Source organism: Mesoplodon bidens (assembly GCF_964165515.1).
Source record: "Mesoplodon bidens genome assembly, chromosome: 8".
NCBI classification, from domain to species: Eukaryota; Metazoa; Chordata; class Mammalia; order Artiodactyla; family Ziphiidae; genus Mesoplodon; species Mesoplodon bidens.
Window position 1 is genome coordinate 28,104,104 of NC_138165.1, and position 72,089 is coordinate 28,176,192.

The 72,089-nt window shown below is 44.1% G+C and overlaps 1 protein-coding gene across 2 annotated transcripts; it reads right to left on the minus strand.

Moving 5' to 3' along the window:
• Positions 1-19,870: 19,870 nt before the first annotated feature.
• Positions 19,871-58,755, minus strand: GAD1 (glutamate decarboxylase 1; the record flags this gene model as incomplete). Of its 2 annotated transcripts, XM_081242781.1 has the most annotated exons (16): positions 19,871-20,044; positions 21,622-21,711; positions 23,408-23,515; positions 25,603-25,752; positions 27,083-27,161; positions 31,897-31,961; positions 33,143-33,259; positions 34,531-34,585; positions 34,810-34,889; positions 34,966-35,081; positions 36,220-36,332; positions 43,155-43,245; positions 47,843-48,085; positions 49,425-49,583; positions 55,227-55,289; positions 58,674-58,755. In XM_081242781.1, 16 exons carry the CDS (start codon positions 58,753-58,755, stop codon positions 19,871-19,873), a joined length of 1,785 nt encoding a protein of 594 aa, XP_081098907.1. The 2 variants fall into 2 exon arrangements, with proteins under 2 accessions (XP_081098907.1, XP_081098908.1); XM_081242782.1 differs by lacking the exons at positions 19,871-20,044; positions 21,622-21,711; positions 23,408-23,515; ... (6 more) ...; positions 34,966-35,081; positions 36,220-36,332 and adding an exon at positions 37,889-37,925.
• Between the last annotated feature and the right edge of the window lie 13,334 nt (positions 58,756-72,089).

Genomic DNA, 72,089 nt, shown 5'->3' on the forward strand with positions numbered 1-72,089 from the left:
AAAGCTCTTAGGAAGCACCTGTTCTCACTTCTGCATCCTTTCTTTCCCTGTGAACCGACAGAAGAGAACTCAGGCCACTGGAGAGGGTAATTATATGGGAGGAGACTGGTATCCTGAGTTACCATGTAGAAAGCTGCTTGCCAAATATCACATAGAATTGTAATATGAAAGAGAAATAATTAACACAAAATTGTAATCAACAATAAAATTTTTTTTAAAAAGGAAGAGAAATAAGCATTCTTTGTGTTAGGCAACTGAAATTGAGAGGTTTATCTGTTCCAGGAGTTAGTGTTACCCTACCACAGCGCAAATCTGTACATCAGGGTCCCCCTTCCTGACTATGGATTGGCTGCCTGTGGTAGACTATATCACTGTTCAGCAATATCTGGTTTCCTTTCCTAAGGAAAGATTATACTTCCCACCCCCTTGATTCCAGGCTTGGTCATGTGACCTGCTTTGGCCAATGAAATGTGAATAGAACTGATATGCTTAATATCCAGATGGAAACCTTTTTAAGAGTCATAGCATGATTCATCACCAGAAAGGAAAAGATTAGCAGCTGGCCTGCAACCCATTCTCTTTCTCTTGGGGATACCAACAGGTAGTGGGGGGATTCAAAGACAGAAACTATTCCTTGTAAATATGCTAAGCACACCTCCTGATGGCAGATAATGGAGAGTCTTCACCCACAGAATGTTATTAGCAGGAGGGACTTGGTCTGTTTGGTTGCTTATGGTCAACAAATCTGGAATTTATGCATTCATGGGGCATGGCTCACTGGGAAACTCTGAGTCAGCTATGTCATGACTAGAGTATAAACTGGAGATATTTCATAGCTGAAAGCCTCCCTTTTTCCAAGTGATGCCCTTCTTAAAACCTAGATTTAGATTTTAAATCTAAACAAGAATATTTTCTAATCCAGAAAGAAAGGGAGAAATGCAGTGACAGTCCCAAATTTCTCCATGTTCACTTGGATCCTGGAATTGACTATATCTTTTCTTTTTGAATTTTAGAATTTTATTTATTTTTTATACACCAGCTTATTAGTCACCTATTTTATACATATTAGTGTATATATGTCAATCTCAATCTCCCAGTTCATCACACCACCACACCCCCCCACCACTTTCCACCCTTGGTGTCCATATGTTTGTTCTCTACATCTGTGTCTCAATTTCTGCCCTGCAAACTGGTTCATCTGTACCTTTTTTCTAGGTTCCACACATATGTGTTAATATACGATATTTGTTTTTCTCTTTCTGACTTACTTCACTCTGTATGACAGTCTCTAGATCCATCCACATTTCTACAAATGACCCAATTTCATTCTTATTTATGGCTGAGTAATATTCCATTGTATATATATATATACCACATCTTCTTTATCCATTCATCTGTCAATGGGCATTTAGGTTGCTTCCATGACCTGGCTATTGTAAATAGTGCTGCAATGAACATTGGGGTGCATGTGTCTTTTTGAATTATGGTTTTCTCTGGGTATATGCCCAGTAGTGGGATTGCTGGGTCATATGGTAATTCTATTTTTAGTTTTTTAAGGAACCTCCATACTATTCTCCATAGTGGCTGTATCAATTTACATTCCCACCAACAGTGCAAGAGGGTTCCCTTTTCTCCACACCCTCTCCACCATTTGCTGTTTGTAGATATTCTGATGATGCCCATTCTAACTGGTGTGAGGTGATACCTCATTGTAGTTTTGATTTGCATTTCTCTAATAACTAGTGATGTTGAGCAGCTTTTCATGTGCTTCTTGCCTATCTGTATTTCTTCTTTGGAAAAATATCTGTTTAGGTCTTCTGCCCATTTTTGGATTGGGTTGTTTGTTTTTTTAGTATTGAGCTGCATGAGCTGTTTATATATTTTGGAGATTAATCCTTTGTCCACTGATTCGTTTGCAAATATTTTCTCCCATTGTGAGGGTTGTCTTTTCATTTTGTTTGTAGTTTCCTTTGCTTTGCAAAAAAGCTTTTAAGTTTCATTAGGTCCCATTTGTTTATTTTTATTTTTATTTCCATTACTCCAGGAGATGGATAAAAAAAGATCTTGCTGTGATTTATGTCAAAGAGTGTTCTTCCTATGTTTTCCTCTAAGGGTTTTATAGTGTCCAGTCTTACATTTAGGTCTCGAATCCATTTTGAGTTTATTTTTGTGTATGGTGTTAGGGAGTGTTCTAATTATATTCTTTTACATGGAGCTGTCCAGTTTTCCCAACACCACTTATTGAAGAGACTCTCTTTTCTCCATTGTATATCCTTGCCTCCTTTGTCATAGATTAGTTGACCATAGGTGCATGGGTTTATCTCTGGGCTTTCTATCCTGTTCCATTGATGTATATTTCTGTTTTTGTGCCAGTACCATATTGTCTTGATGACTGTAGCTTTGTAGTATCGTCTGAAGTCAGGGAGTCTGATTCCTCCAGCTCCGTTTTTTTTCCCTCAAGGCTGCTTTGGCTATTTGGGGTCTTTTGTGTCTCCATACAAATTTTAAGATTTTTTGTTCTAGTTCTGTGAAAAATGCCACTGGTAATTTGATAGGGATTGCATTGAATCTGTAGATTGCTTTGGGTAGTATAGTCATTTTCACAATGCTGATTCTTCCAATCCAAGAACATGGTATATCTCTCCATCTGTTTCTGTTATCTTTGATTTGTTTCATCAGTGTCTTAATAGTTTTCTGAGTACGGGTCTTTTACCTCCTCAGGTAGGTTTATTCCTAGGTATTTTATTCTTTTTGTTGCAATGGTAAATGGGATTGTTTCCTTAATTTCTCTTTCCAATCTTTCGTTGTTAGTGTATAGGAACACAAGAGATTTCTGTGCATTAATTTTGTATCCTGAAACTTTACCAAATTCATTGATTAGCTCTAGGAGTTTTCTGGTGGCATCTTTAGGATTTTCTATGTAGAGTATCATGTCACCTGCAAACAGTGACAGTTTTACATCTTCTTTTCTAATTTGTATTCCTTTTATTTCTTTTTCTTCTCTGATTGCTGTGGCTGGGACTTCCAAAACTATGTTGAATAATAGTGGTGAGAATGGACATCCTTGTCTTTCTCCTGATCTTAGAGGAAATGCTTTCAGTTTTGCACTATTGAGAATGATGTTTGCTGTGGGTTTGTTGTATATGGCCTTTATTATGTTGAGGTAGGCTCCCTCCATGCCCACTTTCTGGAGAGTTTTTATCATAAATGGGTGTTGAATTTTGTCAAAAGCTTTTTCTGCATCTATTTGAGATGATCATATGGTTTTTATTCTTCAATTTGTTAATATGCTGTATCACAATGATTGATTTGCATATATTGAAGAAGCCTTGCATCCCTGGGATAAATCCCACTTGATCATGGTGTATGATCCTTTTAATGTGTTGTTGAATTCTGTTTGCTAGTATTTTGTTGAGGATTTCTGCATCTGTATTTATCAGTGACATTTGTCTGTAATTTTCTTTTTTTGTAGCATCTTTTTCTGGTTTTGGTATCAATGTGATGGTGGCCTCATAGAATGAGTTTGGGAGTGTCCCTTCCTCTGCAATTTTTTGGAAGAGTATGAGAAGGATGGGTGTTAGCTCTTCTCTAAATGTTTCATAGAATTCACCTGTGAAGCCATCTGGTCCTGGACTTTTGTTTGTTGGAAGATTTTTTTTTTTTTTTTTTTTTTTTGCAGTAGGCGGGCCTCTCACTGTTGTGGCCTCTCCCATCGCGGAGCACAGACTCTGGACGCACAGGCTCAGCAGCCATGGCTCACTGGCCTAGCTGCTCTGCGGCATGTGGGATCTTCCCGGACTGGGGCATGAACCCGTGTCCCCTGCATCGGCAGGTGGACTCTCAACCACTGCGCTGCCAGGGAAGCCCTGTTGGAAGATTTTAAATCACAGTTTCTATTTCATTACTTGTGATTGGTCTGTTCATATTTTCTATTTCTTCCTGGTTCAGTCTTGGAAGGTTATACCTTTCTAAGAATTTGTCCATTTCTTCAAGGCTGTCCATTTTATTGGCATAGAGTTGCTTGTAGTAGTCTCTTATAATGCTTTGTATTTCTGTGGTGTCCCTTGTAACTTCTCCTTTTTCATTTCTAATTTTATTGAGTTCTCTTCCTCTTTTTCTTGATGAGTCTGGCTAAAGGTTTATCAATTTTGTTTATCTTCTCAGAGAACCAGCTTTTAGTTTTATTGACCTTTGCTATTCTTTTCTTTGTTTCTATTTCATTTACTTCTGCTCTGATCTTTATGATTTCTTTCCTTCTACTAACTTTGGGTTTTGTTTGTTCTTCTTTCTCTAGTTTCTTTAGGTGTAAGGTTAGATTGTTTATTTGAGATTTTTCTTGTTTCTTAAGGTCGCTTGTATTGCTATAAAGTTCCCTCTTAGAACTGCTTTTGCTGCATCCCATAGGTTTTAGATCATCGTGTTTTTGTTGTAATTTGTCTCTAGGTATTTTTTGATTTCCTCTTTGATTTCTTCAGTGGTCTCTTGGTTATTTAGTAACGTATTATTTAGCCTCCATGTGTTTGTGTTTTTTATGTTTTTTCCCCTGTAATTGATTTCTAATCTCATAGCACTGTGGTCGGAAAAGATGCTTGATATGATTTCAATTTTCTTAAATTTACTGAAGCTTGATTTGTGACCCAAGATGTGATCTATCCTGCAGAATGTTCTGTGTGCACTTGAGAAGAAAGTATAATCTGCTGTTTTCAGATGGAATGTCCTATAAGTATCAACTAAACCTATCTGGTCTATTGTGTCACTTACAGCTTGTGTTTCCCTATTAATTTTCTGTCTGGATGATCTGTCCATTGGTGTAAGTGAGGTGCTGAAGTCCCCCACTATTATTGTGTTACTGTCGATTTCCTCTTTTAGAGCTGTTAGCAGTTGCCTTATGTATTGAGGTGCTCCTATGTTGGGTGCATATATATTTATAATTGTTATACCTTCTTCTTGGATTGATCCCTTGATCATTATGTAGTGTCCTCCCTTGTCTCTTCTAACATTCCTTATTGTAAAGTCTATTTTATCTGATATGAGTATTGCTACTCCAGCTTTCTTTTGATTTCCATTTGCATGGAATTTCTTTTTCCATCCCCTCACTTTCAGTCTCTGTGTGTACCTAGGTCTGAAGTGGGTCTCTTGTAGACAGCATATATATGTCTTGTTTTTGTATCCATTCAGCAAGCCTGTGTCTTTTGGTTGGAGCATTTAATCCATTCACGTTTAAGGTAATTATTGATATGTGTGTTCCTATTACCATTTTCTTAATTGTTATGGGTTTTTTTTTGTAGGGCCCTTCCTTCTCTTGTGTTTCCCACTTAGATAAGTTCCTTTAGCATTTGTTGTAGAGGTGGTTTGGTGGTGCTGAATTATCTTAGCTTTTGTTTGTGTGTAAAGCTTTTGATTTCTCTGTTGAATCTGAATGAGATCCTTGCTGGGTAGAGTAATATTGGTTGTAGGTTCTTCCCTTTCATCACTTTAAATATATCATGCCAGTCCCTTCTGGTTTGTAGAGTTTCTGCTGAGAAATCAGCTGTTAACGTTATGGGAGTTCCCTTGTATGTTATTTGTTATTTTTCCCTTGTTGCTTTCAGTAATTTTTCTTTGTCTCTAATTTTTGTCTGTTTGATTACTGTGCGTCTCAGCATGTTTCTCCTTGGGTTTATCCTGCCTGGGACTCTCTGCGCTTCCTGGACTTCGGTGGCTATTTCCTTTCCCATGTTAGGGAAGTTTTCAACTATAATCTCTTCAAATACTTTCTTGGGTCCTTTCTCTCTCTCTTCTCCTTCTGGGAGCCCTATAATACAAATGTTGTTGCATTTAATGTTGCCCCAGAGGTCTCTTAGGCTGTCTTCATTTCTTTTCATTCTTTTTTCTTTATTCTGTTCCGTGATGGTGAATTCCACCATTCTGTCTTCCTGGTCACTTATCCGTTCCTCTGCCTCAGTTATTCTGCTATTGATTCCTTCTACTGTATTTTTCATTTCAGTTATTGTATTGTTCATCTGTTTGTTTGTTCTTTAATTCTTCTAGTTGTTCATTCTTTAATTCTTCTAGGTCTTTGTTAAACTTTTCTTGCATCTTCTCGATCGTTGCCTCCATTCCTTTTCCGAGGTCCTGGATCACCTTCACTATCATTATTCTGAATTCTTTTTCTGGAAGGTTGCCTATCTCCACTTCATTTAGTTGTTTTTCTGGGGTTTTATCTTGTTCCTTCATCTGGTACATTGCCCTCTGCCTTTTCATCTTGTCTTTCTGTGAATGTGGTTTTTGTTTCACAGGCTGCAGGATTGTAGTTCTTCTTGCTTCTGCTGTCTGCCCTCTGGTGGATGAGGCTATCTAAGAGGCTTGTGTAAGCTTCCTGATGGGAGGGACTGGTGGTGGGTAGAGCTGGGTGTTGCTCTGATGGGCAGAGCTCAGTGAGACTTTAATCCGCTTGTCTGCTGATGGGTGGGGCTGGGTTCCCTCCCTGTTGGTTGTTTCACCTGAGGCGACGCAGCACTGGAGCCTACCCAGCTCTTTGGTGGGGCTAAAGGTGGACTCTGTGAAGGCTCACGCCAGGGAGTACTTCCCAGAACTTCTGCTGCCAGTGTCCTTGTCCCCACGGTGAGCCACAGCCACCCAACGCCTCTGCAGGAGACCCTCCAACACTAGCAGGTAGGCCTGGTTCAGTCTCCTGTGGGGTCACTGCTCCCTCCCCTGGGTCCCAATGCACACACTACTTTGTGTGTGCCCTCCAAGAGTGGAGTCTCTGTTTCCCCCCGTCCTGTCGAAGTCCTACAGTCAAATCCCGCTAGCCTTCAATGTCTGATTCTCTAGGAATTCCTCCTCCCGTTGCCTGACCCCCAGGTTGGGAAGCCTGACGTAGGGCTCAGAACCTTCACTCCAGTGGGTGGACTTCTGTGGTATAAGTGTTCTCCAGATTGTGAATCACCCACCCAGCAGTTACGGGATTTGATTTTATTGTGATTGCGCCTCTCCTACCGTCTCATTGTGGCTTCTCGTTTGTCTTTGGACGTGGGTTATTTTTTGTTGAATTCCAGTGTCTTCCTGTTGGTGATTGTTCAGCAGTTAGTTGTGATTCCGGTGCTCTCGCAAGAGGGAGTGAGCACACATCCTTCTACTCTGCCATCTTGAACCCATCTTGGAATTGCCTATATCTTTTGAATTATTAATACATTTTAGTATCAGGTAGGATCTATGACCCCTGCGTGTTTGGTCTGACAATCAACCCCTTGTATTATCTCAGCCATTTTCCTGTTTTTGTTTTTTTGGTTTTTGTTTTGTAGTGACCAGCAATGTTCCAGTAGGTGGTTGTCCCTTCAACCTCTCCTGGATTGAGGACAATCTGGAGAGGAACCCCCACCTGACATGTTATGGACAGGGAGTATGATCAGGAAATAAGCCTATATTCTTCCCCCATCCCATGTTCTTTTAAGCCACTAATAATGTGGGCGTTGTTTCTTAAGGTAGCATAACCTAAACTATCTAGACTGTCCTGGTGTCAAGCACCTGCCCCTGGCCAAGTGCTGGGTTGGAATAACATGCTTAGGCCCATACCTTCATCAGGATTGTCTAGGCAGGACAGTCCCAGAGAAGGGGATGTGGGCAGGTAAGTATAGGTCATGTTCACTGCCTTACTACCACTTTATTTCTGACCACTGGCACTCTCCAAAGTCTTCTGCAATAGGACTAAGCAGATGTATTAGTCAGGATTTTTTTGATTGTGAGTGTCATAAATTCAATTCAAATGAAACTGGACCACTATCTTACACCATACACAAAAATTAACCGTAACCATTTTGATGAGGATTTTTCGTATCTGACACCAAAAGCAAAGGCAACAAAAGCAAAAATAAACAAATGGGACTATATCAAACTAAGAAGCTTCTGCACAGCAAAGGAAACCATCAACAAAATGAAAAAGCACCCTACTGAGTGGGAGAAAATATTTGCAAATCGTGTATCTGATAGGGAATTAATATCCAAAGAAGTATAAAGAAGGCGTACAACTCAACAGCAGAAAAGCAAGCAATTTGATTAAAAAATGGACAGAAGATCTGAGTAGACATTTTTCCAGAGAAGATACACAGATGACCAACAGACACATGAAAAGATGCTCAACAACACTCTTCGTCAGGGAAATGCAAATCAAAACCACAATGAGATATCACCTCATACCTGTGAGAACAGCCTTCATCAAAAAGATAAGAAGTAACAAGTGTTGGTGAGGATATGGCAAAAAGGGAACCTTTGTGCATTGTTGGTGGGAATGTAAATAGGTACAGCCACCGTGGAGAGCAGTATGGAGGTTCCTCAAAAATGTAAATATGTACAGCCACTGTGGAGAGCAGTATGGAGGTTCCTCAAAAATGTAAAAATACAACTACCATATGATCCAGCAATTCCACTTCTGGGTACTTACCTGAAGAAAAGAAAACTAACTCAAAAAGATAAATGCTCCCGCATGTTCACTGCAGCATTATAATAGTCAAGACATGGAAGCAACTTATACGTTCATTGATGGATGAATGGATAAAGAAAATGTGATATATATATGACTATTATTTATCAATAAAAAGGAAGGAAATCTTGCCATTTGCAACAAGGATGGACATTATGCAACATGAGGGCATTATGCTAAGTGAAATCAGCCAGAGATAAGTCAGAGAAAGACAAATGCCACATTATCTCACTTATATGTGGAGTCTAAAAAACAAAAACAAAAAAATCCCTAAGCTCATAGATGCAGAGGACAGATCGGTGGTTGCCAGAGCTGGGGGTTGGGGAGTGGGAAAAATGGGTAAAGGGGGTCAAATGTACAAACTTCTAGTTCTAAAATAAATAAGTCATGTGGATGTAATGTACAACATGGCAACTATAGTTAATACTACTGTATTGCCTATTGGCAAGTTGCTAAGAGAGTAGATCTTAAAAGTCCTCACCACAAGAAAAAACATTTTTTTGTAACTATATATGGTGATGCATGTTAACTAAACTTATTGCGGTGATCATTTCACAATATATCCAAATACGACATCATTACATTGTACACCTGAAACTAATATAATATGTCAACTATACCTCAGGAAAAAAACACCTCAATTCACACCGGCTGAAACATTCCTTATACCCACACTCCTATGGGCCCCAGAAGCTTTGGCCAGGCCCAGAATGTGCATGCAGTGGTATAAAATACAGAACGGGTCAGAGGACTGATGGTCCCTGGCTAGAATGAATATACTGTATTTCTGCTGGCTGCTGCTACTGCCTTGAATAATAATGACCTTCTAAATGTCAGATCTCTGCCTTGAGGACCAATGAGTTCCAACCTGCCTCATCAGGCACCCCAGGCTCCAGACCCTCGATTTGTTGCTGACCACGGCTAGCTGTAAGCCCCCGCCAGCCCGCAGCTTCTCTGGTTCCCAGCTCCTGCCCTGAGTCTGGCAGCCGCGGAGTCCCCTTTGTTTACCCCAGCTCTCGGGGCTCTCTGGCTCTCCTGGGCCACTCTCTGCCAGCCCGAATCATGTGCTGCCTCTACCCCAATGTGAGGGGCAGCTTTTGAGAGGCTGAAACACCGTTTACACCCCCGCGTCTAGTAGGTGAAGCAAGCTAAATAGGAAATCAAACCTGGGCTGGCCACGGCTGCCGGCTGAGTGTGAGTCCGCCGTTTGCCCACTAGGTGGCGTCTATTGAGCCTGAGGAGAGAAGGATAGCTTTTCTGTTAAAACAGCACAAAGGAAGTGTTCTGCTGCTTTTCTTTTTCTTTTCTATTTTTTTTCCACCCACCACCATCGCCACCGCCACCACCTCCAACCCTAAAAGTAACGTTAAAACAAGGCACCTTTCTACTTCTCCCTCCCGGGAGGATTCCAGCTTCTCTGACTGCCCGGACTAAAGTTAAGGCAAGAAGGCTGTTCTTTTCATCAAGTCCGAAACGACGGCCCAGTGAGTTTCGTGTGCTGTTAGATTGTAATTGGAGCCAGCTGAGAACCTGTAACCCTCACCCCATTCCATTCCTTGCTTTCACCTGATTTTCTCCAAGGCCCACAACTAAGTTTAGCCACAGGTGTTATTTTTCTTTTCTCTCTTCTCTCTCCTCCTCTCCCCTCCCCACCTCCCCTTCCACTCCTCTTTCTTCTCGTCCCTTCTCTCCAGGTGTTGCTTTGTATTTTGTTTTTTTCCTTCTAGGAAAGGGTAGGGCAGCTTGCCTACTATCAGGAGAAAATAAGATTTTTGGTGCTTATTCTGCCATTACTGTAAATTCGTTGTACAGATTTTTAATAACCCTAACTCTGGGGGGGTAAAACATGAACCTGTTCTATTTGTCTTCCAATCTGTAGCCCCAGATGTTGAAACTTTCTTTCTCACTGTGTAGGGGGTCCCTTGGCAATAGCTTAGATTCTGTAACTTACTTTTCACTCTTGATTATTAAAAGGCAGTCCAGCTTTTCAAAGCTGTCCACTCCCCCATCCCTACAGGCTGGCGGCTCACAGACCTGAGTGGGAGGGGCAGGGCCGCGAACTGCTGGTCCTCCTTCCCTCTGCCCTCACCTCATCAGGGAAGGGCCTGTATCTCCTCTGGGAGGCCGCCCGCCCTTCAACCTCCAGCCTCCAGCTGCTCCGGGGTGTTGGGTCTCAGCTCACAACCCTGACAAATCCCTTCTCTCCTCTCTGGAAAGGTGGAGGGCTGGTCTGAGGCTATGGCTGCTGTTAGAAGGGCCGGTTCTACCACCTTCCAGTAAGCTCTGGGTAACATGAGCGACGTGGCGGTGGTTTAGCATGTGAAGTACTTACGGCTTTTTATCTCTCCAGTTGGATCCTAAGTACCAATTTTGGGGCAAAGAAAAACATCCCACCTGTTAACCTGCCACAAAGTATAGAACCATCCTTCACACCCTCTTCCCTCCCCCTTCCACATGCTACAAGAACCAGCAGCACAGGCGCACTCTGAAACAGCTCACCAAGCCACATCCTCCTGCCATTTGTTCACACCTGCTGGAGTGGCCTGAGTAGCGCAATGATGGCCAGGTTGTCCTGGTGTTGGAGCAGAAGCATCTGGAGCCCTGGCAGCAGGATACCTTTGTCCTTTTTCACCCTTTTCTCGGAGGCCTTGAAATGCACGTATGAGTGGGGAAAGTACCCTCAAAAGTTAACCACTCCGGCTTCCCTGGTTGCACAGTGGTTGAGAGTCCGCCTGCCGATGCAGGGGACACAGGTTCATGCCCCAGTCCGGGAAGATCCCACATGCCACGGAGCGGCTGGGCCCGTGAGCCATGGCCACTGAGCCTGCGTGTCCGGAACCTGTGCTCCGCAACGGGAGAAGCCACAACAGTGAGAGGCCCGCGTACCGCAAAAAAAAAAAAAAAAAAAGTTAACCACTCTGAAGCCATGTTATAGGAGTCTGCTCTAGCCAAACTTCACCCAGTAACTTGAGGTCCAGGCAGAAGGCATAGCCCTTCCCACAGAGCCACTGGACTCTAGTCCCCAAACATCCCCATGGGGGTTCCACTCTGCTATGTGGCTCCAAAGCTATGCCAGCTTGTGTTCTAAATTTCTGTTTGTAGTGAAATGAATTCTTTTCTTACCACCTCCTCTTCACAGATTTCTGGTATTAGTTCTTAGGAATAACGCAAGGTCTCTCTCTCTGAAAAACTAATCTCAGTAAGACATTCCCTGATGAACTTAACAGATTCCTCGTCACACCAACTCATTGTCCTTGGCCCATTAGCTGTCCCTTTTCCTCAGATGAGGATTTTGTCAGTAGGTACCTTGGCCCCAGTGCACATTTAACTCATGCTGGATCTTACCCATAGGCCCCCAAAAATCTTCACATCCTTACCCCTGGAATCTATGAACATGTTACATGGTAAAAGGGAGTTTACAGGTGTGATTAAGTTATGGATCTTGCAATGGGGAGATTACCTGGGATTTTTTAAGTGGTCCCAATATATTCACAAGGGTCCTTATCGTGGAAGGAGGGAGGCAGGTGAGTCAAAGATGGAGATGTGAAGTAAAGCCATGAGCCGAGGAACTCAGACAGCCTCTAGAAACTAGAAAAGGCAAGGAAACAGATTTTCCCCTAGAGCCCCCAGAAAGAATGCAGCTCTACCTTCAGAACTGTAAAAAAATTAATGTTGTTCTTTAAGTCACTAAATTTGTGTTAGTTACAGTACCAATAGGAAACTAATACAGCCCTCCAGACAAGTTCAGCCATTATTAAAGAATCTTGGATAAACCTAGTCTAGGCTTTCAAGATGGGGCCTCTGTTCCATCTGTTGTGTCAAGGCCAAGATTGCTAAGGCTTCTCACATGTTGCTTTGCTCATTAAGTCCTTATTGACTAGGGCTTCATCACCTCACCTGTCAGCCTGTCCAGGGTCAAGAGTCCATCCCTGTAGCCCAGGGGATGGAATACCCTGATTGGCCACACTTGAGTCAGATGACCAGCTCTGGAATCGGAGGGTGGGCTCATTCCTCCAATTACATGGAGCAAGAGTGAAGAAAGGATATCCTCTCAAAGGAAAATTAGAGTGTTATGATCAGAAAAAAAGAGAATAGATGTCAGGCAGGCATAAAACACAGACGTCCACTATGGAGACTGAGGGAATCAGGAGACGGAGTTTTGAAGTGGGTTTACTGGAATATTAAAGCAACCTTGTATTATGAAAAATTCCATTCTTCAACCCAAAATAAAGTGAGATTCCCTTTATTAAACTGCTTTACATCATTTGGTCAGATTAAAGGATTTTAAGATTCTTACAGGTAAATTTGATGCATGTATCTAGTTTCTTTTGTCTGTAAGAGATAACAGAATCCTCATAAAGCTTAGAAGCAGGGCCCCTTGATGTGACTGGAACATTTTCTGTTTAACAAAGTCTGCCTTATCTAAGAGTTACCTTTTCCAGCTTCAAGGCAGCAAATCGCCTGAATCACTATGCTTTCAAACCAGCCTCACAAATGACGCCCAGGAAGCAATGTTAGAGAGCCCATTCTCAGAGAGGGGTTATTAATAAGCTTCAATAAAGAAAAGTTCAAACACATGCAGATCAAGGAAAAAGAAAATGACCCAAATGGAAGGTCTGAGATGTAAAAAGGAATCATGCACAAGGGAGTGGTAAATATGTGGGTATATCTAAGCAATAATCAATTGAATAAAACTATTAATAATGTATATATTATAGGGTTAAAAAAGAGATACCTAAAATACTGGATAACAACAGCGTATATATTGGGAGGAGGATGATCAAAGCAAAAGAATTCTAAGGTTCTTTTGTGATTCATGAGGAGAGTAAAATTAACTTTTGAAATGGTAAAGTATTTACACTGATATCTTTAGGGTAGACATAAAGAGTATAATTTATCAGCAATTATACCCTCATAAGTTAAAACTGAAAAGCAAGAGAAACAAAAAACAAACCTCAATTAACCCAAATCTTTTACAAGAAAGAAGAAAAAAAGAACAGAAAAGGTGGAACAAATGGATAGCACAAAATAAGATGGTAGAATTAAATCCAAATATATCAGTAATCACAATAAACGAAATTCTTCAGTTAAAAGACAAAGATGGTCAGATGGAAAAGATGATAAAATCCAGTTATTTATATGAGACACACCTAAAGCCTAAGGATACAGAAACATTATAGTTCAAGGAAGAGAAAATATATATTAGGCAAATTATATTTGCCTATCAGACAAAATAGACAAGAAGGCAAAAAAAGTGGGTCACCACATAATGATAAAAGTTTTAGATCACCAGAAAAATATGACAATTATAAGCTTGTTTATACCCAATAAAGAGCAAAAATTAAACTACAAGGAAAAATAGACAAACATATTTAGAATCGAATGATAATAAATTATTGTGTGTCAAAACTTGTAATATACAGCTAACGGAATGCTTGTAGGAAAATATATATCCTTAGATGCTTCCATTTAGAAAGAAGATACGTTCAAAATTAATGACCTAAGCACAGAACTTGAGATGTTAGAAAAAGGAATAGCAGATAAGCCTCAAAAAAGTAGAAGGAAATAATAAACATAGAAGCAGAAATTAATGAGGTAAAAAGCAATGATATGATTGAGACTATTGACCAAGACAAATATTTTCTGAACAGCTTAATGAAACTGACAAACTTCTGCTAAGGTTAATCAATAAAAAAAGAAAGAAGACACAAATTACCTCTATTAGGGGAAAAATGGAGAATATAAGTACAGATGCAACAGATTAAAAAAAAAGAAGATATTGTGGACAACTTCATAATAACCTGAAAACTTCAAAATATGTATACATTCCTGGAAAAATGCAACTTGCAAAAACAGACTCAAGAAGACATGGAAAACTTAAATTGTTTATGTATAATACAACATTAATTAAACATTCATATATTAGAGAAACTCTTAGCAAACTAGGAATAAAAGGAAACTTCTTTAACTCAATAAAGTGTATCTACAAAAAAAAAAAACCCTAAAGGAAACATAAAACTTCATGGTGTCTGGTGAAAACATTCCCTCTAACATCAGAAATAAGGCAAGATGCCTGCTACCAACACTTCATTTCTTCATCATACTGGTTATCCTGGCCAGTGCAGTATATCAAGGAAAAGGGGAAAAAAAGGTATAAGGAGTGCGGAGCAACTAAGCCCGTGCGCCACAACTACTGAGCCTGCATGCCACATGGAAACAACCTAAATGTCCATTGATAGATGAATGGATAAAGATGTGGTATATATATACAACGGAATGCTACTCAGCCACAAAAAGGAATGAAATAATGCCATTTGCAGCAACATGGATGGACCTAGAGATTATCACAGTAAGCAAAGAAAGTCAGACAGAGAAAGACAAACACCATATGATATCACTTACATGTGGAATCTAAAATATGAATGAACTTCAAATATGAACTTCAAATAGGAATGACACAAATGAACTTATCTCTGAAACAGAAACAGACTCACAGACGTAGAGAACAGACTTGTGGTTGCCAAGGGGGGAGGGGGTTGAGGGAGGGATGGAGTGGGAGTTTGGGGTTAGCAGATACAAACTATTATATATAGAATGGGTAAATAACAAGGTCCTTCTGTATAGCACAGGGAGCTATATTCAATATCTTGTGATAAACCATAATGAAAAAGAATATGAGAAAGGATGTATATATATGTATAACTGAATCACTTTGCTATACAGTAGAAATTAACACATTGTAAATCAACTATACTTCAATAAATTTAAAAAAACCTAAAAAATCAAAAAAAAAAGAAAGAAGAATGCTCATAGCAACATTGTCCCTAAAGGCAAAAACTGGGGAAAAAAATCATATATCCACTTTCATAGAAGGAATAAACCAACTTAAGTATATTCATACCAATGAATAGCATCAAAGCCATAAAAATGAATGGATTACAGCATAATCAAAGATGAATCTCAAAAACATGAGGCTGTCACATAAGGCTGTGCCTGCAAGTTATGGGAGTGGGCTCAGTAGGTGCTAGAATCTACTACATGCTCCACATGCCAAGCTGAACACACTGGCACAGGGATGCCTATTCCTGAAGGAAGCGGTACCTTTAAAACTTTTTTTAACTGTCCAGAGGCTCTTTATGGGTTAGCTCTGGCTCTACAAAATCATAATGTTGAAAGACAAGTCAGAAGTGTATATATTCTGTAATATTCCACATATACAGAGTGCAAAACCAAATAAAACGAAACCATAGTGATTCATATACGTGCGTTAAAACTATATAGAAAAACAAGAGAGTGTTTAACACAGAATTCAGAATAGTGATCATTTCTTGGGGCAAGGAGAGCAACCACTTACGGAAGAGTTCCTGATGGGGTTGCAGAGCTCTTAAGGTACTGATGATGCTCTATTTCTTTGGCTGAGCAGTGGGTAGTCAAGTATTCTGTTATCGTCATTCTTTATCCTGTACACGTATATTTGAAAAGCCCTCCTTATGTAATCCACATCACTGATTTTAAATAAAAGAGATTCCACCCAGGAGTACTGCCTGGAGAAGGGGTATCAACATAAGGGCTGGACAGGGTATATTGCTGGGGCCCCAGAGCTGAGGGTCTGAGTCCTAAGTGGTCACAGGAGGAGAGACTTTGATGTCTCATGTGCGATGAGGTGGGAGGACTCCAATGGGATCCTTCAAAAATGCTCCATGAAAAAGCAAATTAAAACCACAGCAAGATACCACTATTAGAGTAAGAACAATACAAAACAAAGTGTCAATACAAAAACTTGTACACAAATATTCATAGTAGGTACTGTTATTTATAATAGTCAAAAAGTGTAAACAACCCCAATGTCCATTAACTGATGAATGGATAAATAAAATGTATATCCATACGATAGAATATTATTCAGCAATAAAAGGAATGAAGTACTGATAAATGCTATATCATGGATGAACCTGGAAAACATCCTAAGTCACATGTGGTCACAAAAGACCACATATTGTGTGATTTCATTTATATGACATGTCTAGAATAGGCAAATCTATAGACAGAAAGCAGAGTAGTGGCTTCCAAGGGCTGGAGAGGATGTGTGTGTGGGAATGAGAAGTGTTTGCTGATGGGTATGAGGTTTCTTTGTGGGATGATTAAAATGTTCTAAAACTGATTGTGGTGATGGCTGTAGAGCTATATGAATAGTCTACAAGCCAGGGAATTGTACACTTTAAATGGATGACTTACATGGCAAGTGAATTAAATTTCAATAAAGCTGTAACAACAGAAAGAATGGCTAAAATTTTTTTTTAAATTGACAATACCAAATGTCAGCAAAAATATAGAGCAACTGGAAGATTTGTACATTGCTAGTGAGAATGCAAAATGGTACAGCCACTTCAGAACTAGTTTCTTATAAAGTTAAACATACTCTTAACAATATGATCAAGCAATCTTATACCTAGTTAATTACCCAAGTTAAATGATAACCTATATTCACACAAAAATCTGTTCACTAATGTTCATAGTGGCTTTATTTTAATTGCCCCAAACTGCAAACAACCCAAATTTCCTTCTATGAGGGAATGGATAAACAAACTGGTACATTCATACAAATGGAATACTACACAGTAATAAAAGGAACAAACAAACAGACAACAACATGGATGAATTCCAAGTGCCTTGTGTTAAGTGAAAGAAGATAGACTCGAAAGGTTACATATTATATGATTCTGTTACCAAAATGGGAAAAGCAAAACTCTAGAAACAGACAAATCAGAGGTTGCCAAGAACCGGGGCTTGGGGAAGGTGCTACACACAAAGGATACGGGCGATTTACTGGTGTGATGGAACTCTTCCAAGTATTGTGGTGGTTACATGACTGAATGGGTTGGTCAAGACTCACAGAACACTATACATAGTACACTATAAAGAGTGACTCTTACTGTACCTTAATTATATCTTAATAAAAAAAATAAACCATTCCCCTCAAAATATTGTCCCATGAGAAGAAAATCTCAGACCAGGGGCGTGGATGCCAGATGCCAACTTAGCAGTTACCTAAAATTGTGTCTTTGCTACTTTGACCGCTTCTCCCCCTAGATCTGACCCTAGATGGGAAAATACAGTAGCTAGGGAGTAGAAATGAGGCTGAAAGAGTAAAAAAAGCAGCTGACTTTACCCCCCCACCAGCCTCACACCCGCCCCCCCCACCCTCGTGCCAGGGATTACAGCCTGAAAGGTACCAGAGGGAGGAAGGGGAGGAACTCTATATTGCATACAAATTTGAGGTCTTGCTTATTACCCTGACCTGGACATTTAGTTGCTAAAATGAGACTGTTCTTGTGACTGAGAGGCCAGGAAAGCTATGGGATCGGCCTGAATTCAAATGGAGGCATGGAAACAATCAGCCCACAGAGGGGATTTGAAGGATCAGTAAAAGAAAGAGTAAAGTGACTTTATCATCACCTCCTTATGGAACCCAGTTTGTTTAATACAATGGTTACTTGTACAATCAGTATGTTAATTACAAATGACTCATTTAATCCCTACAAGTGCCAAATAGGGAAGTACTTGTATTCCAAATGAGTGAGATAGTATTATCATAGCTTAATAGAATATTGTAGAAAATGGACCCTATTTCATAATGATCCAGCACCAAAATATGTTTCCTGAGGAAGTGAACTGGGCCCCCTGTACAAGCATAAACAGCAGGAAGGCACAATTCTGTTCTCTCAGATGTATTCAGATACCATAGACACCAAGTGATGGAAGATCCCCACGAGAAGGAAAATTTGTCTGCCATGCACACCTCTGCAACCCTACCTAGTGCTAGAACACTGCCTGCTACAGAGGAAGAAAACATTTGTTGAGTAACTGAATGAATGGAACTCCAAGATGCAGATAGGAAAATGAAAAACAGGAATGGCTTTTCTTTTCCCAGGTGTGAATTGCAATTTTTATTTAATTAGAATCCCAATGACTTTTAGACAAGGGGCTTGGGAACCTAAGACTGTGGGTTGAGTCGCAACTTAATAAAGGTACTGAGCATCACCTAAAGTCAGCTAGTGGAGAGTGAATGGGCTGTGGTGATCCCAGTAACTATAACTGGAAACCTCTCTTTCTGCATGAAACAGATACTAAAAGAAAATTGTGTTCAAATTCTCCATGGAGAATATTTTTATTTGTTTATATTCTTCTTGCATACTCTAAAACGCACAGTGTGAATTTCCTTTCTTCCAAAACAATTGTGAGCCTGGTCAGTTTATCTGACTTCAGAAGGTCTTCGGAAACATTGCCTTAGGTTTGTGCTAAGCAAGTCACAGAGATTGGTCATAAGCTACTACAAAATTACAGGGGATCTAGGTATTACGCAACAGTTACTAGAAAAGCGTAGAGAACACCAGACATATAGCCAGACAGAGAGGGTAACAGAAGAGCAGATGCTATGTAAGTAACAGGATTTCCATATATACGACGTTATGTACAGTATCCGAGTTCTCTTACAGACAGTAAACTTATGCTTAAATCATTATTTAAGGGCACTCTAATATAAATACAAACCTCACTAATTTTAATCTTTTCTCTTTGGCTCACAAGTGCACGAAAATACCATAATCAGTTTTCAGAACTTACTGCATTAATATATAAATAAGATACATTACAAATGGGAAGAAAATACAAGACACCTCTTTAACATGGTAAATCTCTGAATATAAATAAGCAAATATTTCATATACCTACTGTTAAACAGTCATTGAAATCATTGCATGTGTTCTTCCACTCCGGCCCAAGGTCAGACAACAGAAACATCCACAATCTATACAAATTAATCTCTAAAGATACAGCAATAGTACACCTGAAACAATGACTCTGCTACTGTTTTCCCCTCACAGGATACTAATGGGAAGGATGGGACTCTTGTCAGCCAGTGGTGCTTTTTCTCATCCATCATCACTTCAGGCGGCAGAAATACTGACAATGAAGTCAACTCCTGCCAACAGCATTTCCCTTGGTCCCCGACACCTGGCATTTTGAAAAACATCTTTCCTGGGGTTGTTGCGCAAGCTGGTTTGCAGCATGTTTGGCCCTCAGTAACTGCTGAAGGTAAAGTGAATTCTCTTGGAGTGGGAGACATGCTGTGATCTATTACTAAGCCACACTCACTATACAGACATATATTTATAGAGAGAGGTATATATAGCTGTACATATATACTGTACTCCTAATGTGCAACTTTTGAAAAAGAACGTCATTTCCTGCTAACTCTAACAAGCTTAAGTAAGGTTTTAACAGTATTCGTCAAGATATTATGTTTTCCCTCAATGAAATGGCCTATGTGTTTCAGCAACATATAGAGTTTGTTCTAGAATACCAGAGGGGAAAGGGAAGTCCCAGAAACTCCTGTTCTATGGACGGCAATTACAGATCCTGGCCCAGCCTCTCTATTTCCTCAATGAGGAAGTCGATATCAGACTGGGTAGCGGCTGGGTTGGAGATGACCATCCGGAAGAAGTTGGCCTTGTCCCCCTGAGGCTGGTAGCCAACCATGGTCGTGCCAGACTCCATCATCAGGGCTTTGATTTTCGGGGCCACCTTGTGAGGGAAAACACAAAACAAAACTCAAGAGTGATATACCATGCTCTTTTTCAAAATGCAACCCATTTCTTAGTTGGAAAAAAGAGCAATTTTCTTTGTATTACTTGTACAAGTTTCTTCCTTGGCTAGTATCTAATGACTAATTTTTTAAATTGACATGTAGTTGATTTACAACATTGTGATAGCTTCAGATGGACAGCAAAGTGATTCTGTTATACACACATATATATTTTTTCAGATTCTTTTCCATTATAGGTTATTACAGGATATTGAATGTAGTTCCCTGTGCTATATGGTAAGACCTTGTTGTTTATCTATTTTATATAAAGTAGTTTGTATCTGCTAATCCCAAACTCCTAATTTATCCCTCCCCCATCCCCTTTCCCCTTTGGTAACCATAAATTTATTTTCAATGTCTGTGAAGTCTGTTTCTGTTTTGTAAGTTCATTTATATCATTTTTTTAGATTCCACATTCACATTCCATGTGATATTTATCTTTTTCTGTTTGACTTAGTACGATAATCTCTAGGTCCATCCATGTTGCTGCAAATGGCGTTATTTCATTCTTTTTTACGGCTGAGTAATATTCATTCCATTGTATATATGTACCACATCTTCTTTATCCATTCCTCTGTCTATGGACATTTAGGTTGTCTCCATGTCTCGGCTATTGTAAATACTGCTGCTATGAACATTGGGGTGCACAAATCTTTTCAAATTAGAATTTTCTCTGGATATATGCTCAGGAGTGGGATTGCTGGATCATATAGTAACCCTATTTTTAGTTTTTTTTAAGCAACCTCCATACTGTTCTCCACAGTAGCTGCACCAATTTACATTCCCACAAACAGTGTAGGAAGGTTCCCTTTTCTCCACACCCTCTCCAGCATTTATTATTTGTAGGCTTTTTCATGATGGCCTCTAATGACTATTTAAGTCTACCCAATCACACATTCGTACAGAAAGTACTGTGCAACTGAATTTTGAAAGTCGGACATAGGACAATGATAATAAATTCAAAATCAAAAACAAATGAAAAATTCACATGGGCAACAACACAATTTAGGGCTTCTGTATAATCCAGGCCTAGGATACTGTCTGGCACATGGACTCTGCTCAACAAATATTTGCTGAATGGTTAGATGAATGAAATATTATATAAATTAAATACAATACAAACAACTATAAGTAATATATAAACTAGATATAGAAACCGACAACTAGAATGAATCAGCATTAGAGCAGCCTTGAACTTAGTAAAAGATATTTTAACAGACATAGTTTAATACGAAGGTTCCTAGGAATATGTATATTATTCAACTGCCCTGCATATGACCCCTCTAATGACGAACACCAACCTAAGGCAGGGATGCGTCCCCCAGAGGTTCCCATTGATCTGAACCACAGTGAGGGGACAATTCAGACCCAAGAAGACTATAACAAGATGTCTCCCTACCACCCCAAGCCTTTAGCTTTTATTTCTCCTCCGTTAGAAAGACACATCAGAGTGAGGATCTTCTGACTAGCCAGAGAAATTGCAGAGGGTTAGATGAGACAAGGAGTGATTTCATACCTTGTGTAGTTTTTCCTGTCTCTCAGGGCTATCCAGAACGCCCCTGAGGCTTTGTGGAATATACCAGAAACAGACATTCGTGTGCTCAGGCTGTGGAGATTTTCACAGACAAGCATGCATACAAACAAAACAGAAAAATTGTGAGAACCTGAGAGAAAGCTGTCCCCAAACCCCTACGGACCCTTGGCGGAAGTCTCTCAGACAAAAAAAAAGGATAAAAAAAAGGCTTCATGTTACTTCTATACTTGGGAGAACAAAGCCTGGTTAATCCCATCATATCTGACAAGAGAACTGTTTCCCATAACCCATTTTCTAGATGACTAAAGTTACCCACCTTTCAACACTGAAATGTTAAAAAAAAATTACATTTGGGTCATTTTAAAAAAGGGTATTATCCATCTTGCCATTTTGTAGTACCTCATGTATAGAAGATGCTCAAAACATAGTTAATTTTACCGGTACTGAATATTCTGAGTTTACTCTATCAATACTGAACTTTCTCTGAAGACTCAGGATTATCATAATGAGCATTAAAACTGGTTCTAATCTAGAGCTTCCCTGGTGGCACAGTGGTTGAGAGTCCGCCTGCCGATGCAGGGGACACGGGTTCGTGCCCCAGTCTGGGAAGATCCCACATGCCGTGGAGCGGCTGGGCCCGTGAGCCATGGCCACTGAGCCTGCACGTCCGGAGCCTGTGCTCCGCAACGGGAGAGGCCACAACAGTGAGAGGCCCGCGTACCACAACAAAACAAAACAAAACTGGTTCGATTAGACTATAAGACAGGGCTTATTGAGATGCTTAGAACTGTTTAGTGTTCCTGCCCTAAAGACTCTCATGCTTTTTAAGTCCTTCTGTGTTCTTGCTATAGTTTTTCAGTTTCCTTCCTAGTTGCTGTCTGCCATCACTGTGCCTGCCTCTCATGGTCTAGAGACATTACATTTGTTTTAACCTGCTAGCAGAATGTTTAAATTAGTGTAAATTTAATGAGAGTGAGGTCCCAGAGGTGAAACGCATGAGCCCTGTATGATTGATTTGAACTGCTCAGGGCTCTCTTTTGCTCATTTGGTGACTCTCCAGTGTGTTCCTAGTAGTTTAGGTGCCTGATAAATAGACTGAATTGAATGCAGGTGGTGTTTTATTACACTAAATTATGAGTGGATGTCCTTTTGTTCAGCACTGGCTCCTATTCCAACTTTCTTTATTCAACTGCGAGCTCCAATAGGGCAGAGACAGTACCTGTTTTGGTCACTACTCTATAATCCAGCTCCTGGCCTGGGGCAAGGCACACCGCAGGCACTCAGCCAACACTGGTATGACAAGTACCTTACTGTGTGCAATGAGGATCTGAACTCAGGGCAGAGACAATTGTATCTTGCTCTCTTCATAATGAATCTATTGTAAAGTAGAACTTCCTTTTAGAACCAGTCTTGGAAGACAAGGATAGACCCATCCTATGAGCTTCTTGGAACTGAGGAACACTTTATCATGGAGGTACAACACCATAATAAGACCCCAGAATTATACAGGGTTCAGACCTGCCAAGGAAAGACCTCTTGCCTACGAAGGGCTGGCTGAGAACTATATATTTTTTAGAAGAGGTGAAGGGGAAAAGTCATCCCAATGCTACCGGAAGAAACATTCATGGACACAGAGGGAAGTAAATGAAGAGTGCTAGAATGAAAATTCAGAAGCAGCTCCTGGCAATGTGGGACACTACAGCTTCAGGAGCTTCCTTCAAGAGATTTTCCAGAAATGCTATACATCTAGTCCAGGATGACAACTTACCTCACCATCAAAAACCATCTCAAATTCCTCTCTGTTTTTAATCTTGGCATAGAGGTATTCTGCCAGCTCCAAGCATTTGTTGATCTGATTTTCAAAGCCCACCGTGCCCTGTTTTAAAAAAGGAAAAGTCATGTTTGTTGGTGACAGGCTGAATTTCCCTGTGATGGCATTGAGAGGGCTATGCTGTCTTTGTCTATCGGAAATATATATAAGAGTATTCTTGGAGATGGTTAGCAAGAGCCATCTCATTAACTATGTATGGCTTTCTCATAGCTCTGCATGCGATAAAGTGTGCCTCATCTCTTTTGAAGGCACTCTAGTCTCTGGGCAGTTATTCTCAACAGGGCTTTTAGCTTCTTGCTAGTAATTCACAGCCTGAAGCCCATTTCTGGTTTGCTTTAGGATAATGCCACCCAAACTGTTGTCTATGGACTGAGGCCAGTCCACAAAATGTAACCAGTCCATGATGAGTCCAAAAATTGAGATTAAGTAATAAGAAACTTTTATGGTCATTTGACAGAGTAATTTTACGCCTACTGAATTGCATTTTTAAAACCGGTGTTCATACTTTGTATGGCTTTTTATTTCACCTTTCTAGCAATTCATTTATTGTAGTGTACAATAAATGAATTTAATGAAGACCAATTTATTGTACTGGTCTATGAGAGGTTAAAAACACCCCAGCTGGTTCTTCACCACAGATAGTTGGAGAAATACTACTTTAGAACCCACCTTCTGCAGCAGGAAGTCCTGGCCAAACACGTCCCCCTTACTCCCAGGCAGGCTACCTTCCACGTAGCATGGTATTACCCCTTTCTAGTGAGAGGCAGGCAGGCAGATGGGGAAGCACTGGTCTCAGGATGTGCCCTGAGATGGCAGTAGCTCCATCTATTGACAAACCGATTGAGCATGAGTTTCCAAAGCCAGCATGGCTGATTAGTAACGGCAGCATGGGGGGTGTTGAGTGGGTCGGTGTTAACAAGGAGAGCAGATGCACGAGGCTTGTGGGTTGCTAATGTGTCTGGGCCAAGTCCAACACTGGCAAAGCAGCAGCTGCCGCTGAGCAGTGCTCGGGCCAGTCCACTTTCTTCTTGGGAAGGAAGCCTGCACCAGGTCCCACCTCGGTAACCAATACTCTTTGAGCTAAACTTCCAGCAGACTGTTCAAGCGGTTATTGTCAGGCAAAACCAAGGCACAAATGACTGAGACAGGCCATGTGGTTATAGTTCTGAATGATAGGGCTCTTTCTCTTGTTGCAATTTATGGCTATTTATATGCTTAAAATACCTATGATTACTTTGTGGTAGAAATCAAATTCAGACTATGTCTGTATTAAGACAGGATAACTTAATGAGGAAAAAAACTAATAACCCATCAAATTCTTCTTACAGAAAAAGCATTGGACTAGACGTTTGGCTGGAAACCCTTTTTTGTTTTGGTATTAGGTGACCCGATCTTATTTATGGAAATTTATTAAAATTACTTTAACAGTAGAAAAATAAAACGATGGTTGCAGTATAAAGCTGTGAAATAAAAATTGCCCTTACTTGATTGCATACAAATACTTTTGAAATAAATAGTCCCATGGTATTCCTCTCCCTCACCCCCACTGGGGGAAATTCCAGTAGTTTGCTTTTTTTTCTAGACATAGAAATGCATCCTGAAAGACTGATGAATGCAGACATAGCATGCCTCAGTCTAGGATTTCTTAGAATAAAGTATGCATTTTCTAGAAGAGAGTATAGAAGTACAAATAATGGGAAAGCCATTATTTAAATAGAACTTAAAACTGTCATATATATCCCATGATTTGAGGCCATATAAAGGAACTCAGGGTTCTGCACAGAATGTAGTAATTTTATCTTTATCTCTTTCTCTACATCTGCACTAAATAATTTCAGCATCCCTAAGGACTGCTGTGGAAGTCCTTATCTTGGCAAAATTTTTAGTGCTTATAAGAGAAAGTTATAAGAAAAGTCATGCTAATTCAAATTGAGGAGACTGAATGCAAGGAGAGAGAATTTGACATAAGGGATAAAGTGATTTCATTTGCAAAGAAAATACAGTTAACTCAATTATCTAGATATTGACTTCGCACATAATGAATTATCTGGGATATACCTTTGCCTCTCTTTTGCCAGCTAGCCTGTGCAAATTACATTTCTGCTCTATTTCCTGAATGCCCTCCTTCGTACCTTTGCTTTCCACATCAGCCAGAACTTGAAGATGTCCACATGGCGGCCACACTGAATGGCTTTATCCCCAGTGTCGTAGGAGACGTCATACTGCTTGTCTGGCTGGAAGAGGTACCCCGCACACATCTGGTTGCATCCTTGGAGGATACCCTGTAATGGAAACCAAGACAGTCGTGCATCTGTATTCACAGGGCAGAGGTGTGGATGGTTTTGAAACAGGGCAGGCCGGACTTAGGGTCACATACAATCTTTCTTCTAACGTCTCATGAGGCCGTGCACTTGTTCTGATGTCCTTCTCCAAAACTACCCTTGGAAAAACCTTTGCCCCTTCTCCTCTATCACTCTGATTGGAAAACGATCTTTTGTCTCAGATGCCAACAACGAGGGCCCACCCTACTGTCCCTCTAAGGAGCATCTGGAAATGTGCATGGGTGTTTTAGGTTATTTCACAGACTGGAAGTGCTATGGCATTCAGTCAGCAGGGGTTGGGGATATAAACTTCCTGTAGAGGGTGGGACAGTTTCACGCATGGAAGAATTTTCCTCCGCCAAAGCACCCCCTAAAAAAGTGTTCCAATCCTTTCCGGGAGCTCCTATGAAGTTAACAGGTGCTCTACTTAGGAGTGGAGTAAAAAGCTTGTACAGGTACTGGCCCCCACAGGTTGGTGACAGGTTTTTGAGGACGCCTCATTGTGCAACAGTTTTACTGGAGGAAAAAGGCCCTCCGGGCCAGGGTCCTATTAGATTCTTAGGAAGAGAATATACTACCTATTGTTCTAAGTGCCTTACTGGCATTTTATCAGTGCGGTGACATGGTTAAGAGCTCAAGCTTTGGAGCCAGGGTATCCAAGTCTGAAATCTGGCTGACGTTTGCTAACTTGGGCAAGTTACACAACTATCTCCATTTACAGAAGCTTTTTGGTCAACATTCCTTGTTGCCCTAAGTTGACATTTGTAGTTGTGGTTCCAAATAACCTGTTTCAGCTCTTGGGACCACAAACTCAAATAATGCCCTTGTAGTTTCTATCACTGGCAGGGCCCTGGGGGCTGAACAAGGAAGAAGGACAGTTCGGAGCAAGGGCCAACAGGATATGCTGGGTTAGCCGAAGGCTCACATATGCAGGTGGGAAAGAACAGCCATGGCAGGCCCAGTGGGGCTGTCAATCTTGTGAGTTCCTCAGCCAGTACTGTAAAAAAACCCCATGCAGGGCTTCCCTGGTGGCGCAGTGGTTGAGAGTCCGCCTGCCGATGCAGTGGACACGGGTTCGTGCCCCGGTCCGGGAAGATCCCACATGCCGTGGAGCGGCTGGGCCTGTGAGCCATGGCCGCTGAGCCTGCGCGTCCGGAGCCTGTGCTCCGCAATGGGAGAGGCCACAACAGTGAGAGGCCCGCGTACCGCAAAAACACAAAAACAAAAACCCATGCTTTTCTCTTTTTGTGCCTTCTAAAGGGTGTGCAGGCCACCAGCTCGAAGGGCAGACCTTTTCCTTGACCAGGATGGCGGAGCACTGCAACAGCACGCCCATCATCTTGTGAGGATTCCAGGTGACTGAGTTGGCCCTGAAAGAAACACATGATGCTCTGGGGAGGAGGTGCAGGAGTCAGCAAGAGGCAACCGTCCTCTTGAGGAAAACATCACCCACTGCAACTCAAGTCAAGACAAGTTTTCGACACCTCGTCCCCTAAACTGACTAATCAAGTGGTAAACAAATATTTTGCAGGCAGTCTCAGAGTACTAAGTGGCAGACTGCCTCTTCTAAATAACTGCTATTAATACTACCTAACATTTACGCACAGCATTTATTACGTATCCTATTGTTCTAAGAGTGTTACAGGCATTTTATCAGTGCGGTGTCATGGTTAAGAGCTCAAGCTTTGGAGCCAGAGTACCCAAGTCTGAAACCTGGCTCTGACATTTGCTAGTTTGGGCAAGTTACATAACTCCTTTGAGCCTCAGTTTTCCTGTCCATAAAGTGGGGAGAACAGTATCTGCCTCAAGGAATTGAATAAAGGATAAAATGAGTTAGTAAATATATAATGCTAATAACCACGCTTGAATACTTAATCTTACAACAATCCTATCATATAGGGACTATTATCACCCCTATTTTAGATGGAGAGACTGAGGCACAAAAGGGTTCAATACATCACCCAAAGTCACACAGCTGGGAAGCGCTGGAGCCAAGATTCAAGTTCAGGGAGTCTAACTGTCGAGCCAGTGTTCATATCCTCTCCACTAGACTGCCTCCCTCTAGGCTACAGACTCAGCTTCTTTCTGCCTTCCCATTCTTACTAATAAATTGGACTGGTGACGCTGACCTACCTGCTTATAAGGTAGTATGAAGACTGACACATAAAAGCAAGGATCAGTTGGACAATTCTAGACTTTGGCTTCTTAGCAGCATTGTTTAAATGCTAAATAAACATAATCTTGCCTGTTTAGGCTGCAATGATAGCTTAACAAGCATGGTCTCCTAGCAACCACAACACTCCGTCAGACACAATTAAATGGTTAAGGAGCACACTAGCTAGGACATTACGGAAACAACTACATGTAATGTATGATGATTAAAGCTTAGGTAGCTCCTTTCCAATGGCCTAGCCCACAGCTGGGCTCTATGCTTTAATACCTGTGAAGGATGTTTTCCCCAGACATAGCAACTGGCTCGGAATTATACTGCCTCTGCTCTCCCTGGAGCTAAATTCCTGTTGCGAATTTTTAACCTCTTCATCTTGCTTAGATGCGTAAGAGGGAAAATAATTTAGTGTATACATGACCACAGGCGTACACTGTATCTCAAGGAGAATAGGAGAGAGGGGAAGATGGCGGAAGAGTAAGACGCAGAGATCACCTTCCTCCCTACAGATACATCAAGGAGAAGAAAGAAAGGCTTGATGTACTTTCCCCCATGTGCATAATAAAGAAAACCTTTATGAAAGAGACTGAAAAGTTCTAAGAAAAGTTGACTAAACGTTTATCTCATTAAAAAACATCAGTGTCGGACTTCCCTGGTGGTGCAGTGATTAAGAATCTGCCTGCCCAGAACACTCTATGACATAAATCACAGCAAGATCCTTTTTGACCCACCTCCTAGAGAAATGGAAATAAAGACAAAAATAAACACATGGGACCTAATGAAACTTAAAAGCTTTTGCACAGCAAAGGAAACCATAAACAAGACTAAAAGACAACCCTCAGAATGGGAGAAAATATTTGCAAATGAAGCAACTGACAAAGGATTAACTTCCAAAATATACAAGCAGCTCATGCAGCTCAATAACAAAAAAACAAACAACCCAATCCAAAAATGGGCAGAAGACCTAAACAGACATTTCTCCAAAGAAGATATACAGACTGCCAACAAACACATGAAAGGATGCTCAACATCTTTACTCATTAGAGAAATGCAAATCAAAACTACAATGAGATATCATCTCACACCAGTCAGAATGGCCATCATCAAAAAATCTAGAAACAATAAATGCTGGAGAGGGTGTGGAGAAAAGGGAACACTCTTGCACTGCTGGTGGGAATGTGAGTTGGTACAGCCACTATGGAGAACGGTATGGAGGTTCCTTAAAAAACTACAAATAGAACTACCATATGACCCAGCAATCCCACTACTGGGCATATACCCTGAGAAAACCATAATTCAAAAAGAGACATGTACCAAAATGTTCATAGCAGCCCTATTTACAATAGCCCGGAGATGGAAACAACCTAAGTGTCCATCATCGGATGAATGGGTAAAGAAGATGTGGCACATATATACAATGGAATATTACTCAGCCATAAAAAGAAACGAAATTGAGCTATTTGTAATGAGGTGGATGGACCTAGAGCCTGTCATACAGAGTGAAGTAAGTCAGAAAGAGAAAGACAAATACTGTATGCTGACACATATATATGGAATTTAAGAAAAAAAAAGTCATGAAGAACATAGGGGTAAGACAGGAATAAAGACACAGACCTACTAGAGAATGGACCTGAGGATATGGGGAGGGGGAAGGGTAAGCTGTGACAAAGTGAGAGAGCGGCATGGACATATATACACTACCAAACGTAAGGTAGATAGCTAGTGGGAAGCAGCCGCATAGCACAGGGAGATCAGCTCGGTGCTTTGTGACCGCCTGGAGGGGTGGGATAGGGAGGGTGGGAGGGAGACGCAAAAGGGAGGGGATATGGGAACATATGTATATGTATAACTGATTTAATTTGTTATAAAGCAAAAATAAAAATTAAAAAAATAAAAAAAAGAATCTGCCTGCCAATGCAGGGGACACGAGTTCAATCCCTGGTCCAGGAAGATCCCACATGCTGCAGAGCAACTAAGCCTGTGTGCCACAACTACTGAGTTGCGCTCTAGAGCCCGCGAGCCACAACTACTGAAGCCTGCGTGCCTAGAGCCTGTGCTCCACAGCAAGAGAAGCCACTGCGATGAGAAGCCCGTGCACGGCAACCAAGACCCAGCACAGCCAAAAATAAATAAATTTATTTAAAAAAAAAGTGTCAAGCCTTATTTAGAAGGTAGTGAATTTAATCCATTTTCTCATTGCTATCATTCACCGAATCATTAAACAATTACACATAGGGACTTCCCTGGTGGAGCAGTGGTTAAGAACCTGCCTGTCGATGCGGGGGACACGGGTTCGAGCCCTGGTCCGGGAAGATCCCACATGCCGCAGAGCAACTAAGCCCATGCACCACAAATACTGAGTCTGTGGTCTAGAGCCTGTGAGCCACAACTACTGAGCCTGCGTGCCACAGCTACTGAAGCCCGCGTGCTTAGAGCCCGTGCTCTGCAACAAGAGAAGCCACTGCAGTGAGAAGCCCGCACACCGCAACGAAGATCCAACGCAGACCAAAAAAATTAAATAAATAAATAAGTTTAAAAAAATCAGTTATACATAGATCTCACAAAATGTCTTAAATGTTTTTTGAATGTCCTAAAGGTCTGAAGTAAATGATTCTTTGGTGCTACAGGTGGAAAGTAATAAGACATGACGTGGATTCAATTTCCTTCAGAAGACATATGTACTTTAAAATGTTAGAAAAGAAAAAGTCTAGTGCAAAATGTTTCAAGTTTTCCTTGACTCAAAGATGGAAAATGGAAATTGCCTGAGAAATCTAAAGTACAGCTGGACTGGCCTATCTACATTTAAGATCTTGTCCTCCAAGTTAAGGGTCATATAACTATGCTTCAATGAGTCAGTCTCACTCGCTTCGATACTGGCCTTTCAAAACTGAAATGCGGGCTTCCCTGGCGGCGCAGTGGTTGAGAGTCCACCTGCCGATGCAGGGGACACGGGTTCGTGCCCCGGTCTGGGAAGATCCCACATGCCGCGGAGCGGCTGGGCCCATGAGCCATGGCCGCTGAGCCTGCGCATCCGGAGCCTGTGCTCCGCAATGGGAGAGGCCACAACAGTGAGAGGCCCGCGTACCGCAAAAAAAACAAAAAACAAACAAACAAAAAAAACCCTGAAATGCAAGGGAAGAGGCACAGGAGAGGTAACAAACACTGAAGCCACTGAGCGCTTTCCCTGACGCCTGCTCCCCGTCCACTTCTCCACCCTTGGTCTGCTCTTACTGCTCTCACTTTGCTCCAGCCACAATGGTCTCGGTGACAGTCCTTCCTCCAACTTGCCAAGAACAGTCCTACCTCAGGGTCTTTGCATTTGCCCTTCCCACCGCCTGGAACACTCTTCCTTGTATTCGTGCTTCCTCTCTCCCTTTATCCCAGTATCTGCTGAAACGCCTCCTCCTCAGAAAGGCCTCCAACTACCCTGTCTAAAATAGCATGGCTTGGCAGATGAAATATCTCTGTTTATGAGACAAGTTAGGTAAGCTGAGTGTCTTACCCTTTTCCCAGCTTAATGGGAAACATCAGCTTAGTGAGAAAAAAGAATGAAATAAATCAGCGCCCCTTTCTGTGCCCTTGACAAACTCCCATTTAGCCTCCAAATCCCCACACTGGTAAGTCTCTCTTCTCTCCTACCCCGGCACCTTGCGATCACATCTATTGTTGAGCATATCACATGGTGTGGTAACTATCTGCATACTTGTCTTTTTCTCTTTCCAAATCGTGAATTGAGGCGAGAACTCATTTGACTGGGAAATCCATCATCTTTGATTTCCCAGTGCCTGACATACAATAAGTGCTCAATAAGTGCCTACTGAACAAAAGTGAGCTTAGAGTGAATAAGACGTTGGGAGTCAGGGCAGGGACATTAGGGACTCAGCGGCACAGCGTGTTGCGTGGCCTGAAGGGAGGGAGGCCCCGTGCTCAGCCCTTACCTTTCTATGCCGCTGAGTTTATGGCGGTGCTTCTGAGACATGAGCAGCCCGCCACCCCAGGCAGCCTGTGAGGACAGAGAAAAAGAGAGGGAGAGGGAGGTGGCGCTGAGGAGTCCATGCCCGGTCACTTCACATCTCTAGCGAAACATGAGCGAGAATGTAAACAGCGAAAAGCGTAAGCTTCTCTGACAAATGGAACCCACGCTGATCGTTCCACCAGGGGTAGTTGTGCTTATTCATCGTTTATCACTTCCTCAAAAGTTCCTCCTGGTTAACGTCAGAGTCGCAGTGCAAGTGATACAGGTAAATAGGGGCTGAGCATGTGGTGCTGAGACCCAAGGCCCAAAGTGCTCTGGAAAGCCAGGGACACTTGAGGAGACGAGGGGCGGAGCTCCGGGAGCAACAAAAAGGACTAGGGACTGCCGTCTGATTCTGCCCAGAGCAGAATTCTAAGGGCTCCTGAAAAAAACTCACAAGCCAGCAGCCCTGGTAGGCTTGGAGGTCCCACAACCACTCCTGCAATAGCAAGACATTTTTATGCATCCCCTGATGCATCGTGATCGAGTATCTTGGGACACCATGTGACACAAGAACAGCCTTTGTTATCATTTGTCCAATAGCAGGGCAGATCACCCCACTGTCTAGTTGTGAGAAGTTAAACGCATAAGAGAATGGAGAGGAAAAGGAAAAACACACCCAGTCACACGTGTGAAAATGTACCTCTTATGTTCCTAGGAAAATTTGGAATATCTTAATTGATAACACCTTCCATATACTGCCTTATTTTTCCTACATGTACCAGATATGCACTTCTTTCTTTCTTCTTTTCTTCCTTTCTCCTTCCTTTTTTTGGAAGAAAAGTGTCATAGATGGCCTGACTGAAGGCAGATAGCTGAGTGCCCAGATTCAGACTCATGGCCACTTTCTATACGTTGTATCTTACATCTTTTCCCTCTGAAATCAGTTGTCCTTCACTCTTAGACATTTGTTCAGACAAAAGCTTTCCGGGAAAGTGACAGAGATGAAATTCTAGGATGAATCACAGATGACAGCAATTGGCCAGTAAGGACTGGGTGAGCCCCAGAGGACGGACAGGTGTGTGGTACGCACCTGTTATGAATGGCCTGTTAGGGGCCAGAGAAATGTAGTGGGGAGAGAGGCAATGGGAGAAGCTGGAGACAAATTATAAAGCAGAGCTGCTTCCACCCCCCGACGGGACCAGGCCACTCTGAGTTACAGCACTTACATCGACATGCAGCCAGAGGTTGTATTTCTCACATATATCTGCAATCTCCTGTATGGGATCAAAAGCGCCATAAACAGTCGTGCCGGCAGTTGCATTGACATACAGAGGAATGTATCCCTATAAGGTAAGAGGGACAAGCTGATTAGTCTTTCTAACCTTCCTCCTTTCCACATGAAGGAGAAGAATTACTGTAGCATTTATTTCCAGCAGAGATCAGCTAAGCTGGTGTGTTATCAGATACTATATCTGGGACTATTCTCTGTTAGCTAATTCACTCATTCCTTCATTTATTCAACAAATATTTTTGATGACTTTCATGTGCCAGGCCCTGTTGTGGATGCTGGGAATACAGCAGTGAGCACAAAAGACGAATATTTCTGTCCTTGTGGAGTTTGCATTCTCCTGGGGAGTGACTGACAGTCAACAAAATTAAATAAGCAAAATAAATAGCATGTTTAGTAGTGATAAGTTCTATGGCAAACAATAAAGCAGGAAAGAGTAATAAGTGGAGTGATGGGCAGGTATCTGAGTGTCATCTGGACATTCTACATTTTAGAAGCTGTGCTGTTCTAAGTGTATTGAGGTAATAATAATACTGAAGCATTGTTTGGTTATTGAAAACAGGTCTATACACCGTTTCCCTAAGAGTAGATACAGTAAAATTTTGGTGTGAACAAGAAATAAATGAGAAAGTGAAGTAATAGAGCTCAGACAGGGTTGAGGACGTCTATGAGTTCTAGGAGCACCCCCTCTGCCCCTTGCTCAGCCCTAGCGACATTTCTATCTGTCTCCTCTGCTGAGACCCGGCAAACAACCATAGTTAGAGAAGGAGGTACAAGAATGTAACCAAAACAACGAGTTGGTAAATGGCCTGACAGCTACTTGGCAGTGCCTCGTGCATATATCTGTTCTATGCGATTTTTCTGTTTAAGAGAATTTACTGAGGCTGGATTCACCAAGTATCATGGGCCAACTGCCAGGGCATGCAAGCAATTTGCTAAATAGAATCCTAACCTTAAATGATACTTGTTAAAATGAGATTATACCAAGTAGCAAGTAAAAACCTCAATTAGGCTGCATCTTCATGAGACGCAGATAGTGGATTTATTGAAGTACATCGAACTAGTCATTTGGCACAGTGAAGACAGAACAAGTGGTTTAATGACTGAATTTTCCACTTTTCAAAAAAAAATTGATATTGTGTAGACACAGCTTTAAAGCCATGTCATCACACAAGTTGAAAATAAGCAAACATCTGAGAAAAGAATTTTAGAAACACAATAAAATTATCTCTTATATTATCAAACACTTTTATTGTCTAGGACAGAAAGAAGGTATTTTAAAAAATCTATATTCACCAGAGTTTAGATGCACCATAGCGTACCTACCTTTTGCTTGGCTTCAAGAATTTTTGCCTCTAAATCAGCTGGAATTATCTTCCCCCTGTAATTATTGGAAAAGGAGAGAAATTAACAGGAACAATCAGTGAGATTGCACATGGAAAAAAACTTCAACAGCAGCAAAAAGTAATTTAATCAGATATTTTCAACAGACCATTAGCAGCTTGGCACACTGTACTGAGTCAGTCCTTAAGCACAATAAAACAAATTTAACAGATGAGCACATTTAATACATCAAGAACCTAATATTCACTCTCCCTTGCCTACCTTTCATTGCACTTTATCAAAATCACATTGTCAGTTCCAAAGCCAAGTGCAGCCCCAGCTTTCTTTATGGAATAGTGACTCTGCAACAGAGGCTGGAGGTTAGATGTTAGTCCCTTGGAAAACACCACAATCCATGAGCAAGAGCACCCAACTCACGTGTTCTGAGGTGAAGAGGACCAGCTTGGGTACGGCCGCCATGCCCTTTGTCTTAACTTCCGGGAAGTACTTGTAGCGAGCCGCCATGATGCTGTACATGTTGGATATGGCTCCCCCTATCGGCAAGCAGACACATTGGGAGCTGTTGGGACTCCCTCGTTACTGTTTCTAACAACAAAGGCTGACGTGGTGTCTCAAGAGACAGGGGAGGTCAGAAAGGGGAAGGACAATATCGTGATAGGTTTTGCTGGCTTCCCTATTGCCAGGGCTTCCCTCTGGCCCCTTTGCCCTGGAAATACAAATAATCACACCTATTACCAAAGCCATTTAGGCAACTTGGCTGGAGGTGATTCACGTACTCTGATGCCTGTCCCACCTCGAAGCCTAGACAGGAATATAAGGAGTGGCAGAAGCAGCGGCTGCAAAGAGGTTGGTGAGTTACAACCCTCCTGCTTCCATTTTCTGCTCAATCTATTTACTGAACAAAGATGAATCTTTTCTCTGAGTCAGAAAGACAGAGAAAGAGAGCGCAATAGAGCCTATGGAAGGAAACAGTGACATTGCCTGGATACTCTCCTCAAAGAACAGCCCAACTAAGTTATTGAGTCATTTAGAAGAACTCCAAGTGTATTAAAATAAAACCAAACTCGTGTTTACTTAAATCAAGATGCAAGGAGAACTGAGGTAACCAGGTATGTCTGGCCAACACAAACGAGTCATGTTTGCATCAGTTACCTGACAAACAGGCAAATTCATGGACTGATTCAATTGCCTGAACAATTGCAATTTTTTTTCTCTTCCCTTTGTACACAATCACACTGTCTCTGACACCACTCCAAACTCCCTCCTTTCTACAAGATTATCTGTCCTTGTTTTAAAGATTCTTATTGTATCTATATTGAACTAGAGATTTAAAGTAGATACACTATTTTGGCCAAAATTGATCTGTCCACTGATAATCTTGATTCTCTGCTCCCCAGCTTAATCAAACTGCTATTGACAGACCAGAGTTGTTTAGCATGATTTAGACACAGCCTTTGTCAGTGAGTACAGGTTTAGGCACAGCCTTTGTTGGTTAGTACACATAGAATGTAGCACTCTTGCTAGCCTTCACTCTGACAAAGGTAAGAGGCAGGACTACTGAAAAAATTGTTATTCTTCTAAAAACTCACTTTGTGTTTAGTGTTCTCATGGATCCCAAGGATCCATACTGCAAACCTTGAGGAGAGCCGGGGAAAGAGAACAGAAACCTACCAGGAGAAAATATCCCATCACCATCTTTACTTGACCATCCAACTATCTCTCTCATCTTCTTAAGTGTTATTTGCTCCATGAGGACAAACACTGGTGCAATTTCATATGTAAACCTGGAAAGGTGGTGAGAAAAAGAATGAAAATAAAGAAGTCAAACCACTTATTTGGGGAACACAGATAACTGGTTTAGTATTTGTACTTGGGTTTGAATAAAAGATGTTTAAAACCACTAAAACAATTTATTTCCTGGAAATGCACTGTCATCAATCATAAAATGTTAGAAACCATCCTGGGTTACCAAGAGAGGTGGTGGAAGTACCTGCTCTGTGATTCTTCACCAACAAAACAGACTTTCATCTCAACGGAATGTCTTAGGTGTGGTCCACCCAGAGAAATAGAAAGAAAGAAAATGACTTTTCTGGGTCCCTTTCACCTCTAAGATTATAGGATGATGCAAATGCTAATTGAAAAAATGTATTCTAAATTCTATGTAAATGGTTTGCAACATTTTACAAAAAACTGATTGCCAACTTCACACTTGTAGAATTTATAAAACCAAGAGCCAAAGTCTATTTAAAACATTTTTTTGGCCAAGGTAGGTGGCTTGCAGGATCTTAGTTCCCCGACCAGGGATTGAACCCGCGCCCTCAGCAGTGAAAGCACGGAGTCCTAACCACTGGACCATCAGGGAATTCCCAAAAAGTCTATCTTTTAAAAACAATGTAAATACCTGAAAGCTAACCATGAAGATAATTGGAAGTATTGACCTAGGTTTTAAAGATCTCAATATAATTATCTACATGGTTTTTCTACTGATAATCCCTAAGGACAGCAATGCTTCTATAATTCTCTGAAGTCGGTATCTGTCAAGAATAATTATAAGTGATGATTTTCTAATTACCAATCACAAAAAAACAAGAAGAATGTCAACTGGCATATACAGCTAACTGTGGGCATCAAGATATTCTGGTAGGTTAGCTTTGTCTTCTAAGTAACTGACTTAAAAGTAGCAAGCCATGCTCTTCTCAAAGCCATTCAAAACACAGTCTGGTGACTAATCATTGAAACAAAATCATGGTACCAAGGCAAAGGGCTTAAGAGAAATCAAAGAAGGTCCATCTACAGAAAATTAAACCAGAAAACAAAAAGGTATTTACTGACTGTGAGACTCTTTATCTTTCTTCTTTTTGCTTGGCCTTCTTAAGCATTAGAGTTTGTGGGCTCGGCTCAGACAATGCTCGCCGAAGGGAGATTCCTAGATTGACTCAGCCAAGTGATATGGGGAGACTTCATCCCTGGTTAGGGTGTTTAGGCTGAATGCCAATGCTGAGAATTAATGGGAATTTTTTCTGGCTTCATGATTTAGAAAAGCTATTTGCAAGGATGAAACAACAATTGTTGTACAAAGACCCAGGTGAAGGTACTAAATTTTAATCATGGAGAAAAATTAAGTAATCAAATTAATCACATGGTGGTAAAAGAGGACAAAAAGATCCTGAAGGATCCTCAGGGTATATCTTCTGGTAGAAGAATTTTGTTTGCAAAAAGAATATGTCCATTTTCCTTGGGAGACACCTTGAATTTGGGAGGAAGACCCTTGGAAATCATGTGTTCAGTTACCATCACCTCTGGAGGTCACAATCATGCTTTGGTTCTGCTCTGAGCCCCATCACCGTAGCAACCAACACTCCCTCATGTCTGATGGCCTGATAAAGGAAGAAGAAGAGAAGGATTCCTGGTTTAGCCTGTGCTGCTGAGTGTACCAAGGGGCAAACTCATGATGTGGTTCTAACCATTCTTGAACAAATGCGTTATCAACGGTGCCACTGATTGTTGGAAATGTTGGAATGGCAAAAGTGTTTGCATGGTGAAGAGGTACTGGTGGCAGTGTGTGTGTTTAAGTCTCACAGTACCAAATGAGAAGGCTCTCTAGGGTAAGGCAAGGAACCAATGGAATCATACACCATAATATCAGAACCGTATCAAGGATTGGATGAAAGCTGGACCAGAGTCAAGTTGGTGCAGGAACCACATGGGGAAGGGAGAAAGGATGGGGTTGAAGGCCAGAGGGTTGGTCCACTTCAGGATTTGAATCAACTTAGGGCCCAGGTTTGCATGAATTAGTCTTCTTACCAGGAACATGGCTATTACTCTCAGGATCAGGAGGAAGAGTCTAGAGAGTTTGATCGTGAGATTATCTGATCTCATCTATCTCAGCTTCCTTACTTATGCCAGGTTCCCGATTCTGAAACCTTTCTTTCAGTTCTGTTCAACAAATATTTAATGAATGACTATTTTCTTCCAAGTGGCTTTTTACATACTGAGGAGACAAAGATGTCATAAGACAATTCCCAACCTTGAGGAGGAAGCTTACTAGGATGAATCCAGCATCTTGGCCTTAGCTGCATCCTATTTGACAGTCCCTGCCTGGGTCTGAAGGACCAGTTACCCCACAGCTAACACCAAGCTTATTCCGATTTGTGACCTTAGTCCTGACATCCTCTCCTGGAAGCTGGTAGATTGCCCCACGGCTGTTGATCCTCAGCCAGGACTGTCACGTGGGCTAACGTGGTGCCCCCATTCCTGACACTTCCTCTGAACTTGCCTTCTCATCCTGGGCCGTGCTTACAACTGGGAGTCTGCCTGCATCCAAAGCCTTAGAGAAGACCTTGAAGTTCACCCTAGAGCAGTGGTTGTTAACTTAATTGAGATAACAGACACTTTTGGGACTCCTAGGAAAGCTATGGTCCCTCTCTCTAGGAAGACAATGAGGATATGGACATCATTTTGTATACACTTGTAGGAGAGTCTCCTCTTGCAACTGGGACTCCAGGTTTGGTACCCCTTCCGTAAATGACAGATGAAAGTGGATAAAGGCAAGAGATGAAAGGTCAAATATGGATTCAGAAGCAGCTAGTTTGATGCTGAAGTCATAGCACAAGATGACATTTCAGAATCGGAGGATAAGAAACTAAACCAGCTAAAAGCGCTAGGTTGAAGCATAAGAACATGGGATTGAAAGTAAGGGTTTAAAAACAGTATGATTGTGACATTCAGGGAGTGACACTAAAGGAGAGTTTTTATATTCTGAGTAGGGTAGTGAGTCAGCCCTGTTTTAGTAGTTCAACTCACCTTCCCAGTGGGATTAATGGAGGCAAACTGATTGTTAAGCTGATTTTCTCTGACGGCAGAATCTGCTGGTTGCTAACCAGTATCAAAATTTCCCTTCCTTCATTCAATTTTATTTGGAGTTGCAGTTCATCCAGATCAAAGACTGTATTTTCTAGCCTCCCTAGGTGTGGCCATTGGATTAAGTTCTAGCTAAAGAGATGCTATGAGAAATGTCTTGCGGAGCTTCTGAGAAGGTTTCTTAGAAGTAAAGAGTGTGTTTCCCTTTTGCTCTTCCTCCTTCCCTCTTTTCTTTCTTTCCTTCCTTCCTCCTTCCTCCCTCTGCCTGCACTCCTTCCTGAGATCTGGAACACATAAATGATGGCTGGAACTCCAGCAGCTAGCTTGCACCATGAAGTAACATTGAAGATGAGAGCCACATGCCTCAGTATGAACCAGGAAGGCACAAGGATCCTGCATCCCTGGTGACTGCCAAACCAGGAACTTCTTTAATGAGAGGAAGAAATAATTTTCTATGTTGATTCTCTAACTTGACACTCCTCTTAGATTTTATCCTCCTTATGGATGTGGTGGGTGGCCCATCTTTACCTTAAAAGATAACACACCTGAGGGGGAACTTAGTGAGCCCCTTCAGTATCCAGAGATGATGAGAGACAGAAACAAAAGAGCTGGGAAGTTGAAGGGAGGGGTTGCAAATGGCAACAGTGACCTATGGGCTGGCTGACTTTCCTGGGTGTGTGCATTGTACGTTGTATACACTGGGCACTTAAGACTGGTGTCTTTTTTAGTCTTCAGAACCACTATGTAAGGTGGATACAATTATTCTTCATTTTTCTGAAGAAGAAACTGGGGCTCAGAGAAATTCAGTGAGTTGTTTCAAGATCTCACATGTAGGATGTTTCCAAGCTGGAATTCCATGTCCTTTACATCACAGCTGCTTTTCTATGACAAATGAGAACTACTTATTGCAGGCTCCTCTGTAACAACCTGCCTACTAGTATAAAATGACTGATAATTCCCATAGAAAATTTCTCCTGTGTAATTTCTATGAAAATAAAGTGCTAGATACTTGAAATCATAACCTCATAACAAAGGGCTGTGACAGATCTTGCCACTAGGATTAGGTATTATCATCAGGTGCTTGAGGGCAGGCTGTTGTTTACACCTGCTCGGTGCCTGTGTTTTGGAAGAAAAGAGCTGTACATGCCATGGCCAACTACACATTGGTGACGTTTTCTTTGGATCTTCACTGAGTCCTAGCTTGGAAGAATATATCTCAAAGCTGAATGCACAGGCGGGTGTGAAAGCATGGGCATAAATGTTCCTTCTATTCTAACCATCAGATACCTTACACTTTGCTACTTGGATTAAGATATTGGATAGTTCTTTTAGGGAGAGTATACTGAGGAATGTAGTTATTATTCTCTATTACCAGTGCCATCCAACTCAATGAAGTACAGGTCAAAATACTGAGCGTATCACTAATTAAATCCTACTCTGCCAAAAAAGATCCTTTTGCCATTCTTTCCCAGGCTTATTTTGGACACTGTTCCCAGCTGGAGAAGGACTTGTCACAAGGGAGCAAATTTCTGCATAAGCTCCTGACAGCGCCGCCACATTTCCTGATCTTCCAGGGGAACTGGCTTAGAACAATTTCTAGATAATAGTTATTACTTCTTCAGACAATGCCTTGTCTCTAGAACTGACAGAAACTATTTCAGTATTTTAAATAACCTTTGTTATCGATCTGTTGGAATCGGATCATATTTTATAAATATCCACTGTTCAGTACAGCTGCAATTACTATGTGCCATTTAGTTGGACTGGCCTTGACCTCAGATGGTTGGACAATATTTTAGTGTTTCATGGCTGAGCTGAGGTAAGGGAAGAGTAAGGGACTTTCATTTTATGAACACATACAAAAAAAAAAAAAGGAGAATTTGTGAGATTTCCCTGGTTAAAGAAAAGTCTTTTAGGAGAATATGTGGTCATAAATGGTTCAACGGGGTGAATTCCTTTTATTTACCTTGAGACTGAGCTATACATATTAGGAAATCACAGCTGAGTGGCCTACAGAATACACACTTAAAGACACTGGGTGAACTGGGTGCCTATATTAATAAGGGTACTTGGGCCTTAATGGGTATGTACCTTTTACTCTATTTTTCTCATTTATTTTCTAAATAGTTGTTTTTTTTTTAAAGCTGTACTTTCTAATTAAAATCATTCCTTAGTGTGAGATGTTTCAGTTAAACATTACTGTCTTTTTTCAAATTATAATTAATATATTATGATGTCTGTGCTTGCTGATATATTTTTATCTCACAAACCATAAACATAAAGACTGCAAAGGGGAGTTTTTTTGTTGAGGAGATCATACAGGTGATTGTATCTTTGACCTGAATTCCTCCCAGCCCTTCAGAGCCTCAGTGATCCAACATGAACATTCTGTGAAGTTAACCTTGACTTGCAAGTAGGGAGCAGGAAAACCATTTGGCTTTTCAATCAATTTAATCTTTTATGCCTTTTAGCACTAATGGTTTCATTTGTCACATTTGCTTTTTAAATGTTGTTGTTGTTTTAAATTAGCAAACAAAGCAGGAGGCCTTAATTAATAGAAACTTTTCTGAATGTAGTTAAGTATTTTGAGTCACAGCATTAAACAGCTTTGGAACACACACAAATCAATATATAAGTTTAAAATGCCCTTTCAGGTTCTGTGGCTGGTAGTACTTTAAGAAAAATAGAATACCTTGAACTTTAATAACTTACATTCTATCTTGATGTCAAATGGAATTTCTCATTTTAAATAACACCACCCTTTCACCTAAATTCATTTTTCAAATCTACTTTACCATGAACTATAAAGTGTACGGTTATTTTCCAAATATTTCCACAGTGACTAAAACCCATATAATTCTTATGTAGTTATTTTTAACTTATTGCGATAACCTTGTTTTATTATTTCCCTCTGGATACTTTCATAGAATGTGGTACCACTGTCTGGATACATAGAGAGTGGTAAAACATTATCTGAGCGTTGAAAGAAAAGACAGTACTTAGTAGGCTATGATGCCCGTCCATCAACTTGTAACCTGTCCTTGTCTCCAAAGATGGCACGTGTGTGTAGAAGAAACTGTGGGGTGATTACCAGAAGACTACCCAGGTATTACTTGCACACACAACCCTCCTACCGCCAGGACCTTAGAGACAGTTTCAAATAAATTTATAAGAACTTAGAAACAAACAAAGGCTTTGCCTACTCAAGTATGGAAAAAATTTCACATTCAGAAAAAGTTATTTTGAAAGGGATATATAATTCCTTTCAAAGGGATATCGCTACATGAATTGTTTTAGAATTTTTAGTTGAACAATAGGCTGGTCAAATTGGTTTGTGGCTTTATGGCCTCTTTAATTATGAAGGAAAAATGACCTAAATGATAAGGAGCAATATGCTTGGGTGGGAAAATGGACCAAGATTATACCCCAGAACATGATCTCTTTAAATATATCATTAAGAAATATGGAGTCTTTTAACATGAAGTTTCACACTAAACTTTGGAAGCTAGAGTTATTACTTCTTATGACCATGCTCTTATTAAACTGCATTATTCAATTAAAAAATAGTTTATCAAGTATCTACCTTTAACTCAGAACTGTGATAAACCTAAAAGATTTTAAGAGAAAAGATGACTAGGGCACACTTTAATAAAACTATTATAGAACCATTGGAATTGGACTTTTAATACAACAAGCCATACTCAGACATCATGTTTGCTTACATGGAAATAATATGTGGGACTTACATATTGGTATTGGCAGTTGATGTCAGCCATTCGCCAGCTAAACCAATGATATCCAGTCCAGTGGAGAGCTGGTTGAAAAATCGAGGATGACCTAAAGAGGTAAGTAACAGACAAGCATCAAGGCAAATCCAGATTTTTCAAGCTGTCTTCCAATCAAAAGGTCCACTCCACTAGGTCACAGTGATGGGACCTCTATCCCAATGGTCTAATAGGGCTGCCCAAGAATACTGAAGGAAGGGCATGTTGACCCACCCTATACCAACCTTTACCATTGAAGATGTCTCCCAAACGTACATGTTTCTAAAGCATAATGCTTTTAAATTTAAAAAAATCCAGTGTCATAAAACAAATAATCTGTCCAGTATCATTGATTTCCAGATGAGCTCCTCTGTTGTAGTTTTTAAAATACAAATCCAGATGTGGTGGTCCTGTTTTTCTCCATAAATATTTCAATTTTTAATTTAACACCTCCAGCTTTTATTCCCCAAATCAAGGTACGCTGAGGGAGGAGGAGAGACTGCAGGCTTCAGAAGGGGTCAGTGGCTCTGTGAACCGACCCAAGCCCAGGGTAAGTGCCAGCTCTGAGGCGGATGCCGAGGCGTGCCATCACTCTCTGGGCCTCTGTGTCAGTCAAACACGATGCCAAGCACTGGTGTGTTTTGCCCACATATAGTCAGGTGACTGTTAAACTAGGTGTATTGCTGAGATGACCTGGCATCTGCTCTGTGAAACAGGGGCAGACACAGCCTCATTCACTCATTGAGTTGTTGATAGAATAATTTTTATTATTATGTAACTCAAAAGTCCTTTTCAACCTACTCTACGCTTTATCAGGCTTTGTTCTCAGCAAATTCAGGATTATTGCCAAATTTTGGCCAACTTGGCATTCACAGAAAAACTCAACCCCATACAGCAGGCTTGGCTTGGCTGTCACGAAGGCATCAACGCAATAGATTATCTAGGGGTGTGTGACAGAGAACTCGTGTTAGAAAGATGTGCTGACTGCTGTGTTTCCAGAGGAAATTGCTTTTGCCTCTGAAATAACTGTCAGAGAGCTAATGTTGGAATGTTCCTGGTCTAAGTCCCCTCTCTGAGGAAGTCTATCCTTCCCTCCTTGTGATGAGGACTCATTCAGAACATCTGGACTAGGACTTTTTATAGCAGAATATACAGATCCCTGCACCTCAAGGGTCCTCGAAAAATAATACTGATCTTTAGAAAGAATAAAAGAAGCATAAACAGTAAGCTTAGTGTAAATTCAAGGCCAGATTCCAGACATTCATGTAGATTACTCTAAATAGCTTAAGCTGGTCCATTTTGCTCTACTCGGCTCAGTGCCAACAAAATCTATGCGATCTCCTACAACACAACTAATTTTGTTGAAGTCCATTTAAATATAAATATGTATGTACATATATATACACATACACGTGTGTGTGTATATATATTTATGCACACACACACACAATACCCATTTGAAAACTCCTAACAACGAACATTTCATTTTAAGACAAGATTGAATGATAAATAAATGCAATCACACCATGTGACAATGTATCAAAATCACATCTCATAGCAGAGACAAAAGATGGACATGGACAGACAGACAGACTGACACAAATACCCTCAAACAAAAGCGAAACAGTATCTCATGGTCTATTAAAATATAAAAGGACACAAAGTCCCCCCAAACCTTACTTTCCTCTTATGGCTATAGCTTAATGTCCCCAAAATCTCATACCAGAATTTCTATCAAGCAACAAAATGACCTAAATTTCAATTTCTATTTCAACTGTCTATAGTCAACAAAAATACTAACACATGATAGACGTGGTGGTGAGCAGCACACGGCTTAGAGTCAGGTTGGAGAGAAAGAAAGAGTAATTTTTTAAAGTAAAATTTTTGAACAAATAAGCTTCAAAAAAAAAAAGATGCAGGAAGAAATCTATTGATTAAGAGACATATTAAGCAATTGCAATGTGGGGGACTTTTGTGGATCTTGACTCAAACTGTAACAAAATAAAACATTTATGACATTCATGAGACAATTGGAAATTTGAACACTGACTGAATATGTGATATTAAAAAATTATAAATTTTTTTTGGATGTACCAATGATAAGGTGTTTTTTTTCAGTCCTTGAGGATAAAAAATATTTATGAATGAAATAATATTATGCTGGAGATTTGCTTCCATATAGTATAGAAGAGAAGGGAGTGGGTGGGGTCAGGTGAAACACACTAGCAAGAGCTGCTAATAGCTGAAGCTGGGTGTTGGGTATACAGGGTTCATTACACTGTTTTATTTTTGTATAAGTTTAAAATTTCCATGATAAAAAGTTCAAAAAAGGAAAACTAAGGAAGTCAGCATGTCTACTGTGACTGAGGGCTGACTAGCGTTTCCCTCAGTTCTTGGAGAGTGTATATACATTGGTTCCTTTTTCAGAAGTCTTTGTTAATTTGTAGGGAAATTTCCAAAGGCCATCATCATCCCTCCACAGACGCTTCCCAGATCAGTATGTTTTCATTCTAAAACCCTATTCATTATTCTGGCTGTGCATTAATACTCTTAAAAAATATCTTCCACTTCCACTGCAGAATACCTGTGGGTTTACTCTATTGCTCCAGTAACTCCATCTAAACTACAGACCAGCAACTAGGAAATGTGTTTTCCCCATGAAAGCAACAGTATAGTTTGCCAGGGTCAACACTCTGTGATGCAGGATTCACATTGCCTGAAGACTGAACTCTACAAATGCAAATATCTGCTTCTAGAAGCTGCTCTGAAGAACAGGGATGAATGGCTCCAGGCTAAGTATCTAATTGGATTCACACACTCTAGTAAGAGTCCATGCTTCTCTGACCACGTGATACTTCAGTTTTGTAGGCAATATGAGTTGCTATTATGACAAATCCATGTATTTTTCTTTGAGGGGCAACACTATTCTGAGTTTTCATGATAAATGTACGTGGTCTCATCTCTCTGATAAAGTGTTTGTGGCGTGAACTGACAAAATAAAAATAGTGGACCAAACCTAGTCAAGCTAAAACATACACGGAGAATTCTGACTGTTTTTTTTCCTAGCCAAATAACAACTTGATCTCCACCAGGAACAGATTAGCCATCAGACCAAGGTGAGATGTAACTAAATTGATGAGCATGCTTTTCTTTAAAAATCAAACACAGACTTTGTAATATAATTGAGTCTTGTCCATCTTGCAGTTATTCAAGGAAGCTACACCTATACCAGTGGTGTTGGCAGACTTCAAAAGCTGTTTGGGATTCATTATTTAAAAATGCCTCTTTGGCCAGCCTCATTATTTCATTATAACCCTTGTTTTTGACATCCAATAGCCTTACTCAGCCCTATTATGACACCCTCCCCAGTCATATCTTCAAATGACTAGGAAGAGTGAGCAGGATAATAAAGGAGAGAGAGAGAAAGAAAAAAGAACAAGAGGCTACCAGTCATGGCCTCAGGGGCTCCTCTGTGGGGACAACCATGCTATGGACTGCCAATTCCTGTACATCAGTCTGCCCAAGAGCTCAGGAGAGCCAGGCTGCAGTGGGGGAAGACAGTAGGGAGAAGAAACCACTGCTTGATTCCTAGGCTTAGAAAGAGCCAGACAGGGGTCCCAAAAGTCCTTCAACTTGAGGCAACTGGAGAGTAACCACTTGGCCAGGATTGCTGAGTAGAGAGAGTTCCTATAACATGGAAAGGAGGCAAGAGGGCGTCCTCCAGGGCTCCCTGTTGGAGATAGGATTTGGTGCCACAGGATACCTGAACTCCAGAGAATGGAGTAGAATGCAAAGGGTGTGTAAGTGTGTGGCTTTTGGGCCAGCAAATAGAGGGTGTGGTGGGTTGAATTGTGTCCTGTAAGAGATATGTTCAAGTGTTAACCCCTGATTCCTGTGACTTTATTTGGAAATAGGGTCTTTGTGGATGTAAACAAGTTAAGATGAGGCCATACTGGATTAGGGTAGGCACTAATCCAAAGAAGAGAGAAACCTGGACACAGACTCTTGGAAAATGGCATGTGAAGATGAAGGCAAAGATTGGAGGGATGCATCTACAAGCCAAGGAATGCCAAGGAATTCCCACAACCATCAGAACCTAGAAGAGGCAAGGATGGCTCCTTCCCAAGAGTCTTCAGAGACAGCATGGCCCTGCAGACACCTTGATTTTGAACTTTTAGCCTTTTGAACTGTGAGATGATAAATTTCTGTTGTCTTAAGTCACCCAGTTTGTGGTAATCTGCTGTGGCAGCCCTAGGAAACTAGTACAGAAAGAAAAGGAAATGGACCCAATTCTCCCCAGTTTCAGGGACAGGCAAGGGTTGGATTTATCAGAATGAAGTAGGCGTGAAAATGGAAGCAAGAAAAGAAGTAGAGAATGGATCATTCTGCTCTCTTTAGGTTGTGAATAGCCTCAAACCAAGAATTAAACCTCTTGATACAGAACTTGACACAGCACCATGTATCTGTATCTTTTAAATATATTTTTACAATAAATAATGATGGGATTTTGTCACTGTGTCTGGTGATTCTGAGGTCATGGAGCGCTTTGCTGCCTTCCTTCACCTGGGTTTGTGTTTCTCCTTCAACATGACTTTGACATCCTGGCAACTGGCAAAGGTCTGACACAGGCCAAGGTTGCCACTGTGTGTCCACCTGGCTCTCACCCTTACCTGTACGGACGCCATATTTCAGGGTGTCTCTGCAGTCAACCAGGATCTGCTCCAGGGACTCAGGGTGGTCAGAGAGTTCCAGGTTGAAGCCCTCCATGCCTTCCAGCAGCTGGTGGGGGTGGTGGAAGTCCAGCACCTTGGTGGAGCGATCGAACGTCTTGCGGACGTAGTTGAGGAGTATGTCTACCACCTCCAGCAGGAACTGGACAGTTTGCTCCTCCCCATTCTTGGCCGGAAGCAGATCTGGGGGGTGGGAAGCCCATGAGTGGTTATCACCTGACTCGTATCCGGATTTCCTCAGTCAGCTTAGAAATCCCTAATATCCGTTATCTTTATAGGACTGATTTTCTTCCAGGATATGCATGCATTGAGAATCTGATGTACCATCTCCCCAGAACAATGTACATTGGCGTATACACAGAAGTGCTGCATATATTTTCTGGGGGTTCACAGAGTTTCTGATAGTTAGGCTGCTCACAAATGAAATGCTTTGAGAAGCCACGAGCAGCCTGCAACTGCAGCTATCCATTTGGGCACCCGTCAGGAGTGTGATGGATAGGGCATCTGTCTTGCTCCCCTAGTACCAGGTGTGCTTCTGTACATCTGGCTCAGATACTGGGCTTTCGGTTTGGTGTTATGATGTGCTTGATCTGTTGCTGGTGGCGGGTGAGGCTTCTGTGGGTAGAGGCTGAGGTCACACCGAAGAGGATGGTTCTTCATGTTGTCCTTGGACAGAAAACTAGAACTGGAAAGTGGGGCTCAGGAAGGTGGGAGAGGGAACTCCTGCCCCTCTCTTGACCTTATCTTTTAGGGCTTGGCCTCTGGGATGCCAGAAGGTGACTCTGGGTTCCGGCCTCTGTTAGGTAGAGTCAGGCTGGGGGGTAGCCGGGGGGGAAAGCTGTAGGGGGCCCCAACTGAATTTGTCAGCCATAGCTCAAGAACAGACTGGCTGTATATGATGCTCTGTGTCTATTCTTTGGATTATCTCTCCAAGGTTTAGTGAATCTTGTATACTGTTCTGGTTTGGCCTCCATGGCTTGTGGGGAGTTCACGGAAGGGGGAGGGAGGTGGGTTTACCTTTGAGCTGGTCGGGAAAGACTAGGAAAGCACCTCCTGAGACCACTGCTGTAGGGGCAGTGGTAATGAGTGAAAGACCTTCAAAAGGAAAATGACCTTCAGGACAGCACTTGGTCATGAGGCCCAGCTACACAGCTCCCCACAGGGTGATTTTGTTGTTGTGGGCACCACCCTTGGAGGATAAATGCTATGGAGGGAATAGCTGGATTTTCTTATATGAAAGATTTCTTTGGATTCTGAGATTCTATGACTGTGTATTTGTCCCTGCAAGTATCTTTAGAGTTGGCTGTTTAACTGATTGCCCTCATCCAGCTTTCAAATGATGGATACCTGGGCAATAGGGAAGGAGGGAGTATATTATATTCAAATGTTGGGAAAGCAGTTTCATGATGGTTCAGAGAGAATAATGACTTTTTTTTGTAAAAGAAGCAAGATTTCAGGAAAAAGTAAAGAAACTCCAATAAGCAACCTACTGGACAGCACTGGGGCTGGGGGTGGGGACTACCTCGAGCAAACAGGTTGGAGAAGTCGGTCTCTGTGCGCTGGAAGCGGCCATCCCTGTCGCTGTTTTCACAGGAAAGCAGATTCTTGGAGGACTGCCTCTCCTTGAAGGCGCTCACAAGCCTGCTCTTCTCTTCCAGGCTGTTGGTCCTTTGCAAGAAGCCTGTCGCACAAGAAGCTGGGTCAGAGGAAGGGCACCAAAAACTCCCAGCCTCGGAGGGTCAGCTGCTGACCCAGGTCGACTCTCCAAGCAGGGTTCTCACTTTTCCTGAATAGAAGCTGAGTGTCTGTTTTATACGTAAGGGCTCCGGCACTGCTCTCCTCCAGGCGGGGAGGGGGCAGTGCTAAGCGTCGTCAGTGGCACAGACCCAGTCATGCAAGAGAGAAAAACAGTAAGTGAAGCCCATTCTCCTCTCTGAACATGACAGTGAACGCAGAATTAAGTCAATTGGACAGCTTCCACTCCAGTAACCAGCCCCAGGATGGGGTTTTAAGGGAAGGGACACAAACGGAGAGGATGCTGCCTGCTCTGGGTTTATGGGCTGTGCAACCAGAGGGAGGAGGGGTGAGGACCAGCACTGAGGATTGGGGAAGATGCTTTCCTTGGACACCAGGTAAATGCTACCAGGGTTGAATGTAAGTTTAATTTTTCTGACCCAAAACGGAAGGGCAGCTCTCCCTGTACCACCCCCTCTCCTTAAATAAAGGTATTGGAGAAAGAGACAAGAAAGCCTAAAATGTTATGTGTGGTGACATTTAATTCCATAAATACTTAGTGAGCACCTACTGTGGAAAAGGACTTTACTAAGCCTTTAGGACCAGGGACAGATAAAGATAAATGAGACAGATCCCCTCTTCTCCAGGAGCTTGCAGACTGGCAGGTGGTGACCAACAATGTAATAAAGCTAGACAGCCATCCATGAACTCCCCAGAGGTGAACTCTGAGCCCAGGGTGGGAGTCAAAGCACCTCCCCCCTGCCCCTCAGAAGGAGTGGAAATCTCTCCTGCCTGAGGTGAGCAGTGCAAACACTACCAGTGGCAAACCCAGAAGCAGGCTGAGGCTCTGCCTACCAGGAGCACACTTCCTCTCTCAGTACCTCCACCCGTCCCTTCTGGGGCTCGGGACCTGCAGACCTGCTCCTTCCCTTAGCATCTCCTCCAATTCAGCCTCAATCTTAGTCTGAAATGCAACACCCTGAAAAGAGGAAGAAAGTTCTAAGCTTCTTGGTGACCCCAAAGCTGTATTTGTAGATACCAAGATCCTTGGGGAGTCACATACGTCACAAGGCAGGCTTGGAGGAAAGTCCCGGGAGGTTGGATGAGAGGCAAGTTAATCTGGGGAATTCAGCTTTACTTCCCCAGGACTGCAATTCAGTGGTGAGGGGTGGAGGAAGGAGGGATGCAGGGGGAAAGTTGCAGTGATTAGAATCCTCCCACACACAGAAGCAGGGTCTATTTTTGGAGGGAAGAATAGGAAGGCAGAGGCACCAGGCCTTTCATTGTTCCCAGCACCTTTAAAACTTATCACTAAAGCTCTAAAGGACATCAGAAGGGGGGAAATACACTATAACAGAGCTCCACACTTGGATATAAAGATGGGGGGGGTGCATCCTCCCCGTCACCTCTGCCCCTACTTTCTGAATTCCTCCTCCAAATCCCCAGAGTCCAAAATGAGAAGCTGGCACTCATTTGCCAGAGGGATGCAGGATCACCTGGCTCCTGAGTGAGGCTGCCCCCCTCCACCCAAACAGGCAGCAGTGGAATTTGTTTCAGGCAGGCTGAAAAGACCAAGTCCACGTGCCCTAATGGAGGTGAGGTCTTGCCTAGCTGAACTCCTGCTCTTTAGGTCTCTGACCTCTGGTTGGTTTTGACTCACTCCCTGGGAAAGTCTCTGCCTTGAAACCCCTTAGCAACTCCTTTCCTAGGTGGGAAAGGACCTAGGACCCGCATTTGGGCTTTGGATATTATCTCCAAAGGAGTTCTTCTCACAGGCACTCCCAGAGGTGTCCTGATAGGAATGAAAGATGCCAATTACGACACTTTAAACCTGCATCCCATTCCTGGACCACACTTCCTGGAGTGCACAAGGAATTAGTGTTTTCTATACATCTTATAATTATCCTATGCAAAGCACACTTATATTGCATTATAATTTGTGTTAAAAACCATTAATTTGCTAATATAAACACTTAATGGATATTATTTTTGGAATATCACTTTTTTGGAAGGTATTTGTTTTCTAAAATATTGGGAGCCTCAAAAATAAGGTCAAGGAGCTGGACCTCTCTGGGCTCTGAGAGGCTCTGGAAGTTCGTATGCTTCTCCAAGGATAATGAGGTGGTGGATGACACTGAGGTCAGTGTTTTGATGACCTCCCTGGCTAGCAAGGGGTCCTGGAAGCAGAGGTCCCTGAGACTAAAGCAGATTGTATACCAGCAATCTATACCTTTTGCTCTATACCTCAGCTATAAGGACCTAGTTTAAGGTAACTTAGCTGAACATTCTTAAGAGGCAAAGAGGCAAGCGGAGGGGAGCCGAAGCTGCGGTAAGCTTTGGCGGCCCGGTCGTAGCACCCTGGCTAGCTTCCACCTATGAGCCGAGGGGCGATCCTGCTGCTGGTCCTCACAGCTGCCCCCAAACTCAAAGGCCTAATCAGCCCCGTGAGGCGGGGGAGGTGTGAGGAATTAGAGCACCTGGTTCAAGCTGGTTGTTTCCAAGTGGGGTTTCAAACTGAGCCTGGCATAAGGGCACCTGGCCAAGGGCGCAAGTGAGGCTTGAAGCCCAACCCCCTTGCTGTCTCTCACTAAGCTGTAGCATGGAGTTGCATCTCCCTAGAGGAAGGGGCTCTTTTCCTGATTTTTCTGGGCTATAAGTACCCTGCCAGATCTCTCCCCCACCTCAAACTTTTTTTTTTTAATTTCAAGAGAGCCATAATATATACAGAATATTTGAAATGTATATTTAAAAGTTGGTGACTGACACAAAATTAAACACACACACAAACACACACACTGCATGGGTTAAATAAAACAGCTCAGGGTCTGTAACTGGCAGCCAGTCTGGGACCTCTGAATAGAGAAGTGACTGAGGCCCAAGGGCACACTGGGAAGTTAGCAGAGCCCAGAACTTAGGGCTCCCTGCGTCCCCTTCGATTTCGGTCATGCTATCATGGCTGTGGCCACCCGGCTCTCGACCTCTTGGCAAGACCCTGGGTTTCTTCTGGCTGACTGCTTTCCCACGGGATTCTGCCTCCGGAGCTAAGGGTTCCACTGGCGAGACCAGGGGCCTTCCTTGCAGCTTTGTCTTCCTGCGGGGTGGGGGGAGGCGGGGGGGATCCAGGAGAGGGGGTAGGAGAGGGGGTAGGAGAGGAGGTGGGGTGGAATCTTGGCAAGGGCAATGGATGGGTCTCCCAGGGCAATGGATCTTGAAGTGAGAAGATGACCATTAGTCCCTCAACTCTCTTAAGGTGAAAGGCCAAACCAACCTGGAGTGTCAGGTCAAGAGGGCACCTTTCAAGCCTGTGAAGGTCTGGGATGAAGGGAGTGGGGGAATCTGTGTGTGGAGGAGGGGAGGGGTCTGTGGATTAAAGTCAAAACCAAAGACTGCACTTTGCCTCCGGTAACTAGACTAAAATGGAAAGCCAGAGCTGGCGCAAAGTATGGAAAACAAATCCTCCTGTTGTTTTGTTTCCTTTCAGAATCAAACCTACTGTAAATCCTCCTAACCTGTGGCCCCCAAAGCATGTGCATTAGCAGAAGGCAATTTCCCCTCAACACACTACCAGCCCTCTCCTGTCACAGGGGTTTCAACTTTCCTGAAATTAATGTTGGGGAGGTGGGTAAAAACAGAGAAGAAACTCCCTGAGGATGGTAGCCCCCAAATGCCCAAAAGCTCTCCCTCAGGGGAAGGTGATGCAAACCTCTATTCCCCAATTCCCGTACCCCTGTGCCTGGACATCTATTCCCGGACCCAGGGATGCTCCTGCCCCTTTACCTTTTCGGGTCCCTTCGGGTGTGTCCCCGAAGCGGCGTTTAGACCTTCTCTTCTCCTCAGACCCTGAGGGTCTGCAGTCGGGGCAGCAGGGGGCACCGCCCAGGGCCGAGGCCGGGAAGCGGGGATGGGGATGGATGAAGGCCGCTGGCTAGGCAGGCCTAGGACCGCGAGGAAAGCAGCCCTCACCCCAAGCCTCCCCCAACCCTGTCCTCGACCGTGGAGGGCGCCCAGGGCTCGCTCAGTTCTGCTTGCCCGGCTGCATGACAATGACGGCTGCTGAAGTCGAGCGCCGCGGCCGCCGAAGGGACCTGGCGCGAAACGGCCCATTAAGCCGAGAATGGCGGCGGGAGAAGGGGGCTATTTATAGAACAAAGCTCGGCTGCCGCCAGCTGCCCCCGCGCGGGGACGCGGCCCAGGCCTCGCCCCGCGGGCCTAGCGTGCTGGGGAGAGGGCCAAACGCCGGGGCCTCCCCGCCGCAGGGCTGGGCTTTCCCTGCAAAACGGCTAGGTCCTGGAGTCGAGCAACCCTTCCTCACCGTAAAGCTGCTTCTGGTATCAGGGACAGAGCCCCAGAAACGCAGGGAGGACGCCGCGCCGCAAGGCGGGGAAGGGAGGGTGTCTCCCAAAAGCTGCTAAGTAACTCCTCTCGCTCCGGCCACAAACTCTCGCCTCCCTGGGGCCCCGGAATGCAGGGCAGCTGGGAAGATCAGGCCCGGAGACCACCGGCTCGCCGGCCCACTCTCGGGCGCTCCCGGGGCTGAGCGTGCGTGCCTACGCCTGCGCCGCCACTATCTCCAGCGCGCAGCAGCTGACGGATGGCCTTTTAATAAGCCCCTCGTTAATCTTACCCCGCCTCTCCACCCCCTGACCGAGGACGTCCGTATTTTCTGGCCCGATAAGGCTAGAAATTTTAGACGGTGAAATGTAGCAAGGAAAGCAAGTTCTCATTGTTCAGCCGGAGCCACTCAGCTGTGTCCCTTCGAACAAATCTCCCTTTTTCCTTAAAAAAAAAAAAATTACACCCCTTGGGCGTTTTCATTTTAGATCCTTACGTCTCCGGAGAGCAGTTCTTTCTCCCGTCCAGCTCCCAGATCTATTTTCCTTCCTCTCTAGCAAATCGTGCCCGATACCCCCTTTCCGTCTTGCAGCCCCACGCCCCCTCTGCCCCCTTTCCCTTCCCTCCTCTCCTTCAAGGGCAAGCTCCGCAAACCCTCTAGCTTGCACCGCCCGCACCTCCTCCAGGCAGGCCACCGAGGGCTGCAGGGAATCCTTTCTCTTGGCCTCCAAGGCCTTAAAGAACGAAATCTGAATCCGTTTTGACATCTCGGGCAAAAATATCCAGCCAAGGAAGCCACTTTGAACGCGCGATGGTGGAGAGGGAAGGAATACGATGCGTCAGCTACCGTCTAAGGCGGATGTCTTGCCTTGGGCCTGCTCTCCAGTAAACCCGGACCTTTTTATGCCGCCTTCGCGTCGCGTAGGCCGAGCACATGGGTCAGGACAGCCAAAGCGCCGGGCAAGATGAGCGGGGCCGTCGCGCGGAGGCGCTGTGCTCGCGCCCAGCTAGGGGAGCCCCGAGGTCTCAAGTAGCCCAGGGCCCCCCATCGGAAAAGGTCCCTCGGGGGCACGTCAGGAGAGGGCAGAGGAAGGTCAAGGCCAGTAGAGGAGCGTCTCTGCCGGGCGTAGGGGCTCTAGACACTAGAAAACAGACCCAAGAGCCAGGATTCCCTTCCGCGTACGTCCCACTCTCCCAAACCCGTAAAGCCCGCTCGCCTCGCAGCCCCTTTGGGGCCCCAGCCGGCCCTTTCACTTACCACAGATCTTCAGCCCCAGTTTTCTGGTGCATCCATGGGCCACGCCGCACCAGGTGTCATACGCTAGAAACCAAGAGACGTGCGATCAGTGAGGCTCGGACAGTCCGGCACCCGGTCGAGGGCAAAGGTTTTCTGGGGAGGGTAGGGGCAGGTCTTCGCCAGTGTGCCTCATTAAAAAGCTCTTTCCCGAAAGGAGCTAAGAGCCAGATCTTTGGGCCGACGGGGAGACTCGTGCCCCCCGAGACCCCACCACAGTCCCTTCCTGCTCCGACCTCAGGTACAAAACAGTGTCTCTGAGAGGCCACGCACCCAGCGCCCCGCCCGGCCTCCCCAGCGACCACGATGAGGTAGCCGCCGAGGCGGGGTCGGAGTGGGACAGGGCTGACCGCAGGTGCAAAGGGCCAGGCCCGGCTCCTCGAGTAGCCCAACACCCACTCGCAGGCCCTGTCCCTTGGTCTCCGCCCCGCAGACTCGAAGGGCGACCACAGCTGTTGGGAAAGGGAACACAGAGACATCTGGGACCAACACGTCTCATAATTTCTTGGCGGGTCTCCAGCCGAGTGGCAGCTTAAAATAAACTGGCATGAAATGGGGTCGCGGAAGAGTTCAGGAATTAATTGGGTGAAAAATAGTATTTGACTAGATGGTCGGGCTGGCATGGCCGCTCTTCAGTGGGACCGGGGAGTCGGCAAGACAATAGTGTGCCTCGGGTCTCATCCCCTGCCCCCTCTTCCCAACCTGCCCCTCATTAACCCTTCCCTCGGACGTCTCGGATCTGGAGCAGGCGAAGGCGAAGGGAATCAGACACTTTTTCTCCAGGTCTGAATCGCGGATTCAGGCGCTGCCGTGTTCTCAAACTCCTCAGTGTCTATCCTGCCCTCGGGGTTCAACTTCCAGCCAGAAGCACGGGGGTGCCTGCAGAGCCTGCATGCGAGCCGGTGTAGTGGGCCTAGCCTGAAATTCCCCTCGGATTCCTCATAGCAAGGCGCCTCCAATCACTCCCATCCCCCACCCCATCCGGGCCGGTGCCTTCAGCCGGGCGCGAGTGTTTGCTGCGATAAGGAGAGTGACATCCATTAAACCCGAGGCACAACAGAGCCCCAGAGGGGAGAAGAACTAGCCCGACGTCAAAGAGAGAGCGTGTCACAGATGGAGTTCCTGCAACAGACAGTAGTAAATCGGTGCGAAAGCTAAACCCTAATAAAAATGCCTGGCAGGTAAAGAGCTATTTTCATCCGATAGAGTGCTTTCATTTTAAACGCCATCTCACCTAATCCTCATAACCCTATGAAGCAAGAGGAGTGTTAATCTAAGACTCACTTTACAAATAAAAACACTGAAGCTCAGAGAGGCTAGGAGAGTTTTCCAAGGTCACTCAGCTGTGGCGTTGGAGTTCAGACCCATGGCACTGCCTTTTAGAGTTGGGGATTGCAGTGAAAGAAAGGGAAAGAGAGATGGGAAGAGGAAGTGAGAGAGATCCTTTGACGTAGCCAGAGTAGGGAAGACCGAGTGGCTGAGAACAAGGAGGAGGCATCGCCGGAGCAAGAGGTCGAGTAAGGTTGTGCGAATTGAGCAACGCCACCTCCCAGGAGACCCTGGCGGGGCAGAGAAGCAGAGCCAGCTGGGCGGGCGAGGATGTGTCTGCAAAGGAGGGCAAGGATGGGTGGAGAGCCAGGCGTGCGCACACAGCCTAGAATGCTGACGGCGGCTGGGCTGTCGGGGCCGGCGGCGGCGTTCTCAGGACAGGTGCTGCATGCTCTTCCTGGGCCCAGTTCTCGGCTATCTTCCCTCCGCCCTGGCAAATTCCGGGCGCGCCCGGCCGTGAGCGAACTCGGGTCAGCTCCTCTGCTGGGTCTGGGACCCGCGGTTGGGCACATGAACTCCGCTGCTGGCTGCCTCTGGGAAGTAGGGGCGCAGTAGGGGTGCAGGACTCGAGGGTGGGTGAACACAACGGCCGCCCACCCCTGCCAGACAGCAAAGAAAGGGGCAGGAAATGTGGAGAGAACTGGAAAAGAAATCCATCGGGGCCAGAGCAACAGACAAAGGCGCGCAGGCCTCCCGTTTCTCTTGGCCTGTTCCGACCAGCTCTGGTAGCCAGTGCCCGGCTCTCGCGCCACCAAGGCTGGCGGCTCTCCTGAGCCCCTCTTTGTTGTGTGGGTAATTGTAGCTTGCCTCGGGGGCGGGGAGAGGGAGCTGCAAAGGGAACTGGAACGCCGCCTAAGAATTTAAGAGAAGGCCTCCAGCCGGGAAGCCAAGGGCAGCACCTAGGGGTTGGATAGAGGGCTTACCCGATACCCCCCACCCCCCGCGCCAACCTTCGTTGATGGGAACAACTGATGTTTTCTCAAGCTTATAGAAAGTGCTATAAAAGCGAAGCAATGAGCCTCCTTCTAACCACAATGCCATCCCTAAGCCCTTTTATATAGAAATTCTGGGGCCGTTACTATCTGGAGCTCATGGATTTGGAGGGAGGGCATTCATCCAAAGTGGGAAAAGGAAAACAATTCCCTCATCTCCACATCTTTACAAAGATGCTGGAAATCAATCCGAATTAAAGACAGATTCTGGAAATGGGTTGAGGAGTCGCACGGAGCTAGGGCTGGGGAAGCATACATCTCCCCAGCCGCTTTTATCTGGTTCCCCTTTTCTTCATCTCTCTTCGAGAGGTGTTCATTGCTGACAGGTCTCCTGCCCTGGAGAAAAGAGAGGGCTGCTCTCTCCTCCCGCCCTGGCAAACCTTCTGGACTCTTCCTGGTTCCCCACTTCTTGTCACTCAGGATGCTGCCCGCTTTTTTTTTTTTTTTTTGGTCTCTGAAATGTAATTAATTGTCTAAAATGTCGAGGCTTAATCTCAAACCATTTTATGCTCTTTTCTCGCCCCTGGCTTCTTCCTCACTCGTCAATAGCTCGACGCAAATTTGGAGCAATTAGGGACCCCGAGTTTTCTAAAAGCTGCAATTAACGTCGAAATTTCCGCTGATTACAGACTTCGAGCACAACGCAGGGGCAAAGGAGGGGGGGGAGGGGTCAGATTTCGGCTCAACGAAAGCCGAAGACAGAAGACTCTCTATTCCCGCTGAGACTCCCAGCTCCTCACACCGCCCCTTGCGCTGACCCCCGTCGTCCCACCTAGCAAAGAAACCACACACAACACAACAAAAACAACACTCTCGCCGCGCGTCCTTCCCCCGCAGCGAAGCCTCCAAGCGAAGCCTCTCGTCGCCGCTCCGGCCCTGCGTGGTTCCCACTACCTTAGCGCCCTGGAATCGCCTAGCATCCCTGGCAGTCGAACGACCTTTGGTCGGGACCTGGGTCAGGGCCCCATTTCTTTCTAGCCTCCATCATCTCCGCGCTCCCCCTTGCCTTTCAGCCAGCGCAGCCTCCTCACGTCCCAGCGCCCCCATCTTCCCCGCAGTCCATTTGATAGGAAACTGGAGCAGGACCTACTTGTGGGGCGCAGGTTGGTAGTATTGGGGTCCGCTCCCGCGTTCGAGGAGGTTGCGGACGAAGAAGGGGTCGAAGACGCCATCTGCTCGGTTGTCCCCTGTCCTCTGCTGTCCGGGGTCCTCGGCCGGCCGGGCTTAGGAACAGGCTGCAAAGAGAAGCGAGAGCTGTACGGGGAGGGATTCAGGGGTCCGGCGCGCGGGAGACGATTGAGCGGTCGGGGGCGCGGACGCTCCCGCTGAAGTCCAGGCTCGGGAGAGAGAGGCTAGAGGAACGGCAGCCAGCGGGCTGGGTCGGGGTGCGCCGGGCTGGGGACGCGAGGAGGAAGAGACGTGCGCGCGAGCTGGGGACTCGGGCTCCCGCAACATAGCCCGGGGCGGCTCTCCAGTCTTGCGGCGCGGCGGGGCGACCTGGAGCGCAGCGTTGAGACTAGAGGAGCCCAAGGCCAGTGCAGGTCTTGCGGGTGCGGGGGACTGGGCTAGGAGGGCTAGGGAGGCTCAGTGCGCGGTTTTCCAGCCTAGCCGCGATAAGCACTATTGGGCTCTCAGCAGCCGGCGGGCGGGCGGGCAGGCGGGTGTTGGGAGGAGGAGGGCGCACGGGGCGGGCACGTCTGGTTCGGTGTCTGGTTCCCCTTGTTGTGTCTGGCTGATTCCCTGGAAAGAAGGAGGCTAACTGCTCCGGGGACCGGGGACTTTGGTGAGACAAGGTGAGAGGGAAAGAAGGGTCCATGTCTTTACGTTCTCCCTCGGACTTGGCTGGGGTAGAAATACAGTCACCTTGTAGTCCAGATAGCCAGAAAGCAGCGAGTCGGAACCTCGCTTGTCTCCCTCTCGCCCCACCCGCTTTGAGTCATCTCGAAGCCAAGAACGGGGCTCCATCCTTGTTTCTGTATTTCCTCTCCACCCAACTCTCTGAGGTCCCCGGATTTCTCGCTGTACAGACCCGGAGAGGGTGAGAGAGGCAAGAAAGGGGAACGTCACCGGGGAAACGAACTTGCGCCCAGCGCGCGGGAGGCGGCAGACAAGGATAGGTGCGCGGCGCCCCTGCTCCGCGCTCGGCGCTGGTGCGATGGCTTCCGAAGGCCAGGGGACAGAGAGTGCGGGCGAATCTGGGTACATCTAAGAGCCTGCAGAGTAGCGCCCGCCGGCCACGGCCTCCACACCCTGCATAGGACTCCGCATCTAGCTCCGCGCGCGCACTCGCACAGCAGAGCAGGCAGCGGGGAGGCCGGGGCTTCTGGGGAAGTAACAGGTTACCGCTCTGAATCGCGCCTTCAGCTGCTGCTGGCCAGGAGCCCGTTGGTGAGACCGGCGCTCGCAGCCGGGAAGCGGAGGGGAAAATCGCTCTCGCTCCACTTCTGCGCGAGCCTCAGACTCTGTGCGTCCCCGGGGCATGAATCTCGCTGATGGATAGGATGATTGCGAAGGCTGAGGTCTCTGCGCCGCGCAGGAACGGAGAGCCAGGATTGGGGCGGGTGGGACGCACTCGGCTCGGGAGGGTAGATGGCAGACACTGGGGTGGGGATTGGTCAAGAAACCGCGGGTGAAGAGGACCCAGCTAACAGTCGCGGCTGGGCACTGGGAAGGTACAGGCGGTCGCGCGCTTACCCACCTAGGTTGGGAGCCAGCAAGCCGGGCGCTCCGGTCGCTCTTCTGCGTAGCGCCCAGCAATCCTCCCGGCTCGGCCCGGCTCTGCCACAGGCGTAATCTGCCCGGCGTCACCTCCAGCTGCCGCCTCTGTTTCGCTAGCACCGTCCCGCACGGGAGCTCCAGGAAGAGAAGAGAGCAATCCGAAGAGGCGGCTTCTTGGCTTCGGGGGAGGCGGAGGCAGAGTGGGGAGGCGGGGACCGGCTCAGCAGGGGAATCACGAGGCCGCTGCTTGCGGGGGCAGCTCGGCAGAGCGGTGGGGCTCCTTGCAGGTGCCTGACCGCCTCTGGAGCTTTATAGGGCGATTATAAATCCAGATCACGGGTTTGCGCCCGGAAAAAAAAAAAAAGAAAGGAAGGAAGAAAGAGAAAGAAAGCAAGAGAAAGAAAGAAAAAGAAAGAAAGAGCCCTATGAGTAATCCAGACCGTTCTCAACACGCTCTATTTTTTTGAAATAGGCAGAGTGTCGGGTAAGGCGAGGCAAGAGAGAATTTCTATGAAGAATTCTGCCTCGCTGAGCGCTTCTCCCTCCCTTTCTTCTCCCCCACTACCGTATCTTCGAGAAGACAAGAGCAGTGTCTTTGCCTCAATTGCTCTCCCCGCGGTTCCTCCAGCTCTACGACCCCACGATGCCTCCTTGAGCGAAACCGCGTTCTGGGTCGTGCCCTTGCTGGCTCTCTACTGAGCCAGGATTGTCGTGAAAGCAAAGGAGGCAGAGACGAGGGGGGAACACTCAGACCCCAGAGGACTCCATCTCCTATTCACTTCAGTGTCCTCATCCAGCTCGGAGCCTCCCCAGGTACTTCATCTGAGCACAGCTACCCACTGCCTCCGCAGAGAAAAGGGTCCGATTTCCAACCCACTGTGCGCTCCCTCCTAGCTTTGGTTCCCTTGGTGATGGGGAAAGGAGTCCTCCTGATTGATCTTATCTGAAGGTTAATAACACGCACGAGTGCCGCTCCACACACAAGGGGAACCCGAGCATAGAGGTGTCCTGGGGGTGGGGTGGGGGGAGCAGACCGGCCCTCTCTGCCTAGGCCCACTCCCCTCCACTCCCCCTTCGATTTCATGCTTTTAAAGGATTCTTCTTTTGCAATATTTAAACGTATTTAACGAACTGCCTCGTTCGGAAAGCCCCTCACGGTAAAAAGACGTTCACGGAAAAGTTTCCACCAGATGGCGCTAGGCGGCCAGAGACCGAGAGGCCCTATGCTGGCCGGGTCTTTCCTCGTGCGCCAGAGCCAACAACTAGACCGGCTGGCGGGGCTGTTTATTCTCTGGCCTTTTCAAGCCATTCCTCAGGCACCCTCGTCTCTAATTTATGTTCTCCTCTTTCCTCTACCTTAGTTTCTTTTTCTTGGGGGCAAAACAAAGTTGATCTTTGGGTCTGGGTGACACCGTGTAACCAGTGATTCCTTTACTCGTTTTCGCAGTGATTTTTTTTTTTTTTCCTTTCCCTGTTGCGGTGCAGCAGGCAGGGGTTATATATGAACACGTCTGCGGCCTTGCTGGCCCACCGGAGTCCCGTCCCTTCTCTCTGAATGTCTTATTGCCTTTCACCATGACACAGTGGGGATGCCGAAAAGCTTACAAAGCACTGAATATTCCCTAAGGGAGATCGAAGATTCAGCCCTGAGAAGACGGAGTTCGATTAGTACGAGGGATCTCGTTGTGAGGTTTGAAATAACCGCGTTGCCCTTGATACTAAAGGAAATACTGTTGCCCTCTCTTCCATCTTACAGTAAGAACTCGGGCACTTTTTAAGGACGGAAAAGCATCCCGAACGGCGGACGTGGGTAACCGCAGCACCGGTCGCCAGAGCTCAGGACTGGGCAGGGTGGGCGTGCCCACTCCGCGCAGGAAACAACCCTTCAAACCGCGCACCGCGCAGCTTCTCTGCCACGCTTGGAATGCGCGGTTTACTACGAGACTAGGCTCGGAATTCCACCCACACCCCTTCCTCGAGCCTCCCTAAAAGAAATGGTTGCACCAATCAGGGAGTCCGGTGCTAGTGCTCGATCATTCAAGACGCCCTGGGGCAAGGAGGCCGGCGGGAGGAGGCAACAAATCCCGGCTCCTCTCAGGGTGTGCCGTACCAGGAAGGCGCCCGCTCACCTTCAGTCTCCTCCGCCTTCTCCTAAGATCCGAGATTCCCCAGAAAGGAAGATTCGTTTACCTTCACCTGTGGCATCAGACTGAGAAATTTCCACCCACTCCCTCTTCTGACCCCGATGTCCAAAACGCTCACCCCTAACGTTTTAGCCAATAAAATAATCTCGCCGGAGAAAGAAATCTACAAGACTGTGTGTCTCAAATTAAAGCTGAGTCCGTCCAGCTGAAGGACATCCCTCCCTTTCTCCTTTATGTAGGGGGAAGGGAGGAATGAAGGCTCTTACTCGTCCTTAATTTTAAAATGTTTAATTAAATATTAGTAATTAAACGGATGTTTATTAATCACCTACTTTGTGCCAGGCGCTGTTCTCATGGAGCTTACACTGTCCAGCAACTTATATTATCCCTGCACTCATGAACATTCCAGTTAGGCGGGAAGAGTAACAGAGTTGGGGACTTCATGGCTTTGATTTAGTTTCCAATTATCTCTCATTCCAACCCAGACTCTTGGGCTCAGCGGAGATGGTAAGGAACCGAGGGCCTGGAATTCCACAGTTTCAGCACAGCGAGTTCGGACTTAGGGCGCGGCTCTTTCAGCACCAAGGACAGAGCCCACGGTTTGGTCGCTTAAGCCTCCGGTTAGTCCGCTTAGGTCTCCAGCATTTAGGAAACCCGCCCCGCTCTCCCCATCCGCCTCCCCGCAGTAACTGCTGGGTTTTGTTTCCCTTGTTGGGCCGCGGTGGTGGTGGAGTATGTCGCCCCATTCTTGCCTCTCCGGTAAGAATTTGCAAGCAGGGTCGTTGTGGTTGTCTTTTGGCTCTTCAGAATATTGGGGGATCTATATTTTTGTATTTTTCCACTCTTCTTTTTATCTTTTATGACTCCTCGGGGAAGATGCTTTGGATAATGGGGGTGGAAAAAAGATATCCTCTCTAGGGACTCTTGCCGGTGGTGAGGGGTGGCCCGGAAGGGAGTGGTATCCGCCCAGCTGTTTCGTTTGCATTTGATCGAAGGTTTAGCGCTTTGAAGAAATGGGAAGATGCCCAGAGGCAGAAGGAGGAGGGGGCGAGGGCGACTCCTCTGGCCTCTCTCTGCCGGGCGTGGAGGTTTTGCCTGCCTGCAGCCCGGGCTACTCGATTATGTCTTCCGAGGACAACCTTCCTTTAGGTCAAGGATGGCTGGGACTTGGGAATAAGACCCTCCGCCCACAATGCCCTTTCCCCGGGAGGTTTAAAGATATTCCAAGTGGATTTGGATTTGGAGCCGAGGCTTTCGTCAAAGGAAAAAAAGCGAGTGGGTGGAGTAAGGAGTGGAAGGGGCACCCAAATGGGCTGCGGGGGAGATTTTTTATGCGTAAAATATGGTCCGCGTCAAGGTGAGTAAATATGTAACGTCAATCTTTTTTTTTTTTTTTTTTACGCATTTAGCATTTTTAGCCTCCAGGAAAGGTAATTTAGAGCCACAGTATTGGTTCATTTCAGCCTGCTCGTTAAGGTCTATTTTAAGCATCTAATTTACGACCAAAAAAGAGGGGAATAAAATGGCAGTGCTCACCTTTTAAACGTCTGTCTTCCGAGACGAGGGCTGTGGGCAGCGTTAACCGTACACTCGGCTTTTCGTAAGTGGAAGCGAAGGTCTATTCGGTGTGTTTGTGTACTTTAAAGATAGTTCCCCAAATCATTCTGGACTTTCTTTGGGAACCATAGCTAAATCAACACCCCTACCCGCAACAGACGACATCACACTCACTCCTGGAAGACGGGAAAGGGTTAAAAGTGTGGCGAGAGGGGCTTCCTTGGTGGCGCAGTGATTGAGAGTCCACCTGCCAATGCTAAGGGACACGGGTTCGTGCCCCGGTCTGGGAAGATCCCACATTTGCAGAGCGGCTGGGCCCGTGAGCCATGGGAGAGGCCACAGCAGTGAGAGGCCCGCGTACTGCAAAAAAAAAAAAAAAAAAAAAAAAAAAAAAAAAAAAAAAAAAAAGTGTGGCGAGAGAGGGAGAATTCCAGCCAGAACGCCGCCGGAGAGGACTCCGGAAATTACAACCTTGTCTTCTAAAGAACATCGCTGAGTTCCTCAGATAATCGTCATATGGTCCCTTCCCCCTTGCTATTCAGAAGATGAAAATATTCTAATATTAAAGAAATTAATCAAAGAGGACAGAGTAATTTGTATTGGGGCACATCTTAAGACGCCCGGTTCTCCCTATTTAAAACACGACGACGGAGGGACCGCCAGGTGGCGATAGATTACAATTTCTGAGGGAACAACGGGTTCCACAAGGGAGCAGTTCTTGAAGGAAAACTGCTGGCAGGCCCTTTCCAGTTCACACTCATACTCTGCCATATTTCACAAAGCAGGGCCTTTTTTTTTTTTTTAAAGGCCGAGAGATGCTGCCGGAAGTGGCTGGAAACGCTCAGAATCTCTGTCCCTTTGGTGAAAGAGGAGGGGATGCAGAGTATCCAACTCTTTCCCACAGAGCTATTCTTTAAAGGTAGCCTCAGGACGGGAACTCTGGTATTAGGCAAGGTGTTTCACTGGGAAACTGGACACCAGGGAAATAACAGGTCTGGATTGCAATTCTGACAGCTTCTAAGATGTATCTATGTTTTCAGTTCTCTCAACAAAAACTAAGGCAAAATCAGTCCTTTCCCAAAAGAGTGGGATGAAGAAAGATGATTTCCCAAATGAGATGCTTTTTAGTGAAACAGAGTATTATGGAATAGCGATACAGTGAGCCTTGAACAACCTCCGGGGGTTAGGGGAGCCAGCTCTCACTACAGTGGGAAATCCACGTATAACTTAGAGTCGGCCCTCCAAGTACAGAGTTCCTCAACATCCACGGTTCCTTTGTATCCTAGATTCTGCATCCACATTTTCAACCAACCTGAAATCATGTAGTACTGTAGTATTTACTATGGAAAAAAATCCACATCTAAGTGGACCCTCACAGTTCAAATCTGTGTTGTACAAGGATCAACTGTATTTTATCTGTTTTTTGTTTCAGTGTCAAAGCTCTTGAACTATTTAGAATAACAGGTATTTAGCCCTTGCTTTCAGATGTAGGTGCCTAGGACTGCTGTGTATGAGAGGTTCTGGAAGGTTCTGACTTAGTTGTGGAGAATCTGATAAATTTCTATTCCTGATCAGATTCCTTCCCTATCTGGCCTAATACTCGGCCAGTTACTCAGGGGAGAAAACAGAAGCTTAACAGGTGGGATTCATCATTGCTGTTCTAGCTCAGTTTCTTTCTTGTCAAGAACTAACAAGTAAGAGCTCACTGGAATTTATTCACACCCAAGGTTCTCACCTGTGTCAGCTGCAAATCAGTGCCTTGGGTTTTCCCAGAGCAATTAGTTACCCGGAGCTCGTTCTTTCTTTCAGGTGCAAGGCTGAGGTCTTGTTTTCTCTGCCTTTGGATGAGTCAAGGATCCTTTAGAACTGCAACAACTTGAAATCTCAGGAAGTCCCTAAATATGCAGATTAAATGATAGTCAATATCTTTTCACTGGGGCTATAGTCACATTGTCTCAACTACATAGCTAGGAATAAACCACAGACATGCATTGAAGCACGGGAAGACTTGAACTGGTAAAACTTTTGTTTTCTTCCCTGAATCAGAACTGTATACTCTCCCCCGCCCCGTCACCCGCCCCCGCCCCGCCACACACACACACACACACCAACCTTGATATCGGACTTGGCCATGTGATTTGCTTTGGACACAGGAATAGAGCTGAACTGCAAATCCATGAGTTTTGAGGTAATGTGTGATGCATCATTTCTGGGGCAGTAGCTGACGAATACAGACTCTCACTCCAAGGCTGCCAGGGAGAACCAAGGTGGAACTCAGAGAAAGGTCTTGGCATTGGCTGCCCAGGATTGCTTACTCTGGGTGGGCCCAGTCTGGCCTAATAGTGGTGGTGGAGGGGGTGGGGCACGTTAGTGACCTCTGACCTCTGTCTCTCTCCCTCTCTGTGTCTGTCTCTCGCTTTAGAATCGTAACTACAGAAATAGTTATATTATAGAGGTGCAAAATAAATCTCCTGGAAATTATGTGGTGTGTTTATTGTCTGAATCCTCATTTAAGCATCACCTGAGATGGTCTGCTTTGCAGACAAAGAAACTGAAGTCCAGAGAAGTTTCAGGATTTCCCAGAGCACACGCTTAGTGAGAATCAGGCTGGAAACTCTTCTCCCTTCCGTCTCAGTGCCCTGTGCACTGCTCAGTGAGGCCTCCCAGCTCTGCCACATAATAATCATTTGACCTTGTAAAATCACTTAATCTCTCCGGACTCCCATAATGGCAGGGTTAGGGTATCAGATGAGACCAGATAAGGCTTCATTCATCTGAAATAATTAATTAGTAGTGTTTCATGACTCCTCTCACAGGGCAATGTTCTCCTGTTGTGAATGCTATGGACTCAAGGACCTCTTGAGATCTTCAAGGCAGCTTGTTACAGGAGGAAAATCAATAACTTTAGTCAGACTTGAGTTCAAATCTCAATTCTACTTATCAGCTGTTATTTAAATGCTCTCAGTCTAAATTTTCTCATCAATAAAATGGGAGCTAACATTAGCTTTGTGGGCTGTCTTATTTGATGTCCATAAAACCCATATTCACAAGTTCAGTGATGCCTGGTTTATGGATTTCAATATATGTCAACTCCGGCTCCTGTTCTTTCCCCTTAGTTCAACAGTGATTTTGATCCATTTAAATGTTTTCTCCTTGGATGTATAAGCTAAGCCTAATATGTGTTTTATTTTGTTGCCCATTTCAGTAGAGCTTCATCATCCCTTGACACGGACTTGAAGGCTTTCTCTTCAGCGATTTAGAGGCTTTTTAATCTACAGAGAGTTTTGATTCCTAGAGGAGAAAATTTTCTGATGGAACATTCAGACTCAGCTGAGAAGGGGTGAAAGGGAGCCAGTTTTGTGCCAATGTCTTTACTCTGCCCCAATGACACTGAACTTCTTGTTGTTTCTTAAACATTCTTGGCATGTTCCCATCTCAGGGACTTGGCAGTAAATATTCCTCTGCTTGGAAAGCTCTTCCCTCACGTATCCATAGGATTTGTTCCTTCTCATTCTGGTCTTTGCTCAAATGTTCAAATGTTATTTTCTCAATGACCTTACTTTATCTCTCTATTTAAAATTGCAAATCTCCCCCAGTCACAGAACTCCCTATTCCACCCTGTTTTTTTCCTCTAACACTTTCTTTACCACTTGACATACTGTATATTTTACTTATTTATTGCTTCTTTCTTCTCACTAAAATGTAAGCTCCATGAGGGCAGGGATTTCTTTTTAAACCAATGTATCCCCAGCACAGAATGGTTCCTGGAACACTATAACCACCCACTGCATATTTGGCTGGTTTTTATTTTGTGCATCTGAATAGACAATATATTCCTAAGATCTTCAGGTGGCCATCTGGAAGGCACCTAGTGCCTGCAGAATGACTATGGGCAGTCGTTTTGCATCACTTTCTTTTCTTCATCTGGATTCAGATAAGGAGGTGAGAAGAAAAAGTAGACAAGGAAGAAATAAGTCCCCCAAAGTCAGAACCACCTAGGAGACCTCAACTAGCCTATGAAGGAGCAGCCAGTTACATTAGTATTCAAACCCCTGCCTTAACAGGTGGCAAAAGATCTCAGTTTTGCAAGTTTGTTTTGAGTCAAGTTTCTCAAAAGTATTCTTTTAATTCCATTTAGTACATAGGAGTTTTAATATTTTTCCTCTTATTTTCTTTCATTGGGGGGATGTGAGCTAAGGGAAGGTGGCTGTAGGATGACGATGTTGTCTGCTGATTTAAGTATTCTGCCCCACCTTTGGCTCAGTTCTTCAGATGCCAACAGGATGAAACTGAATTTGGTGCCTATTATAATGGGAAAGAGATTTTCTTCCTAACACACTATCCAGTGGTAGACAAGGAACTGTGAAATGCATCATCTTAACAGGATGATTGTTTTCAAGTAATCCTTTTCATGGAAAGACATTCAGAATAATTTTTCTTTGAGGCAAAGATACATTTAGAGACCTGGGGGCATGAAACGCCAAAAGTCTTGTACAGAGTAGAAGAGGGGGCAAGCTAAAGTGTTCAAAAGGTGGGGGAAGGAGCTCAGGAAGGTTAACCAACTATTAAACTTTTTTTTGATATAGTTATGCAACAATAGGAACTATTGGGTTGGCCAAAAAGTTCGTTTGGAAGATGTTATGGCAAAACCTGAACGAACTTTTTGGCCAATCCAATACAAAATCAATTCTAAAAAAACAAGGTCTTTTGGAGGCTATAAGTGATGATTTGCAATTGTTTCTACTTAATTTATCCAACTGGGCATAAGAGTAAGCAAGTTTGTGAGTGTACTAACTGGCTAAGGTTCTATGAACATCAGCATTTCTGTCTCAGACAACATTTCTTTTCTGAACTTAATGACCTATTTATTTACTTATTAGTATTGATCCTCATCAGAAGCTTCCAGCACACCAAAAAGTGTACTAAGGCCTGCTAAAATGCCTCACATACAGTAGGCAATTCATGAATATTGCTTTATTTCCTCCCTTCCTTATGTAAACTTTTCTGTTCCTAAAGTCAGTTTTACTTTAACTTTTTTTTAGTCTTTTTAAAAATTGAAGTATAGTTGATTTATAATGTTGTGCCAGTCTCTACTGTACAGCAAAGTGACTCCACTATACACATGTATACGTTCTTTTTTTAATATTCTTTTCCATTATGGTTTTCCATTATGGTTTATCCCAGGAGATTAGATATAGTTCACTGTGCTATACAGTAGCACCTTGTTGTTTATCCTTTCTTTTTAAGTTTCTTTTTTCAAAAAAAGTACATTTCTTTCTTTAAATTAATATATGATTGTTAAAGAAAGTCTGTGACTTTATAATGAACAAAAATGAAATAACCTCATCACCCATACACAACCATAGTTAACATTTTCATTAATTTTTCCCCCAGATTTCATCCCACCCCGTTAGAGGCTTAATTTAAAAGTTTTCAGTATTGAACAGTTATTTGTACACACATGTTCACAGCAACATTATTCTCAATAGCCAAAAGGTGGAAGCAATCTAACTGTCCATCAATGGATGAATGGATACACAAAGTGAGATATATATACACAATGGAATATTATTTAGCCATAAGAAGGGATGAGGTATTGAAACATGCTAGGAGCTGGAAACAACATGCTAGGGCATAGATGAACCCTCAAGACATTATGCTGAGTAAAATACTCCAGTCACAAAAGGATAAATACTGGAGGATTCCACTTACTTGTGGTACCTAGAGTAGTCAAATTCATAGACAGAAAGTAGAACAGTGCCAAGGACTGAGGGTAGAGGGAAATGGGGAGTTATCGTTTAATGGGTACGAAGTTTTGGTTTGAGAAAATGGAAAAAGTTCTTGAGGTGGATGGTGGTGATGATTTCACAATATGAATGTGCTAAGTGTTACTGAACTGTGTGCTTTAAAATGGTTAAATGGTAAATTGTATATTTTAGCACAATAAAAATCTTTTAGTTATAAAAGTGACACGTGCCTATGATAAAAAATTAAAATGCATACATTGAAAAGTAAAGCTTTTCTTACCTACCTCCCCTCCTCACTTGCACAACCCAGAGATAACCATTCTAGCCAGTTTCATATTTCTACTTTTGACTTACCTGCACCTGTAACTGGCACAAGGATCCGCCAATTCCTCTTCCTTGGCTTTGAGTGGCCATGACCCTTGGGGACCTGACGGTACCCTAAAGAGTCCAGTTAGGCTTACAGTCTTAGAGGATGTTATTGGTGTCATTATGCTTGCTATGCTGTGGCAGATACATACAGTAGGATGCTCTCAGCTGCAAAGTAATAGAAAATCAGAAACAAACTGGCTTAAACAGTAAGAAAATTTATTGTCTTACGTAGGATATTCAGAGGTAGGGCAGGCACTAAACCAGAGATGACTATCAATAAAAATGTCATCAAGGACCAGGTTCTTCTTTTCTCTCCTCCGCTGTCCTTAGCATTGGCTTCAGCATAAAGCTTCCCATGGTTCTAAGATGCTGCAAGGACGCATGAGGGCTCTATGCTTTCTTGTCTCATGTCTCATTAGCTGAGACTGGCTGAGTTCTGTCCATGTCTAAAAATAACTAGTAGTAAAGGGATATTGGTCTAAGGGTACAAAGTTTCAATTATGTAAGATGAATAAGTTCTGGAGATCTAAGGTACAGCATGGTAACTATAGTTAACATACTTATTATACACAGGCCTACCTCATTTTTATTGCATTTCACAGATACTGTGCTTTTTAAAAATCGGAGGTTTGTGGCAACCCTGTGTCAGGCAAGTCTATTGGGGCCATTTTTCCAATAGCATTTGCTCACTTTGTGTCTCTGTGTCACATTTTGATAATTTCTGCAATATTTCAAACTCCACCAGCAAAAAGATTATGACTTGCTGAAGGCTCAGATGATGGTTAGCATTTTTTAGCAATAAAGTATTTTAAATTAAGGTATGCATATTATTTTTTTAGACATAATGTTATTGCACATTTAATAGATTACAATATAGTGTAAACATAACTTTCATATGCACTGGGAAACCAAAAACTTCATGTGCCTCACTTTAATGTGATACTAGCTTTATTGTGGTGGTCTGGAACTGAACCCAAAATATCTCTGAGCTATGCCTGTACTTGAAATTTGCTAAAAGGATAGATCTTAAATTAAATCTTCTCAACACACACATACACACACACAGGTCACTATGTGGAGGTGATGGATATGTTAATTCGCTTGATTGTGGTGCTCATTTCATAATGTATATGTGTATCAAGTTGTTCACCCTAAATATATATAAAAATATAATTTTTATGTCAATGACATTTCAAAGCTGTTACAAACAAACAAACTAGTAGCAAGTGGGATGGGAGTACCGTGATTAGCTTAGACTTATCACCTAGGTTGAAAAGGCTGGAGGGGGAATCAACCAGTGTCTGCTATAGGCTGTCTCCTGGTTCAAAAGGGTGCATTATGAACAAGGCTATGCAAGCCCCTCTCATCTCCCAGTGCTTTACGTAACAAGCCTCTGTAACTTCTGCACACACATAGCCCCACCCCACATTATAACATATCCCAAGTCAGCTGGGTAGTTTATTAGGAAAGCCAATCAGAGAGACCTTTGTCCTCCTTAGTGTGGCCTTGGAGGCTACATCTTACTTGCCTCTTGTGAATTCTCAATACCTCACAATATAGGACACTTGCCCAGAACTCCAAAACATTTCCAGTGGATCCAGGCTTTCCTTCACATCTGGCACCATGAGCTCTGGTCAAGTGCTCCCCACCCCCTCTCCTGCTTGTCCAACATCAATATTCCAGGCAAACTACCAAAATTACATATACCTTACATGTAATTAACCAAGGGTATAGTTAAAGGGAAAAAAACACACTTCAATTAAAGGGAATGTAGGTTATCACCTTGCTTAATATACAGTTGACCCTTGAACATCATGGGGGTTAGCGGTGCTGATCCTCCGTGCAGTCAAAAATCTGAGTATTGCTTATAGTTGGCCCTCAGTAACCGTCGTTTGGCATCTGTGGTTTGGCATCCATGAATTCGACCAACTGCAGACCGTATAGTACTGTAGTATTTACTACTGAGAAAAG